Raw genomic sequence first — 60948 nt, forward strand, 5'->3', positions numbered from 1 at the left:
GGTCAGCTCCACGGACTTGATTATTTCCAGCCTTGGTCTTGTTTCGAATATTAAAAAATACGAAACAAAACAACAAACGGACATAGCTGCGGGTAATGATAACGGTTGTTTATGGGACCTTCCATTGACGTTCACGTTGAGATCATATACAGGTAGCTTTAAGGAAGATAGTAGCTAGTCATTAATAGTCGACCAACTGCTAGGTCGTGACAACTACACATTTCATCGCCCTGTGTTGTTCCTGTACTTTCAGGTTGTCAGTAACCTTTGATTGTCACATGGACCTTCACAAGTTTCCACTGGACAAACAAACCTGTCAGGTTGACATGGAAAGCTGTAAGTAAAATTATACAAAAGAATCGAGTGTGATTCGTACACTGGAATAACTTGCACGGCACAATACCGCTATATACACAACCTGATACATAGAATTAATCTGAAATGCGTCCGTGCGTGTTTTGATATTTCGACCCAATGAGTGAATGAGTTTAGTTTTACGCCGCACTCGGCATTATTCCCGATTTTGGCTGCTGCCTGTAAATATACGAGTCTGGACTAGACAATCCAGTGACCTAATGAAAACGTTCTTTGTAGTTGTGATTTAAAAAACAAGTGACACAAATGTATGATTTCCAACCCATGACCCTACAAAGGTATTTCTTATAAATAAGTAAGTAACCTCATTCACTCACTCTTGAACGCCCGTTAAACAATATATTACATGTACTTCATTTCATGTGAAATATTGGACACTGTCTTTATTTACAGATAGTTTCACGTCGGACGATCTATACTTTGCTTTCTCATCTACGAGGGTTCCTGTGCAGAAGAGCAAAGGAGCAGATATTCCTGATTTTACCATCACAGAAATCACACACACTGACTGCTCGGTCACATACGCTACAGGTAAACAATGCTGACTGTTCCAGATAGCAATAATTCCGGAAAGATTTGTGAGTGAGAGTATGCTTTTACGCCGATATTAGCAATATTCCAGTACTATCACGGCGGGGGACACCAGAAACGGGCTTCATACATTTTGCCCATGTAGAGAATCGAACACGGGTCTTCCGCGTGAAGAGCGAACGCTTTAACCACAAGGCTACCCCACCCCCTAGAAAGATTTGTGTGAGTGATTAAAACAACCGGGCTTCGTATCAATTTGAATCGGCATAATACCGAATGTGCTTATTATGTACGACATCGCAAATATAGGCTTTCCTTACACCTGATGCTGACAAGCCGAGGCACGATTGCACCTGAATGCAATAAAAGCAGGGCAAATATAAAATGCCCCAAAATATTATTTAACATTTTCAATCTACAAGAGGCGGTGGGATAGCCTAGTGGTTAAAGCGTTTGATTGTCACGCTGAAGACCTGAGTTCGATTCCCCATATGGGTACAATGGGTGAAGCCCAGTGATATTGCTGGAATATTGCTGAAGCGGGGTAAAACCACACTGACTCACTCACTCCAATCTACAATGGATATATTGATATTCATCTTTTTCTCATGCTTAAGGAACATTTACATGTTTGAGAGCAATCCTCCACCTGAAACGAGAGATCGGCTTCTACGCCACACAGACCTACGTTCCCAGCATCCTCATCGTCGTCCTGTCCTGGGCCTCGTTCTGGATCGACCACGAGGCAGTTCCCGCCAGAATCTCCGTGGGGCTCCTTACAGTGCTGACCATCACTTCCCAGAGTTCTGGTGCGCGCGCACAACTTCCCAGGGTTCCCTACGTAAAGGGTATCGACGTGTGGATGACGTCGTGCCTGGTGTTCGTGTTTGCCGCCTACATGGAGTATGCTGTCGTCACGGTGCTGTCTAGACAACACAAGAAGGGGGAGAAATACAACTCAAAAGTAAGTTCTGAAATAATTGTTAAAGGCACAATGTCACACCAAACTTCTCTAAAAATACATGATGCATTTCTCTCAATTATAAATGTCTTCTACACATAATTAAGTATTTAGATTACAGTATTAAATTAAAAAGTTCGAATGAATTAATGAAATCTTGTATAAAATCGACTGTCGCGCCCTCAACCAGCCGAACATTTTTTCAAGCGAACCCCATAGAGTTATGTCCCTTGGAGCGCTACGAATATCCCACGCAAAAACTTGTGATTGAAACCAATTTGGCAAACACCGACAACACAGCATGTGACAGTTTTCGATGTACGGAGCAATCGTTTACATTTCATATATGGCAAGTGTTATCTGTTTGGAAGCTGTTCGATTTCAGGCAAGTCGTAATGGGTAAAAAGTCCTTCATTGCATCAGAGACTATACGGTCTCTGATTGCATCAATAGGAAGCTAAAGTGAGTGCATATGCCCCCAATATGTCAAATTAGGCCAAACTATTGTCGGAAATGTGTGACATTATGCCTTTAAGGTAGCTAAATTACACCAGAGATATGTATACATAAAGGACAATACTTGCGCCAATTTTATTTTCATAGGGGGAAAGGCATACTAAAAGTCACCTTCCGTGATTGAAATTGAACAAAAAGTTTGTAAATTCGCAATAAACCCGTCATCCTCGATAATCTCCAGGGTATACGTTACGACCAATCTCCACTATACAAGGTGTCTACGCTGGGAAGTTGAGCTAACCAATCACAACTCACTTTCGCTTCTTAAATTATCTAACGTATGTTATATTTGGGATTACACTTTCTTAGTAAAGTACAGATTCTAAGACTTGTTGGGTTGAGTCCCATCCGGGATTCGAACCCACACCCTCAGAGTCAGGCACCTAATCGCCAGCACACAAAGTCAGACGCCTAGACCGCTCAGCCACCGCATCTACCACAAAGATGGAAGTGGGACAACTGGTAGTCCCGGCTGCGGACTTTGTGTACCCCTCTGATAAGTGATATTTGGCACTTCTCCCACGACCGAAAGCTATGAAATACACAATGCCATTTTAGAAAGTGGTCAAATGTAACGAACCCACACCCTCAGAGTCAGGCACCTAATCGCCAGCACACAAAGGTAATTATCTAACCGTTTAAACTTGGCAACATAATTGATGCAGAGGGTACTCTGAAAGATGTGGAAGGAGTTCTTTTATAATATATTTTTTGAAAGTTTCAGATCTGTCAATTTGTCTGTATTATTTCCCCAAAAATCTGAGTGGCACTGCGAACAAAACTTCGCGACTGCGCCCGCTATCTTTGTTGACACTGGTAAGCTCGGGTGTAACGGCGGCTTAGTTGATTGGCTAATGTGAGAATGCGGAGCCAGCAAAGGGAGGTAATATGATTATCGGGGCAAGCCTTGGATGCATCCAGGGTATAGTGGAGAGTGATCGTAACGTATACCCTGGAGATTATCAAGGATGTAAAAACGTAAAAAACGCCTATTACGGAAACCCCAGACAGAAATGGGAGCATTGGTGTGGTCTACGCAAAGCCGACGCTCAATTGTGTGCCCTTAGCTGCGCAGGATCCGCTGATCAAATACCAGGTTCACCAACGCTGTAATTGTTCGTTTGACAGAACCTTACCGGTTCTTGTAGGTTTAACTAAAGAGACTACAAACGAAATACGGTACTGTTGAAAGCGGCATTGTACTGGGTGAATCTTTTACTTGATGGGTAGATTTTGGACCTTTTGGCAGTGTTCAAAGTGGCTTTGTACTGAGTATATCTTTTAATTGATTTGTAGATTTTGGACCTTTGGATAGAAGCGATCCAGAAAATTGTAGGAAATGAAACCTTGTTTAAAGCCACAGTGCTATGCTATATCACAAATGGCGTTTAGACTTTGACATGAACATATCGTGGTTGACATCATCAGCGTAGACCTACGCAATGTGGAGAGTATCAAATTTGAGAGCAATACCAATCCCGTTAGTCGCCTCTTACTATAACCCAGGGTGTCGTTGTATGAAACAACCTTAGCCCTTCGACTGTTGTAAGTCTGTGTTGTGGTATGGGAGTTATGACCACCTCACCGCTAAGATCGCTTTGTACAACGGCACCCAGGTCTATTGTTACGACATCTCATAAGAGGCGTCTAACTCGATCAGGCCCGCTGACTTGCTTGACACATGTCATCGTATCCCAGTTGCGTGAATCGATGGTCATGCTGTTGATCACTGGATTGTCTGGTCCAGACTTGATTATTTACAGACCGCCGACCTTTAGCTGAAATATTGCTGAGTGCGGCGTAAAACTAACTTCACTCTTTTCCTGCAGCTGAATATCATGCCCAGGACGATATTACTGTTATAAGGTTTAACATGTATCTTCTAAAGAAGATAAGCATAACAAACCCACCATTGAGAATTGCGGTTATGTCGTGATAGAACGGATGCTGATTGGTAATTGATCACGGGATGTAGAGCATAATAACTGGGAGTAACAGAATACAAAAGACTCGATGTTCATGATGTCGATCACTGGATTGTCTGGTCCAGACTCGATTATTTACAGACCGCCGTCATATAGCTGGGGTATTGCTGAGCGCGGCGTTAAACAACAAACAAACAAATGTTTCGACATCTGTTCTTGCAAATTATTATAACGGAACAACAATGTGACATGTGGGCTTTTTTCGATCCAGGCTTCCAACAACTCAAGTTTCACCGACACTGATCCGTCGAAACCGTCCACCTTCGACGACAGCAGTAGCGGCAGCAATGGTGCGCTCAAACAAGTCAAAGATGCTGGGAAGAGGGTGGACACGATTTCACGATACGGATTCCCCTTGTCCTTCCTCATATTCAACATCGTGTACTTCGTGTACTATATTTACGTCGACTGATTGCGCCGTACACCTGGGTTTTCAAACTAGACTGCCTGGTAGAAGAAAGTATACCCTATTGCTTGATGCAGGCTTAAACTGGAACGCACATCTCTGGTGATTCTACCACGATGAATTTCAGGGCTGGCTAAAATTATCAATCATTGGAAATATTGTCGTTAGGAAAATATTAATAATTATCGATATGAAAATTGCCCCATCGATAATAGCGTTCAATAACTTTTTGTGATAGAACTTTTCATTTTCTCACACAAAATACAAACTTTGGACTTTATTCATGGTCTGCTTCTAAATTATATTCAGGGTGCTGTTTTGTTGAAAATTTATGCATAAACTTGCCACAACTCACCACTGATGTGAAGTATAGTTATTTATTTCATTTGTCATTTTTGCTCAAAGTTACGTCTCCGATATTTATCTATAATCGATTGATATTTATTTAACGATTATCGATCTCTATTAGCACTATCGATAGCCAACCTTGAATTTTATACGGTTATGATGATGTGTTTTAGAACTTGTGTACACTACGTCTAGGGTACCTTTGTCAACGTTTTTGAAATTTTGTGGTCAACTTCAAATTTCAGGGGGCTACCCCTAGTGGTTAGAGCGTCCGCTCGTCACGTCGAAGGCCGGGTTCGATTCCTCACATGGGCACAATATGTGAAACTACAGCGTAAAACTAAACTCACTCATTTCTCAGAAGTGTACTTTCTTTTGTCCTGTAGTGTACCTACATTGCATCATCATATTGCTGCTTTTCTTTAAAATACTCTTCTAGAGTATGTGCTATTTTATATGTCGTTAAACACTATGAAATCAAATTTCGTATCACATCAATGTTAAGAAAACATTGTAGTAGATATAACAAGTGTTGAGTGCTAATATTCATGTTATTGTAATTTATTAGTTTTAAATTGAGAATAAAACTGTGATATTACCTATATCAATTTTATGTTCAATGTGGTAAAATGCCTGGGGTACCTTTATTAAAGTACCTTTATTAAAGTCTGGTAACTTTTTGAAAATGTTTTTGGTGTTTTGTCAAATCCAGTGTCTATAAAGCACGGCCATATCACGGCGTCTCTTCAACAGTGCTCTTTTTGGGTGAATTATGTCATATTGTACCTGCAATTAAACAAAGTGCCTATAACACAACTTAAATATTTGAGTCACAGCTGCTTCAGATATCAGGATATGACCCCATGTTGTTTCATTTTTTAAGGGGGATGGTGTGGTAGCCTAGCGGTTAAAGCATTCGCTCGTCACGCTGAAGACCCGGGTTCGATTCCCCACATGGGTACAATGTGCGAAGCCCATTTCAGGGGTTCCCCGCCGGGATATTGATGGATTATTGCTAAAAGCGGCGTAAAACTAAACTCACTCACTCATTTTTTACGGCGCCTACATATTGTTTTCTTTAAGTTAGGTCGGTGATAGGTAATCCAGTGGTTGAAGAGTTCCCTGGTCAAAGGGCCGCTAGTTTCTATGGCTACTGTGTCGGTTCCTGGTGTCCAGGGCAGGATATTGTTAGAATATTGTTCTCGTCTTTATACGGCTGAAACATTGCTGTGCGACAGAAGATTTGAACTTATTTTCCAGCTTACCAAACACAAATATCACACAGTTGAATAGTATTTGTAAGTATTTGTATTCATAATACACCGAAAAATATCCAATTTAACAACTCCAGTAAATAATTTTCATATGATCTCGACATACCAGTATTCGCACATAAAGGTGATGCATTACTTACAAAATTATTAGAAGCGGACGTAAAATATCCGAAATGTATGTATATAAGGTTTGTGTTCCGTTTTGAGTGCCATGATGGTTTACAGCCGCACTCAGCAATATTCCAGCTATATGGCGGCGGACCAGACAATCCAGTGATCAACAGCATGAGCATCTATCTACGCAAATGGGATACGATGATATGTGTCAAGCACGTCACCGAGCCTGACCACCCGATCCCGTTAGTCGCCTCTTACGAAAAGCATAGGTGACTGAATACCAATCCTAACCCGGATCTTCACAGGTATCACTGATTCACTTGTTTTCCCTGTCGCGAATATACAGCCATAACATTATTATCAATACCTTCAGATGCCCTTATCCTCGGTTTTCGTTTGATCGCAAATACGAAGTGATTTTCTGTATACTTCGAAGATAATGGCGTGAATCACTCTATCCGATACCCGATGTTAATTAGTGACTAAATTATTCTTTTGGGGATATTTCCAATCTGTCCTTAATCAAAATCAGCTTTTAATTTCCGTTACACCACGCGAACTGCCTCCAACCAGTAATAAGTCTCTTTGCCCCGAGTAAGTTACCCAGTTGCGTTGAGAGGTTCCAATCGATGCCAGATAAATGTTTGTTGTGTTATTGCACGTGTAGAGCTGTTCAGGTACAACTGCTGGACATATCCTCGTGGCAGAAATTCTATGTAACAGGATAATGTCAAATACTTTATTTTATTGAGCGGGGACCATGAATAGTTTTTTTGTCCACATTATCACGTCGCCATATTCAATTTGATAGTGGGTGTTTGTGTGTGCTTGAGTGTGTGTTGTTTCCATGGCGTTGTGTTTTGTGTTTTTTCTGATTAGATTTTTATTGGTTGTATTCTCATTGGTGATCAACTGTGTCAGCGATCAGCAGACTCTCTCTGGATGTTAGCATCGGTTAGAGTGGATTGTGACATCGTAGGACCAATCGGCCAACATCGGCCCTTTACGTTATCTTAAAAACTGAACAAACAGGCTCGCGGATGCACATTTATGATCAGGTACTGTGTTAAATTTCATTATAACTGTTTATGTCGTTGCGTATTTAGAAGTTTTTACACTAAACAAAAATATATTTGTATACAGGAAATCATTGAAAATATAGTTGCGCTGAAAATGGCCGCTTTGTAACGTGCAGTTTATAGTTTAGTGATCTCCCCGTTCATAACCACATACCATTACCGTATCACCACTTATCTGCGGCTTTTCCGTGAGACAAGGCGTTGATGTCGACTGCAAGCTGGGATGTTTGCACCGTCATGCGCTACTCTTCCAAGGCTGAGATCAACCCAGAGTGGTTTGGGCCGAGGCTGAGATCACTCTGGAGTGATTTGGGCCGAGGCTGAGATGACCCCAGAGTGACTTGGGCCAAGGCTGAGATCACCCCCAGAGTGAAGGGCCGAGGCTGAGATCATCGCCCCAGAGTGACTTGGGCCAAGGCTGAGATCGCTCGAGAGTGACTTGAAGGGCCAAGGCTGAGATCGCTCCCCAGAGTGAACTTGGGCCAAGGCTGAGATCGCTCCGAGAGTGACTTGGGCCAAGGCTGAGATCGCTCCAGAGTGAAGGGCCAAGGCTGAGATCGCTCCAGAGTGACTTGGGCCAAGGCTGAGATCGCCCCAGAGTGACTTGGGCCAAGGCTGAGATCGCTCGAGAGTGACTTGGGCTGAGGCTGAGATCGCTCGAGAGTGACTTGGGCCAAGGCTGAGATCATCCCAGAGTGAAAGGCCAAGGCTGAGATCACCCCAGAGTGAAGGGCCAAGGCTGAGAACGCCCCAGAGTGAAGGGCCAACCCCAGAGTGAAGGGCCGAGGCTGAGATCACCCCAGAGTGAAGGGCCAAGGCTAAGATCACCCCCAGAGTGAAGGGCCAAGGTTGAAATCAGCCCAGAGTGAAGGGCCAAGGCTGAGTTCACCCCTCCAAGGCTCAAATGAATCCCCAGACTCACAACACTTCTTGATCTTGGGCGGTGGGGTGGCCTAGTGGTTAAGGCGTTCGTTCGTCACGTTCGATTCCCCACATGGGTACAATGTGTGAAGCCCATTTCTAGTGTCCCCTGGTATAGCTGGAATATTGCTAAAAGCGGTGAGGGACATCAGATTTGGGCTTCACACTTTGTGCCCATGCGGGGAATCGAACCTGACGAGCGAACGCTTTAATCACTAGGCTATCCCACCACCCCGATACACCACAGGTCCATGAACATGGTCGAGACATGCTCTTACGTTTCGTCAACCCCTGTTGCCACCAATGTAATTTATTGAGATTTATTGCGCATCTTTTTCTTCACACCCCGCTTTGTTTCGTGTCCCGTTTCTATGGAATACTGTAAGGGATCTCGCATTCTCGCACTTTTGGCATATTTAGCTTGTTTCCAAAGGTCGAGATCGCGAGAATGTCCCTTACAGTATTCCATACGTTTCTGCGTGTGTTCACATCAATGGCTCTGCCAACTACGGCAACACATTTCGACGCGCATTTCCCGGAAGCGTTTCACAGACCTATCATTTTGGAGTCTGATTCCTGATTGTTTGTGTTATGTTTGTCAGTACCATTCCCCGTGTATGCGCCCTCCTCCAATCGCCTTTATTCAGATGCCTCACATGTTAGATGAACCCGTGAAGATCCGGGTTAGAATTGATCTTCAGTAACCCATGTTTGTCGTAAAAGGCGACTAACGGGATCGGGTGGTCAGACTCGCTGACTTGGCTGACACATGTTATCGTCATATAGCTGGAATATTGCTGAGTGCGGCGTAAAACTAAACTCATTCACTAAATGATAATGAAACAGATATCAACTTGCCACCAACTAAAATATCTTACCCTTCACGTATGTCTACAACACTTGGTATGACAGGCGGGATTGCCTCAGATCTTTCCATATTCTTTCACTTTAGTTGAGAGCAAATTAAGACTGAAACGATCTCGCTGCGGCGTTAAACAACAAACCAACATGTCAGATGCTTTCACAGAAAAGTCACTTTGTAATTTGAGTATTAAGTGCACCCGACCCTTTTTTCATGATTCTGGATCTGCCTCACCACTTCAGTCCTTTAGACCCGTGAAGATCCGGGGTAGAATAGGTCTTCAGCAACCCATTCTTGTCATAAAAGGCGACTATGCTTGTCGTAAGAGGCGACTAACGGGATCGGGTGGTCAGGCTCGCTGACTTGGTTGACACATGTCATTGGTTCCCAATTGCGCAGTTCGATGCTCATGCTGTTGATCACTGGATTGTCTGGTCCAGACTCGATTATTTACAGACCGCCGCCATATAGCTGGAATATTGCTGAGTGCGGCGTAAAACTAAACTCACTCACTCACTTCAGTCCTTTAATACAGTTAACAAAAAAGTGCAATACTGTTAAACCCGACTCACATACTCTATTTAAACTTGCAGATCATTAATTGAGTGAGTGAGTGAGTTAAAATTTAACGTCATATTGGCAATATCTCAGCCATATCGTGACAATCATTAATTGAAGTGCCTGCAATGTTTAACAATTGGGTTACAAGTAACCGACACTACCAACTTTGGATAGATTCAGTGGGTCGTCGAGCAACAACTAATGCTGCCTTATCCATTATACATAAACATTGTAGAATCTGCCCAATTATAAATTAATATAAAAGGTTTAAGTGCTGCATGCACTACTGCATCTTCAAATTAGGGCAGCGTAGAGATCGCTTTGTGGACCTGTTGACCAATTTAATTGTACGACCCCCTAATGCGGTAATCTTGACGCTTAATCAATTGACCTATCGTATTTTAACTGGGGACCATCTCATAAGCAATGTAATCATTTACCTGATGAAGAAGTAAGAATATAGTCCGAAACGTCATGTCCCTCAAAAGAAAGAAGTTGACATCCATAAATTCTCGTCTTATGTAATCATGTTACCTTAATCAAGAGCTGACTTGCTGTTTTAGGGGGGCGGTGGGGTAGCCTAGTGGTTAAAGCGTTGGCTCGTCACGCCGAAGACCCGGGTTCGACCCTTCATGAGTACATTGTGTGAAGCCCATTACTGGTGTCCCCCCAGCCGTGGTATTACTGGAATATTTCTAAAAGCGGCGTAAAACCAAACTCAGTCAGTCAGTCAGTGCTGTTTTAGGCGTAACGTATTCTTAACACTAACAGCGCTTTGTGAAACCCACCCTACAGCAATATATAGTCAACAAGAAAGGATCGGAATGGAGCATATTGTGTGACAAGTCGATGTGTGGGGTAATCGGTTATGCAAAACTAACACAAAGGTGTGGTTACATCTAGAGGTGTTAGATTGTATAATAACGGTCAGGTTGACCTCTTCTTTATGCGGCTCTACAACGTAAGGTAGACATCCATACGTTTAATGACAGACCACTGTGTTTGTTAATGCTCGACTGGAGATCTGTGTTGGGCGACTGCCTTTAATGTAAGGGTTATGTTTCAGTTTAAAGAATGAGAAAATTGGTTCTCTGAATGCTGTCAGCTGAAGGATATGGTCTACTGGACTAAGTGGATTTTCTGTATTCAGTGCCGACTATGGCCTGTTCCATTGTAGATATAAGCGATCGCTACCCGTGAAGATCCGGGTTAGAATTGACCTTCAGTAACCCATGCTTGTCGTAAAAGGCGACTAACGGGATCGGGTGGTGGGGCTCGCTGACTTGGTTGACACATGTAATTGTATCCCAATTGCGTAGATCGATGCTCATGATGTTGATCACTGGATTGTTTGTCCAGACTCGATTATTACAGACCGCCGCCATATAGCTGGAATATTGCTGAGTGCGGCGTTAAACTAAACTCACTCACTATAAGCGACCGCTGTCGGTGAATGAGTGAGTGGTTATGGTTTGAGGCCACTTTTAGCAATATTCCAGCAAGATCAGGCGAGGGACATTCGCTGTAAGTGAACTGTGTTCAGAGACATGTGAACACTATTCGCAAATAGATATGTATATAACAAATGATATTAAAAAAATGTGAACATGTGTCATTACTATGATTGACTAGTGACATCAGAGTAGAAATTGAGAGTTCGCAAATAACAACACCATCTTTAATGACAATGCCATGTTTAACGATTGCAACATTCGCAACAGACGGGGTGGTCAGAGGTATACACAGTTTATAATCATCTACAGGTTATGCTTTGTTTGTTGTATAACGTGACGGTCGCTCTCGGGAATATCCCAGCTATAGAACAGAGGTCTGTTATTAATCGAATCTGAAGAAATAGCAGGAAGTAAACAGGACAATTCAATACAGCATGGTCTTAGTCTCCCGCCATACAGTAGCTACACGAGGGATATATACTTTGACCTACAGGAAGGTTCTCATGTCGCCAGAGACCCGTGAAGACCCGGGTTAGAATTGGTCTTCAGCAACCCATGCTTGGAGTAAGAGGCGACTAACGGGACATCAGTCGGCGCATGTCGTCGTATCCCAGTTGCGTAGATCGATTATCATGATGTTGGTCACTGGATTGTCTGGTCCAGATGCGATTATTTTCAGACCGCCGCCATATAGCTGGAGTATTGCTGAGTGCGGTGTTAAACAACAAAAACAAACAAATCCTAACAAACTGACACATCGTTATATATACTCTTAAAAAAGTAGGAGAACATGAACTTCAAATTTGGATAGGAAGTATAAGCGTTAACAAATTTTTCAAAGACAGACATCTTATGAACGCACCACCATTTCTCTTTATCACTACCCCTTAACACAACGCAGTAGTCCCCATGGGGTGTCGTTCTTGATTTTGACAGTTTTCAAGAAGGTCGTTAAATCCCTGTAGACCATTAATTTTGCCGAACATCTTGCATAACACAGTTGTTAGTGTTTGTTTCTAGCCGTTTTTTGCTTGAAAATGAAAATTGTGCACATGCACATTTCACGTCTTAGACCAATCATCTTTCAAGAGCGATTACTGTACAAACAACTATGGAAGTGATACTGATTGACTCCGATATATCTCCCAGTATTTTCAATCTTAAATTAAAAAATGGAGTTCAACGCTGCGTCTTCAAAGCCAAATTATGGCCGCACGAACTACCATACTTTTGTAAATGCGCTGGGCCAGTCAACAACACGGCATGTCGCAGTTATTGACCTGCTGATCAACATTAGGTGTAGAGGTCGTACCTTCAAACACACCCATGCGTGAACGAATGCAATGAGGTCCTAATCTTCAGAAGTGAATACACTCCTTTATGACATGTATGTATGAATGCGAAATTAATCGAATGGAATCGTTCAACGATAATGGCTTCAGTCACGTGGTGTAATCAAGCATGGAGGTTTTTCAAGCTGGAAGTTTAGTTATCGATTAATTACTTCTAAAGGTTTCGTTCTGGGGAGAGGTTTTCAGAACGGGAACACGGGTGGCCCACTAGTCTAAGGCGCCTCAATTCACTGAACAGAGTTGCGTCCCTTACGCATGCCATGATCCGGTGATAGAGAGTGAGTTTAGTTCTTCCACAGCAAAGTCACTTTGTAATTTGAGTGTTAAGTGCACCCGACCCTTTTTCATAATTCTGGATCTGCCTCACCACTTCAATCCTTTAGACCCGTGAAGATCCGGGGTAGAATAGGTCTTCAGCAACCCATTCTTGTCATAAAAGGCGACTATGCTTGTCGTAAAAGGCGACTAACGGGATCGGGTGGTCAGGCTCGCTGACTTGGTTGGCACATGTCATCGGTTCCCAATTGCACAGATCGATGCTCATGCTGTTGATAACTGGATTGTCTGGTCCAGACTCACTCACTCATTCACTTCAGTCCTTTAATACAGTTAACAAAACAATGCAATACTGTTAAACCCAACTCACATACTCTATTTAAACTTGCAGATCATTGATTGAGTGAGTGAGTGAGTTAAAATTTAACGTCATATTGGCAATATCTCAGCCATATCGTGACAATCATTAATTGAAGTGCCTGCAATGTTTAACAATTGGGTTACAAGTAACCGACACTACCAACTTTGGATAGATTCAGTTGGTCGTAGAGCTACAGCTAATGCTGCCTTATCCATTATACATAGACATTGTAGAATCTGCCCAATTATAAATATAAAAGGTTTAAGTGCTGCATGCACTACTGCATCTTCAAATTAGGGCAGCGTAGAGATCGCTTTGTGGACCTGTTGACCAATTTAATTGTACGACCCCCTAATGCGGTAATCTTGACGCTTAATCAATTGAACTATCGTATTTTAACTGGGGACCATCTCATAAGCAATGTAATCATTTACCTGATGAAGAAGTAAGAATATAGTCCGAAACGTCATGTCCCTCAAAAGAAAGAAGTTGACATCCATAAATTCTCGTCTTATGTAATCATGTTACCTTAATCAAGAGCTGACTTGCTGTTTTAGGGGGGCGGTGGGGTAGCCTAGTGGTTAAAGCGTTGGCTCGTCACGCCGAAGACCCGGGTTCGAATCCCCACATGGGTACAATGGGTGAAGCCCATTTCTGGTGTACCCCGCCGTGATGTTGCTGGAATATTGCTAAAAGCGGCGTAAAACCAAACTCAGTCAGTGAGTCAGTGCTGTTTTAGGCGTAACGTATTCTTAACACTAACAGCGCTTTGTGAAACCCACCCTACAGCAATATATAGTCAACAAGAAAGGATCGGAATGGAGCATATTGTGTGACAAGTCGATGTGTGGGGTAATCGGTTACGCAAAACTAACACAAAGGCGAGGTTAAATCTAGAGGTGTTAGATTGTATAATAACGGTCAGGTTGACCTCTTCTTTATGCGGCTCTACAACGTAAGGTAGACATCCATACGCGTAATGACAGACCACTGTGTTTGTTAATGCTCGACTGGAGATCTGTGTTGGGCGACTGCCTTTAATGTAAGGGTTATGTTTCAGTTTAAAGAATGAGAAAATTGGTTCTCTGAATGCTGTCAGCTGAAGGATATGGTCTACTGGACTAAGTGGATTTTCTGTATTCAGTGCCGACTATGGCCTGTTCCATTGTAGATATAAGCGATCGCTACCCGTGAAGATCCGGGTTAGAATTGTTCTTCAGTAACCCATGCTTGTCGTAAAAGGCGACTAACGGGATCGGGTGGTGGGGCTCGCTGACTTGGTTGACACATGTAATTGTATCCCAATTGCGTAGATCGATGCTCATGATGTTGATCACTGGATTGTTTGTCCAGACTCGATTATTACAGACCGCCGCCATATAGCTGGAATATTGCTGAGTGCGGCGTTAAACTAAACTCACTCACTATAAGCGACCGCTGTCGGTGAATGAGTGAGTGGTTATGGTTTTAGGCCACTTTTAGCAATATTCCAGCAAGATCAGGCGAGGGACATTCGCTGTAAGTGAACTGTGTTCAGAGACATGTGAACACTATTCGCAAATAGATATGTATATAACAAATGATATTAAAAAAATGTGAACATGTGTCATTATATATGATTGACTAGTGACATCAACAGACATCAACATCGCAAATAACAACACCATCATTAATGACAATGCCATGGTTAACGATTGCAACATCCACAACAGACGGGGTGGTCAGGGGTATACACAGTTTATAATCATCTACAGGTTATGCTTTGTTTGTTGTATAACGTGACGGTCGCTCTTGGGAATATCCCAGCTATAGAACAGAGGTCTGTTATTAATCGAGTCTGAAGAAATAGCAGGAAGTAAACAGGACAATTCAATGAAGCATGGTCTTAATCTCCCGCCATACAGTAGCTACACGAGGGATATATACTTTGACCTACAGGAAGGTTCTCATGTCGCCAGAGACCCGTGAAGACCCGGGTTTGAATTGGTCTTCAGCAACAATGCTTGGAGTAAGAGGCGACTAACGGGACATCAGTCGGCGCATGTCGTCGTATCCCAGTTGCGTAGATCGATTATCATGATGTTGGTCACTGGATTGTCTGGTCCAGATGCGATTATTTTCAGACCACCGCCATATAGCTGGAGTATTGCTGAGTGCGGCGTTAAACAACCAACAAACAAATCCTAACAAACTGACACATCGTGATATATACTCTTAAAAAAAGTAGGAGAACATGAACTTTAAATTTGGATACGAAGTATTAGCGTTAACAAACTTTTCAAAGACAAACATCTTATGAACGCACCACCATTTCTCTTTATCACTACCCCTTAACACAACGCAGTAGTCCCCATGGGGTTTCGTTCTTGATTTTGACGGTTTTCAAGAAGGTCGTTAAATCCCTGTAGACCATTAATTTTGCCGAACATCTTGCATAACACAGTTGTTAGTGTTTGTTTCTAGCCGTTTTTTGCTTGAAAATGAAATTTCACGTCTTAGACCAATCATCTTTCAAGAGCGATTACTGTACAAACAACTATGGAAGTGCTACTGATTGACTCCGATATATCTCCCAGTATTTTCAATCTTAAATTAAAAAATGGAGTTCAACGCTGCGTCTTCAAAGCCGAATTATGGCCGCACGAACTACCATACTTTTGTAAATGCGCAGGGCCAGTCAACAACACGGCATGTCGCAGTTATTGACCTGCTGATCAACATTAGGAGGTGTAGAGGTCATACCTTCAAACACACCCATGCGTGAACGAATGCAATGAGGTCCTAATCTTCAGAAGTGAATACACTCCTTTGTGACATGTATGTATGATTGCGAAATTAATCGAATGGAATCGTTCAACGATAATGGCTTCAGTCACGTGGTGTAATCAAGCATGGAGGTTTTTCAAGCTGGAAGTTTAGTTATCGATTAATTACATCTAAAGGTTTCGTTCTGGGGAGAGGTTATCAGAACGGGAACACGGGTGGCCCACTAGTCTAAGGCGCCTCAATTCACTGAACAGAGTTGCGTCCCTTACGCATGCCATGATCCGGTGATAGAGAGTGAGTTTAGTTTTTTTAACCCGCTTTTAGCAATATTACAGCAATATCACCACGGGGAACACCAGAAATGGGCTTCACATGTCATATCTATATGGGGAATCGAATCTGGGTGTTAAATTCCTGCATGCCCGACCACCCGGAACGGGTTATTTTAAACGCAGACTGCCAGGTTCTCAAATTCACCTGCCCGACGGTAAGGGTTAAAATTTAGACATGTATATGAAGATATTTTGTTGGCAGGTAAGTTTTGTTCAGGGCTGACAAGTTCTCACATCTAACCAGCCCTGTGGTCTGGCTGGGATTCGGGAGTTTCATACCCTGGACTGTTCGGGTGAGTTTCATACCGCCTGGACTGTTCGGCGTGACGACAGGGGCTGGTAACGCTAAAAAATTCACCACTATGCTACCCCACCGTCTACTCACTGTGATAGAGAGTGTAATTTCTAGGTTGCTATGAACAAAATTGAAGCAGTACTTTGCTGAGTCGAAAAATCGTGATCTCTCGCGCCAAAATTCCGCGAGAATTTGTAGCGTAACTACCCATGTTCTTGTTTATTTAGTATACACAAACGACTTGCACCAAAACATGTTGAACTGATGGCGCCTGTCAGCACGCTAGTCGCCATTCTTTCGGAGACACATCTCCCTGTCATAGCGACTTTACGTACATTTATTCATCGCAAACAGAATTGTGTCGTGCCGTTCGCCATTGACGACCTACGCCTTAATCTGCCCCGCTCTGAAAAGAATCAGCGATTTGATCCTCTTATATAATACTAAGTCCCGTCAGTGACAGTATAGACCTTGATGTCATTTTTTAGCGTTACAAGCCCCTGTGTAGTAAACGTCTAGGACGCGCATCTCTCCGTGTTTCATCCTCCCGCAGGTGCATTGGGGTAGTCCAGTGGTTAAAGTGTTCGCTCGTCACGCCAAAGACCCGCGTTCGATTCCCCACATGGGCACAATATGTGAAGCCCATTTCGGGTGTCTCTCGCCGTGATGTTGCTGGAATATTGCTAAAAGCGGCGTTAAAACCAAAACTCACTCATCCTCCCGCATGATGCTGACTGTGATAAAACAGGAATAGGTGACCAAGCTTTGTCTTCGGGGTGTAAGCTTCAGTAGTTCATGCTACCGAAGAAGATTTGAAAGATACGACTGACAGGATGCTTCAGTTTTCGGGTTTGCTGGCCGTATTGCACATATATTCGTTTATCTGTGACTGTCCACAGTAACCCATGCTTGTCGTAAGAGGCGACTAACGGGATCGGGTGGTCAGGCTCGCTGACTTGGTTGACACATGTCATCGTATCCCAATTGCGCAGATCGATTCTCATGTTGTTGATCACTGGATTGTCTGGTCCAGACTCGATTATTTACAGACCACCGCCATGTAGCTGGAATATTGCTGAGTGCGGCGTAAAACTAAACTTACTCACTCACTCACTCACTGTGACTGTCCATCTTGTACCCTGTCCCACTATGGGCTCTGTTCGCTGTGCAGTGTTTTTTAAAAGTGCCAGAAGCTGGGACTGTGGGGTCGAATTGTGTTTGTTGATGCCGATGGTGAACACCTGCGTTCTACATACTGTCGGAGTTCACTCTCTCGTCAAGCTTACTTTACACAAATGATGCTCAAACCAGCTTATAACTCACATAAAACTCGCTCAGTCATACACACTAACTCACCTCATTCAGACACTCACTGTAACCCACACACCCATCAAGTCTCTCCCTCACTCAAGCCAAACCTCCCTCAACCCACCAACCCAAACGCACTCATGAATCATCCCCTAGCCCAGCCCACTCACTCTCCCATAACACTCACTCACTGTAACCCACCAACCTTCTCACGCACTCATGAATCCATCCACTAAAGCCCACTCCACTCACTCACACTCACACTCACTCACTCACTCACTCACTCACTCACTGAACAATAGTCAGGATTAAAAAAAAACATTTACAGTACCGAATCTTTGCATTATCCGACAACCCAGCTAGTGGCCTTGGTGTTTTTACAGTCTGTAAGTCATTTCCAATATTTCTGATAAATATTCCCACCTGACATTCCGTTCCTTGACGCCAAGCTCCATGCATTTGCGCAAATTCAAATACCATAATGAGCGTATGCCATACTGAGATAAAACTCTTTAGAGCAATGCCAATATTGACCTGCTGCCTGTTAAATACAACTTGTGTATGTAGACAAACAGGGTTTTGTTGAAAGATATTACAGCATATATGTAGAAGCCCCGCCTGTAATGATCAGTGGTGCCCAAAGAGTCCAGTTAAAGGCTGTACAGTTAGGCCTTATACCCGGGAATAATTGGTTGCTTGTTGTTTAACGCCGCACTCAGCAATATGCCAGATTCTGGACCAGACAATTCAGTGATTAACATCATGAGCATCGATCTACGCAACTGGGACCCGATGACATGTGTCAACCAGGTCAACAATTTTGACCACCCGATCCCGTTAGTCGCCTCTTACGACAAACATGGGTTACTGTTCAAGACCAATTCTAACCCAGATCTCCACGGGTCCAGGAATATGAAATATACTCATGCCAATAATGGTTGTCACCCTCCCAACCCCAAACACACACACACCCACACCTCACATCACATCACATCACCACATCACACACCCCACCCCACCCCTCTCCAATTAAAAGAATTGAAGGGGTGACAACCATTATTGGCATGAGTATACAATAGTACATAGGCATATAACGAAAGACAACTCTTCATAATCTGATCACGATGCAAAAGACGACACTTTCAACAGATTAATTTTGAAACTTTCATACTTCCTTTATTCATTTTCCAATATACAGATGGTACATGTAGCAGGATTGCAATATAAAATCAATACAACAATATTACATATGCATATAACGAAAGACAACTCTTGATATGTTGAACAACTTTAATAAATACAAATCACTCAAAGGCGAAACCACTTGCAATATATTTCCTTGTAATTTTGCAATTTCCAATCGCATCATTCATATATTCTCTAGAAAAATGCTTAGTTTTCTTCACAAAGTGGCACACTCCTATTGAAACGCAGAATCCATTATCGATTATGCTATGTTCAGTTAAAAGAGTTCAATAGTTCTATAACCACCGTTGTATTTGGCTAGCGACGTGTTGTGATGTGCACAATCTGTGAAACGTTGCTTCCATGAAACGTTATGCTTTTTCTGCTAAGGCTCACTTTGGCAGGCCTCTGGTGTAATTGTTTTGCGCGTAAAACTCCAATTAAAACGATTCTCCATTTGGGTTAAATATCACTTGGGTATTTGTGTCGATAGCATCGATGTATATTACAATGGCCGCTGATAACTCATCACAGCAAGATACGTGTTCTTAGTTTGGTTAGTTTGTTTTGGTCGTTCCAGCTGTATGGCGGCAGTCTGTGAATAATTGAGTCTGGACCAGACAATTCAGTGATTAACATCATGGGCATCGATCTACGCAATTTGGGAACCGATGACATGTGTCAACCAAGTCAGCGAGCCAGACCACCCAATCCCGTTAGTCGCCTCTTACGACAAGCATGGGTTGCTGAAGACCAATTCTAACCCGGATCTGCACGGGTCTTTTAAGCATGATGATATGTGTTTCAGAACACACGCAGTTACGTTAGACACACACTAACCACAGGTCTAAAAAAGTAGCAGTATCTCTGCATCAAAAACAACGATCTTCCTTCAGTACATACCGCGATAGCTTGAAAGCCATCGGTTCCAAATAAAATCCAAATTTCGAATCTAAAAAGAGACCTCAAATTTTAGAACACTGTGGGTACATGTCCTTATCAGCTGATTGGCTGAACTATGTTCTCGTGTTTGTTGATGCTATGTAAGCCGCAATCAGTTCTTAGCCGTTATTTAATTCGGAACGTAAATAACATACCATTATGCCGTTAGGGCGCAATGACATACAGTCAGGTCACTGTGACCTTCCGATCCCCATGCTTTGATCATAATAACAAACACTCTTTTGTCGGTGCTATATTGAGACTTTTTATTGACTGTTTGGATACACTAAAATATTGCCGGCTGTTGCGTTAAACAACAAATAAACAAACATAGCGCTCTTCTTCATATCCTTGTATTTGTCAAAACAGGTATTTTACATGATTTAGCGTGCTAAACGGTAGAAAATATAACGCTAGGGTTGTTTTTTATGTTAAAAATCATTGTCAGTTGATAGCAGGTAGTAATTGTTTCCGATATCGTGTGCTCTATTGTACGATCTATCCTCTAAACCATCCTTCCATGACGCCAACAAACACGTCGCCGTTCAATACATAAATATTCACGTTGACACCCATCAGTTCATCTTGATTCCGTGCTATGATATCGAACTGAACAATGTTTTAAGTGTTTATACATCCGCTAGGATGGAAACGCGGCGATAGCGCTGGGGCATTCCTGAAAGCTGTTAAACCATAATCACAAAATCAACTTGTGACTTGTAACATATGTATTGGCGTGCTTTTTAAAAATAAAAATTGGAAATGTCGCGAAAGGTTCCTTGTCTGTCAAATATATTGGATTATTTACGATGTGTTAACTGATAGGATCCAATCAGATCAATATAAACAGAGCATACAAAGTATTCACTTAGTGTCTGGATTTGACAAAAACGTTAATGGAATGAAAACAGGTATTGAAACACTGCAGACTCAAGGTGCTAAACCCTGATGTGATACTCGTATTGAATACATATCCATCGAATAACCTTTCCATGGACACGTGAAGATCTGGGTTAGAATTGGTCTTCAGACAGCCATGCTTGTCGTGAGAGGCGACTAACGGGATCAGGTGGTCAGGCTCGCTGGCTTGGTTGACACATGTCATCGGTTCCCAATTGCGCAGATCGATGCTCATGATGTCAATCACTGGTCCAGACTTGATTATTTACAGACCGCCGCCATTCAGCTGGAATATTGCTGAGTGCGGCGTAAAACAACTCACTCACTCACTCTTTTCCTGCAGCTGAATATCATGCTCATGACGATATTACTGTTATAAGGTTAAACATGCATCTTCTAAACAAGATAAGCATAACAAACCCACTATTGAGAATTGCGGTTATGTCGTGATAGAACGGATGCTGATTGGTAATTAATCAAGGGATGTAGAGCATAATAACTGGGAGTAACAGAATACAAAAGATTCTTAAAGTATTAGTTAACGGGTAATTTACAGCAATTCTCCGATAACGAGGTACGACATGAGACCATGGAATGATGTAACTTTAACGGAATCAGAAATGTTTTATCGGGACATGTGACAAGGGCGGAGCAGGCTCGAACACCTGGAAAAGATACCGTCAGCATTAGCAAAGTGGTGCGGGTTTCAAAGTCTGTATTGGATGGTACTGATTGCATTACTCCCAGTGTTTATGTTCTATATCCCTTGATCAATTGCCAAGCATTATAGCTGCCGTTATATAGCTGGAATATTTCTGAATGTGGCTTTAAACAACAAACAAGCACACACAAAAATAGACAGTCAAACAAACACCTTTAAAACGTCCCTGTATCATTTCATCAGTTTGGTATAACAGAGTTTCAATGTGTTTTCAAATGACCATTCCTTCATATGGTTTTACCTTGCTGGCATTCGGGACAGAAGTGAATTTTATTAACCCAGGTTCGTCTTTGCCCCGGTGGTCAGGAGTATCGCTATGTTCATACTATCAATCACAGGTTTGTCAAGCCCCAACCGTTTTTCACAGCCGCTGTGATATGCTGGGGTAGTGATGCCTGCTACTTTAAATAACAATCACTCACTCATACGATTTATAATAGTCGGGGGCGGTGGGATAGCCTAGTGGTTGAAGCGTTCGTTCATCACGCTAAAGACCCGGGTTCGATTCCAAACAAGTGACATGGAAACAATGCATAAAGCCCTTCCAGTTGTCCCAGCCGTGATATATACCGGAATATTCCTAAAAACGGCGTAAAAACATACTCACTCTTATAATGGTTAGTAATAGATAGGGGCGGTGGGGTAGCCTAGTGGTTAAAGCGTTCGCTCGTCACGCCGAAGGCCGGGTTCGATTCCCCACATGGGTACAACTTGTGAAGCCCATTTCTGGTGTCCCCCGTCGTGATATTGCTGGAATATTGCTAAAAACGGCGTAAAACCATACTCAGCCAGTCAGTAATAAATAATTCATCTGTCAAGTTGAAAATTCAATCGCGTAGCCAACGCAGTTATTGAAGTTTAAAAATCTGGAAACTTGCGTATTGAACTCCAACACTGACATAAACACATAAACACATAAACACATAACGACAGAGACCCCGACAGAGACCCCACCAACTGATTAAGTGTTTCCCAGACACGCAGCTCTGGTTCAATAATGTACGACTCACTCAAGGCTAGCAAAGCCTATGTCAGGAGTATCCCGCACTGTTGAACGAAGGGCGTGCAGGCCTCGTCGGCCGTGGTTCATTAAATCTCCCACATACAGAACGTGGAAGGTTAAAATAAGTCACCTGAGATAATCCAAAGGAGATAATCCACATGGTATAAATCTTCCGTGGCCTCAGGCTCTGTCGGATTCAAGCCAGGCTATGTGATCGCGAGTGTTCACTGTCTGTGGAAACGGAACGTTCAGTGTGGAAGGATGTCTCGCTTGGGAGGAACGCTGGTGCTTTTCTGCTTTCATTTGTTTACCCTGATATTCAGGTAAGAACATTTGTTCTAATTAGTGTTCTGAAATATCTGTCTGTTTCACCTGCTTAACGTTGATTTAAACAACTCTATACACTTGTTTATTTGTTTATTTGTTGTTGGGGACGTAAACCTAGATTTAAACTTACAAAAGAACATGACGTCATTTTTAAATGTACCGTTTATATTTATACAGTGTGACAATAGTACACGCCCATGCTGATAATGTATTCATTGGATTATGTTGTAAATCTCATGTGACCTATATAGGCTATTAAAGGGATATAAAAATAGTAACGCATTGCGGTATGTACATACGTTGTATAATATGAGATGAATAGTTTAGCTTGAATAATATTTTGACAAGAGTAGAGTAAGACGTTTAAAACAAACGTAATATGTGTGAAACCAAAACAGAGGTATTTAAATATAACCTACTGAGCACAAGAAAATATACCAATGATTGTTGGTGACCGAAACTAAATCAGAAGATGGTTATTCGGTGATGTAATGGGGAATATGCTGTGACGGTCGGTGTGAGATGGTTCACAGATACCTGGTATTAAGCCTTGTAACGTTGTGATAGCGTTTGTAATTGTCTGTTCAAATCCGGTTCTCTAACTACCACTCCATTTTGCTCGACTATGTATGTGAGCCAATAACATAGAGAGAGAGAGACAGCAAGAGACACACAGAGAGGGGGATATAGAGAGAGACACAGAGAGAGAGAGAGACAGAGACAGACAGACAGACAGACAGAGATTTTGTCTACCGTGTTTATTTACATTCAAGCAATGTTCAGAAAAGACTTGGGCTTGTTCACCGACATGAACTTTCCTGTCAGTATCAATGATACATGAATACCCATTGAAATTCAACGAATTCACTGATTGAATTATCAATAATTCCGTATGATACTCTTCTTTAAAGTCAGTTCAATTCTTTATTCACAACCAAAAGTAAATAAACAACATTAGACTAACGCTTGGTCTCTGTAAACATGCAAATTTGATAGAAACAAATAATTTCATTTAAATCTACAAGACGCCATATGAGGTTGGAGATTCAAAACCTGAGGAAATCTAGACTTGCTTCAGTTAGAGCTTTAGAATTCCAGATAGGGCTGGGCAGAAGGGAAAATATTGCAGTGCAGGGACTGTGAGACAGATTAGACCAACATCAACTATCATGCTTAGCCAAACAATCACACTGACATTGTTGAATAGAAAACAAGCAAGACAATGCCAATGGATTAAAAAAGAACGTAATTTATGACGGGCCTCTTCAGCCTGATGGGCAGTAGTCATGCAATGACTTTTGTGATGGATGATGGAACGTTCACATTGCCGAGTCGATATCGGTAACTAGCTTTAGAATTAAAATTTACCTGTTAGAATAATTAGACTTTACCTGTAAAGGGGTAAATCTCTCGTGTTTCACCTGGATTCTCACCTGTGTGCACCTGTTACCTGCGATTGTCCCACGTGGATGTGTATCAGTGACCAATGGCTTAAATAATTCGCTTTATGCAGTTAAGGTGGTACAATTGACTGTATTGTGTCGGGTAGGAACACATCGATGTGATCCCTCCACACACATAATGGACATTGTGTATATATATATACTGATATGTTTATGAACGGTATCGATCTTTGCACTGAATAATTATTCTACATTAGTGGCAGTGTGTGGTCTTGTGCATAGAGCTCAGTTGAAGTTAAGCAACGTTGGGTGGGTGACTGTGTGTGACAGCTTGACTCCTGAGAGTTTCTAGGACTTCAGTCCTGCCCCACAATGAAGCACATGTGATACATGTGGTCTCACCTTAGGCAAGTGAGTTTGTTCAAAATGGCCTCTGTACACCCAGCAGAAAATGTGTGAAATAAGTCGCCTGACAGGCAGCTTGGGTAATAATGATCAGATTGTGCCCTTTGAGTAGAATATCTAGCCTAGCGTTATGACTATTATCATTATGGTTATCATTACCAGTATTCAAGTTCCATGTACAAAATGGACGCAGTTGTACAGGTATTTCTAGAGATCATGTACGCGGTGATTTGTGTAAAAAGACGTCAAGATGGATCCGGTAGTCCGATCTCGGTGACTGGGCTTTCAATCGCATGCGAATATTGATCTGAATTTGATTGATGGTAAAATACCTACCACTTCTATTCTGATAGAACGCTGGGGTTTTATAAAAATACAAAAAAATGAATTCATCTAGCTGCTCACTACACATATTGGATTGTCTATGAATAATGTGTTGTAGACTCAGTTTGAAAAAAGAAACATTGAAAATATTATGTCTCAATGGTATGTCTACAACACTCCTAGAATATTAAAAATACATACACTGTATTATAAACGGTCTTTTCCTGCAGATCCGTGAAGATCCGGGTTAGAATTGATCTTCACTAACCCATGCTTGTCGTAAGAGGCGACTAACGGGATCGGGTGCAGTGGTTAGGGTCGCTGACTTGGTTGACACATGAAATCGTATCACAGTTGCGTAGATAGTTGCTCATGCTGCTTATCACTGGATTGTCTGGTCCGGACTTGATTATTTACAGACCGCCGCCATTCAGCTGGAATATTGCTGAGTGCGGCGTAAAACAACTCACTCACTCACTCTTTTCCTGCATCTGAATACATGTATCATGTTCATGACGATATTACTGTTATAAGGTTTAACATGCATCTTCTAAAGAAGATAAGCATAACAAACCCACTATTGAGAATTGCGGTTATGTCGTGATAGAACGGATGCTGATCGGTAATTAATCAAGGGATGTAGAGCATAATAACTGGGAGTAACAGAATACAAAAGATTCTTAAAGTATTAGTTAACGGGTAATTTACAGTAATTCTCCGATAACGAGGTACGACATGAGACCATGGAATGATGTAACTTTAACGGAATCAGAAATGTTTTATCGGGACATGTGACAAGGGCGGAGCAGGCTCGAACACCTGGAAAAGATACCGTCAGCATTAGCAAAGTGGTGCGGGTTTCAAAGTCTGTATTGGATGGTACTGATTGCATTACTCCCACTTTTTATGTTCTATATCCCTTGATCACTTGCCAAGCAGTGATAGCATCAATTCTATCACGATATAACAGCAATTGTCAAGAATTGGTTCGTTATACCTTTCTTGTTTAGAAGATGCATTTTAACCTTATAACACAGCCTTGCCATTGGGACCTCCCTTTGTCTACAGGGAATAACACTGTCGATCGATTTCAAAACCTTGGATAGCCCCGACACACCATTGCTAACAAATTAGTTTCATTTTTTTAATCAATCGCGTAAACAGTATTTTATTTAGCATAATAAACTAGGTATTGATAGTACTTGTATTTGTCAGGGATTTTTTATTATTGATGTCAATATGCTATTCAAAGGGCTGATTTACTGTTGTATAAAGAAGTAATCGGGTGATCTTTAAGTTCTTTGTGTAATACCATCGACATTTTTGCATCTGAAATTAGTGTTCAATACGCCCTCATTTGCAAGTAAAGCACATGAAATATCAGTTTTGTCAAACGATGACACACCTGTAAACCGGAGAAAGCTTTGTGGGGCGTAGGGTACCCTAGTGGTTAAAGCGTTCCCTCGTCAGTTAAAATAACAGGGGTTCAATTCCCAGAGTGTGTGCATTGTGACCCCACTGTAATCACTCGCACACAGCCCTGCGTTATTGTTTGTTTGTTTGTTTGTTTGTTGTTTAACGCCACTCAGCAATATTTTAGCTAAATAATTGATTCGGGACTAGACAATCCAGTGATCAACAGCATGGGCATCGATCTACTTAATTGGGAAACGATGACATGTGTCAAACATGTCAGCGAGCCTGGCCACACGATCTCTTTAGTCGCATCTTGCGACAAGCATGAGTTTCTGAAGATCAATTCTAACCCGGATCTTTATGATTAAGCTCTGCGTTTTACGTTTTCCTTGGGGTTCTCCCCTGAAGAATGTTCGATTAAACCTGATGAAGTCATGATGACCCTTAACAGCCCTGGTTGTTGACCATGTTGATTTGAATATTTGAATGATATTGATGGAATATTGTTAAAAGCGGCGTAAACCATACTCGCTCACTCAATTTAACAAGTAACATAGTTCTACATTGAATTCGCTGTTAATTCATAGCTCATTCTACATATGTCCTTGTGACCTTGTGTCCATCCCTATTGGGCCCTGTTGACCATAGTTGACCCGGATCTGACTAAGCACACACACGTTCACACAATGACGTCTCTTGGAGTCGCCATGCAGGTTGGTGCCTGTGGTCTCCAGGGAGATGACTTCAAACTACTAATGCACTGCAGTGCTTCTTTCAAATTATTTATCACCAGTATTCAGAATGTGCATCGAGTTGCCTTGTCATTTCCGCTAGATTTTGTTTGAAATGTAGTGTACACGTTGCAAAGCAACGAACAACGAAAAACCGAAAAAAACCCAAAAGAACATAGCAAAACAAAGTTTCCCTGATCGCTTGATCAAAGGATAGTAATTCGTGTTCATAAAACCAGTCGCTTATTGTCAAACCTTCAAACATTGATAGATCAGCTTGTTCAAACCAATAACAACGTCAGCATGTTTTACGAGTAGATGCAGTTGTCTGAAGCCGAATTTTTCATCCCACAAACTAACATGCCGTGGTTTAACTGTTGTACTTGTCAAGGTTGTGAACAATCCAAAACAAACGCTTCTGTACACAATACAGAATATGTTCAATTCTCATTTAGTTAGTTTGTTGTTTAGGGGCGGTGGGGTAGCCTAGTGGTTAAGGCGTCCGCTCGTCACGGCGAAGACCCGGTTCGACTCCCCATTTGGGTACAATGTGTAAAGTCTATTTCTGGTGTTCCCCGCCGTGATATTGCTGGAATATTGCAAAAAGAGGCATAAAGGTAATATCACTCACTCTTCGGCGTGTCGAGCGCACGCTTTAACCACTAGGCTACCACACAGACCCAATTTATGAATGTAGTTTGGAACAAATAGTATTTTTGTGAAAACATGAAGTATTTAGTTTTGAATAACTACACTCACTCACTCACTCACTCTGGATCCCCATCAGCATCTACTTACCGACTGTTTCATGTATTAACCAAGCGGTAAACAGCAACAATTTGCATACGGGTCTTTCCTCGTCTCAGACCCTACAGAATATATACATTAATACAAGTCTAGACTGCCTCAGCTCTTGTTGGGTACAATGTATGAAGCCTATTTCTCACTCATTCACTCACTCACTCAGCTCTTGTATTAAGCAGTGTTTCAGGTTCCACTTATATTGTACTCTGTTACCTTTGAGGATATATATATATATAAATGAGAATGATTTTTCTGGGACAAAGCGTTCGCCTGGGGAGTTCCACCATACTGAAGCTGGCGTCTGGTGATATAACTGGATAATGTTTTGTTCGCTATCACTTCAAGGCTAATTCTTTATTCATAGATATGGCTTATTAGGTTCACTGTCTGTAATCTATCATCAGAGAAATTTCACAAACACCGTCACGACCAACCGGCTAGCAAACTATTTGGACCAACCACAGTTGATCCCCGGGGTCTCTCCACAACGGGTCTTACAACTAGCACCCCATGCACTAATAAACTCTCGAAGCTGGGATGGTCCGAGCACTAAGGTTGCTTTGTGGAACACCTACTGATCAGACTGCAGAAGGACAAGTCAAAACATTGATTACACAACAGTCTCGTTACCTGCTGACTGGGTTCCGTCCTATAACGCAACTTAGTACAATAACCAGTCTAGAATTTTTAGATCAGTTCATTCAGCTGGATATATAAGTATTAATCAGTATTATTTGATACATCTAAGCACTTGTTGATTCTTGCAAACCGAAGCATGAGTCTCATTAACCAATTCAGACAAAGACGTACTTTTCAGCCGATCCGAAATTTCTCGTGTGAAAGTGAAAAGAGACACTACAAACAACTGTGGTACAATATGATTGATTGATACAATATCACCTCCGTACCAGACCGCTAAACTTTTCAAGTGGCCGAGCCTCGTTTTGAGATTTCCACGATTTTCAGATTTCCCGTTTGTCAGAGCACGCTGCACGACGTGTTTGCAAGGATTAGAAGGAGCATAGTGTTGCAATCAACAAGTGCTTAGATGTATCAAATAATACTGATAAATACTTATATATCCAGTTGAATGAATTGGTCTCGAAAATCTAGACTGGATATTTTACTAAGTTGCGCAATAGGACGGAACCCAGTCAGCAGGAAACGAGACTGTTGTGTAATCAATGTTTTGAATTGAATGGTCAAAATGTCTCGTTATCTCGCTTTTGTTTATTTTGACTCATTACTTCTTCAGTAATGGGCGACGACGCGATAATTATGTCCCTTACACTGTCCAATAAGATACATATTGTAGTTGCACAACGGCCCGGTCAGACTCTCGCCACGGGTTAATGCAATCGACCGTTCTCTGTGCCCTGGTGACTTGCCATGACCGAATAGAACAAATGTATTCATGATGTCCAATCAGACCCAACGTTGACATTGCACCTCGTTAATGACGTTCCATTGTCCACTTGTGTATCTCGAAACAGGATGTTTGCCGAACACCAATGCTCGTGTGTTTAATGCTGAGTGTGTTATTTCGTGATATTTCTGGCATAATTATATGTGCTAAAACAGTGAAACAAAACACACGACGTGACAACTGAACCCTCGCACCTGCACCATACCAGCACACTCTCCTACCCAGAGTTCCATGCGTCACATCTTGCAATGTCCATTCAATATAATGTACATATTTCTTTCACTCTTTTATTTTTGACGAGTCTACACATCTAACTTAACATCTTTAATAGAATGGTTTAGTTTCACTGAGAAAATATCCAAAAACATGTAACACTATTTCGATTTGCGTAGCGATCCTTTGTTTACATAGGTTGTACGGCTCCACGTGCTGTCATCGAAGCCGACGGAGAGCAAACGATGCAGCCAGTTTGATATCTAAATATGTACTGTCATAGACCTAACTGTCGCAGTTGTGGAAGAATATATATGTAACAATGTAAAACATTATGAAGAGAGCGCCGAAAAGCTTTCTTGAGTCCAGTCTCTTCTTATTATGAATATGCGCGTTTGATTACAAACAAGAGAAAAGTCCGGTCACGTGATATGCAAATTAGCCTGTGGCAGTGATGTTATGTTAGTCATCGCTGTGCCGGAGTGTGCATACCAGCAGTGGACCTGGTATTGAGTGATGGCGCGTGGATGAACATACTCTGAGCACGGACCCCACGTGCAACGTCTCGATCTCGACCTCGACCTGAGTCCAGGAGGCGGTGGGGCAGCCTAGTGGTTAAAGCCTTCGCTCGTCACGCCGAAGACCAGGGTTCGATTCCCCACATGGTTACAATGTGTGAAGCCCATCTCTGGTGTTCGCCGCCGTGATACTGCTGGAATATTGCTAAAAGCGGATAAATATAAGCTCACTCACTCTACCTGAGTCCCCTTTACAGTTAAAATGGAATCTTCCGTGGCGCCAGTTGTTACTAAACAAGTCACGCACGTTTTTCTTGGCAGTTTGTTTAGCAGTATATGACCTGTATGTCGCAATGTCTTCCATTGTATATTGAGCGAGTATAATTTAATATTTCAGCAGTATGACGGTGGGGAAGATCAGTAATGGGCTTAATACATTGTGCCCATGTGGGCAATTGAGCCCGTGTCATCGTCGTGACGAGCGAACGCTTTAACCTCTAGGCAACCCCAAGTCGCCATTAGTTTTGGGAAGTGAGTGAGTTCAGTATTTACAACCGCCCTTTTCGGAGTGAAGGAAAATTCGACCGCTTACGGAAAATTTGGTGAGGACTTGAAATGGACTTTTGATTTGTTTGTCGTTTAACGCCGTAATCAGCAATATTCCAGCTATATAGCGATGGTCTGTATTTAATCGAGACCAATCAATCCAGTGATCAACATCATGAGCATCGATCTACACAATTGGGATACGATGACATGTGTCAACCAAGTCAGCGTGCCTGACCACCCGATCCCGTTAGTCGCCTCTTACGACAAGCATGGGAACTATGTGCCGTTGTACAAAACAACCTCAGCGCTACGTCAGTCTATGTTAAGATAAGGGAGTTAAGATCACCCAAGCGCTAAGATCGCTTTGTAAAACGGCACCCTAACAGATAATGTCCAATCGTTCACAATGACCTGTTCTCGTGACCCAGTGTAAATTGCATATCGTATATCGAAACAGACCACAAGGGCGCCTATCACGCGTGGGTGGTTTTACTGGCTTTGTGAAACAACAAAATATTTTCCAGAATATTGCTGAACTATACCACACTGTCGCATTTTGTAATATAAAATGACGATAGATCGTCTCAGCAGGTGGTCCCAGCAGTGGTCTGATCACGTCATAGATTCCGATCCGTAATGTTAAGGTATACAAGTTTGACGCGTCTTGTAATGTATATACAATGTGTATCTGCATAGTGTGGAAATACTGGGCGTTGGCTGTCTATATGACACATAGACGTCTTTGTTCCTAGTTCAGCATTAGACTCTGACTATGTTCTGGTTTCAGTCTGTCAGCCTCCTACCGGTGATCATGTTTCAGGCTGACGTGATGTCATAATTATTATGTTCTTTATTACTCCAGAGGAGAGTTACATCAAAATCATGAGAATGTGAGAGAACATACAATGTCAAAATGCGAGAATGCGAAAGAATGTACAATTTTGAGAATTCGAGAGTATATACAGGAATGCGAGAAGGCGAAGTGTTCAAGCATGCAAGCATGCGAAGTCTGATGGATTGTGTTCACAATTCAGTGGTTTACTGAATCATCAAGCACAGTCTGAATAGTCCTTTGATCACCATCGGAGCACAAATGTCATCATCACCTCTGTTTACCGGACGTCTGCAGGATGTCTGCAGGATGTCTGCGGGATGTCTGCAGGATGTCTGCAGGATAAGAGGCAGCAATGGTCAAGTCTGAACCAGACAGACTCTCAGCCAAGTCAACGCATAACCTCCCGACATATCTTTTCAGGCGAAGAGTGAGTCAGTATAGTTTTACGCCGCTTTATCAATATTCTAGTAATATCACGGCGGAGACACCAGAAATGGTACACACAGTGTACCATATGTGGAATCAAAACCGGGTCAAACACGAGCAAACGTTTTAACCACTAAGTTAAGCCCCGATGCCATAATGAAACTGACATGTGGTAATGAAACTAATATGAGAAATAATGTTCATACATTATCGGGATTCGAACCCGAGATTATAGGATCCTTGCATGTAAACCACTGCATGGCGAATTCCCTTACGCAGCTGGGCCACAGGCGTTTGTTTGCTGGCAGCAATATTCCAGCTTCAACTGATTTCCCAATATGTGGTATCAAACTTTCAAGATTGATACCTTAAGCATCGATCTGCGCAAATGGAATACAATGACTTGACCACCCGATCTCGTTAGTCGCCTTTTAAGACAAACATGGGCTGCTGAAGACCAAACCTAACTTGGATCTTCACGGGGCCACTTGTGTGTGTGAGTGTCCGCGCCTATGCGTACGTACGTATATGTTATCTACCTAGGCCCGCCATATAGCTGGAAAATTGCTGAGTGCGGCGTAAAACGCAACTCACTCACCTTGGCACCACAATATCTAATATGTTTTTATCGTAGATTAGGCGACACGAAAATATTTTTCGGGTGCCATGGTAACAAGTGATGTTTATCTGACATATATGTGTTTATCTCAACTCGGTTCATATTGACCTTATTACTATTTGATGAGCAAAAATATTTTGTTTATCGCAGAATGAATGGTTCACCTGTACCTTTTATCACCTGTAATCTAATTTATTCAGCGTTGTTTTCCGACGATTTACAGCCCACAATGAGTATGTTTTAAATGGTATGTTATTGTTTATATTAACTCTCCATCGAACGATAAAACCTTTATTAGTTCAAAACACAAAGCCATACACAAGAATATTGATTGTTTCCGGTTTCCACGACAACGTCGGTTAAGGAAAGCCCAGGTAAAACATTTCTCGGTCAGTGGCCCTTAAACGAAGGTCAGTCCAATATCTACAACAATGTAAGGCTAAGCCTAATGAATATGTATGAACCAATAAGTTGTTTCACTTAAAAGCCTCATGGTGGAAATGATACAGAAGGAGGAAGCACCCTGTCAACTGTACTCCACCACATGAGTGATGCTTGTCCATCAAATGCTATAGCTACTAACAATCCATCAGTTACAACCTGCTAAATCAGAAGCGACAATATCATGCCTTAAAAACGATTACAATACATTGTCTTCACGGCGTCTCCGATTTGTCAGCTTGCAAAAGCACTTTCACCACGACATATTGTTTGAAATTTTTTGTAAAGGGTACTCACGTATTTATACATGTTGTTATGAAATGAGCATGATTTTCAATATCAGCTAATTCAATTGAGACTTGGCGTGTCACATAACAGTAAACCTGAACCGGTACTAATGTACGTTAATGTAAAAATTAATCCATATGTGCATTGTTTTTTCACATTGTCATAACGTAAATTTAATTTAGACAATATTACATTGTAAACATTACAGTAAGCCTTGACATGTAATACGTGGAACTGTGTAAATAATGCGAAGTATGTTTCATATTGTCATAAAATCAATTCTCAATTTAGATTTATGTATACGAAGATCACAAACCGGTTATTTTTAGTGAACCTACCCGTGTAAAGTTAGGGACTATTGGATATTCTGGGCGGGAGGCCTACTGTGCTATCAAAAAAGGAACATGTCCGAGAAAATGCATGAAACAAATACTTTTGTTTCAGACTGTTGAGAAAAAGGAAAATGTCTGTCATATGAAATATATTCTTGCGAGATGTTAATTTTTGTATTTGTTTAGGCTCATAGCTTGATTAACGCGTCAGTCCCTAATGAAGGCATGTGTTTAAAAGAACCTTTTATTTGCTGATTAATCACGCTTTGTATGTCCCAATAAACAAAGAATTATGTCTAAATAATAAATAAGAATAACTAGTATGCCTCAATGAAGAAACTAATATGCCCCGATAACGAGGAACTATGTCGTGATTAACACAGTAGTATGTCACCATAAGAAACGTCATGATTAACAATGCAATATGTCACAACAATCTAGCATGGCACAACAGACTTGTATGTCACATCAAAGTAGTATGTAAAAACCAAGAAACTAGTTGTTATAACAAAAAACCTCCGTGGTGTAGTGGTTAGAGCGTCCGCCCGGAGAGCGGAAGGTCGCGGGTTCGATCCCCGACCGCGTCATACCAAAAGACGTTAAAATATGGTACTTGTTGGTCCCTGCCTGGCGCTGGGCATTAATGGGTACAACAAGGACTGGTCGGCTCGGAGTCAGTATAATGTGTCTGAGTGGGGTATTCATGCTTCACTGCGGCATGGTATCTCAGTGGGCTAGCACTATAAAACCAGCTTAAGTCTGGGGTAGTACAAGCAGCCACACATACACACACGCATGCACGTCGTCATATGAGCGCAATATTCTCAAGCACGACGTTAAACCCAATTTCACCTCACCTCACATAACAAACTAGTATGTCACAATGACCAAACTAGTATGTCATAATCTTCTACACGATACAATGCCCGAGCATCTGAAAACTCCGTAAGAGAAATGGATTAGCGAACATGGGTCAAGTGTACTTGAACGGCTAGGTGAGTGCAACTGGCTAATATCGGCAATAACAAAACGAGAGGGTATGGGAAAACCTTTCCAAGACGCAGATGGTGTTGATCGATTTTGGGAGATCTGAACCATTCCATGATTCCACATAGCTCCGCTCCATTCCATCCTTTGTGTCCGTGTTTCCGGAGAAAGCGTATGTGTAAAGTTTATATGTATCAATATACACGCAGGTTAATATGAATAATCGTGCACAAAGCCAGTCAAAGAAACTGTCTGCATACCATTTTACACTACCCAGGTTAACATGGTCTTCTGCTTGTTGTCTGGTCCAGATCCGATTATTTACAGACCGCCGCCATATAGCTGGAATATTGCTGAGTGCGGTGTAAAACTAAACTCACTCACTCTTCTGCTTGTGGTAAGGGATTTTTTTTTAACGGGATTTTTTATTTTTTTTTTTTGGGGGGGAAGGGGTCAGGCTGGGAACCTAGATTGATATATGTATCTCTAATGGTTGATGCTCTTGATGTCAATCACCGGATTACCTGTTCGAGATTCGATTATTTACAGACCGTTGTCGTACAACTTTAAGTTGCTGAACTTACCTTTATACAATAAATCTAGCATAGCAAAAGACCCTTTGAATAAACGTCGACCGTTTTACCGTAATACGAGAATAGGCAACACCTGAAGGTGTAGATCCGGGTTGAACTGGTCTTCGCCAACCCATGTTTGTCGTAAGAGGCGACTAACGGGATCGGGTGGTCAGGCTCGCTGACTTGGTTGACACATGTCATCGTATCATAACTGCGTAGATCAATACTCATGATATGCATCAACCATTGATTGACACGATTATTTCAGACAGAGCTGGAATATTTTGCTGAGCGTTAAACAACAAATAAACAATCTATACACAATGCCACATTTGAATATAATACAATTTTTTGGACATTCCAAAACCACAATGTCTTTCAAAAACTTCACAAAAACGATGGTTCGCATTTCTACATTCCAACCAATCTATGATAGCAGATTCCTTGATTCATTACGTTTCATGTCATTATGATTGTTTGTTGAGAATACCTAAAATGAATAAGGGGCGGTGGGGTAGCCAAGTGGTTAAAGCGTTCGCTCGTCACGCCGACGACCCGGGTTCGATTCCCCACATGGCTACAATGTGTGAAGCCTATTTCTGGTTGCCCCCGCCATAATGTTGCTGGAATATTGCTCAAAGCGGCGTAAAACTGAACTCGCTCACTCTAAAAGGAATAAATCAATGTTTTTTGTTCAAGGTAAAAGGAACACACATGAACGGACATTGTCTTAAGCCAATTATCGACTTACAAGAGTTCGAGACAAACAGAAGTCGATACATTGACATAACGTCATATCAATTCCTATTATATCCTATTATAACGCTTGTAATCGATGTAAATTATACAAGTGTCTTACCATGAAAGGTTTAATATCGACTTCGAGATAACGATTAGATTGAGCTCAGGAAAACTCTGTCACGTGGTAAATAATATAGCAGTTAAGGTAAAGGACAATTTACTGTTATACATCAGATCTTCTGTACACATGTGAATTTCAACATAATGGACATTAAAGTAAAATCAATGTTTGTATATTTGAATGGGACAGCGCGTTAATGGATGTACTTTACGTACAAGGATAACCGATGTTATAATATGGTATTCCCATTTCGTAATAAAAAATAGCAAATAAAATGACTTCATATCGATGTGTTTATGTTTTGGCTAAAATAAAAATGACTTCATATCGATGTGGACCAGAGTTTATGTTTTGGCTTTAATGAGCCATGTAACTATACAATACAGTGCGATAAGATAAATACTAAAAAGTATTTTTATTACTCATCATCCCTGGATAAGATAATGACTTCGAACAAGATAGAACAGGAAGAGTCATTGACTGTATGGATGAACCAGTCGAGTGTATGCAGCCACCATACGCTCCTATCCCATTATCGACGGATCAATCTTGGTTTGGAATGTGAAGTAATTAAATTGTGGCGCTGCTGTTTGTTAAAGTGAGATAAGACTGTAGTGTATTTACCCTACACTTCTTGGTCTGTCATGCTGCATGGTGCAAGGGTGTCCTCTTTATAGAGGGTCGATGGGGTAGCCTAGTGGTTAAAGCGTTCGCTTGTCACGCTAAAGACCCGCGTCGATTCCCCACATGGGTACAAAGTGAAGCCCATTTCTGGTGTCCCCCGCCGTGATATTGCAGGAATATTGCTAAAAGCGGCGTAGAACAACACTCATTCACTCAATCGTTTATAGAGAAATATTGCAGGACTGAAAGAAATGTCTGCTAACTACTAACCTATCTGACCACCTACTTGTCAGCTGAGTGGTTGAGTTGAATGTCTTCAGTTGAATTGCTTTATTTCAGTTGATATTCAGGCCAACGGCCTATTACAACATAGAATGCATATACAACATATTAGCATAGTGCGCATGCGTAAAATATGCATATTCATATGTGTAGTAATATATTGGTACAATGATTCATGTGTGTAGTAATATATTGGTACAGTGATTCATGTGTGTTGTAATATATTGGTACAATGATTCATGTGTGTAGTAATATATTGGTACAGTGATTCATGTGTGTGTGTGTAGTAATATATTGGTACAATGATTCATGTGTGTAGTAATATATTGGTACAATGATTCATGTGTGTAGTAATATATTGGTACAATGATTCATGTGTGTAGTAATATATTGGTACAATGATTCATGTGTGTAGTAATATATTGGTACAATGATTCATGTGTGTAGTAATATATTGGTACAATGATTCATGTGTGTAGTAATATATTGGTACAATGATTCATCATGTGTAGTAATATATTGGTACAATGATTCATATGTGTGGTAATATATTGGTACAATGATTCATCATGTGTAGTAATATATTGGTACAATGATTCATGTGTGTAGTAATATATTGGTACAATGATTCATGTGTGTAGTAATATATTGGTACAATGATTCATGTGTGTAGTAATATATTGGTACAATGATTCATGTGTGTAGTAATATATTGGTACAATGATTCATGTGTGTGGTAATATATTGGTACAATGATTCATGTGTGTAGTAATATATTGGTACAATGATTCATAGTAATATATTGGTACAATGATTCATGTGTGTGGTAATATATTGGTACAATGATTCATGTGTAGTAATATATTGATACAATGATTCATGTAATATATTGATACAATGTTCATAATATTAATGGTAATATATTGATACAATGATTCATGTAATATATTGATACAATGATTCATGTGTGTTGTAATATATTGATACAATGATTCATGTGTGTGGTAATATATTGATACAATGATTCATGTGTGTGGTAATAATGTCGAAGTTCTCAAATTCATTGCTTGATTTGACATTAGGTAAACAAACTGATCTATAGAAATCGTCCTCACATCGATATGTTGTTTTCTAATGTGTGAAAGTGATCGGCAACCCAAACGAAAATGTTATTCATCCTCTATATCTCCCGATTTACATAATTTACACAGTCTGTAAATATATATAGATAGATATACTCTTCAGTTTCAAATCTATACTTAAACAATTTGTAGCTATGTTAGTTTAGATGTACTATTTATTGAATGAAACCAATCTGATATGAATACATCTTCATTCTTTGTTTAAATTCCTGGAGAAATAAGTTTGTGTTTTGCACCCCTTGATTTACCCATACATACATAAATCCATTAGAGCATAAAATGTTTCTTACCTTGGTAACCCAGTTTACTTTTCCATTAGTATCATAAAGAAGTGACATTCTGTAACATTTTTTGACATATCTGCGGCCATGCATCCTGTTTATTTTAAGCCAGTATTTAATGACTCTTACTAAAGTGTTACTCGCTTAAGCATCAAATACGCATCCTGTTACTATTTGAGCTTATGTTTAATAATGATGGTCGATGTAACCATTTGAGTAGTGTTTGTTTTATTCTTTAACTCATGGGGCTCATGGGGCATCAGTTTATTGTCTTCTGGAGCTAGTGGAACATCTCATGGGGCATCAGCTTCATTGTCTTCTGGAGCTAGTGGTCAGTTTAATTTCTAGGTTTATTCTTCTGTAGCTAGTGGAACATCAGCATCAGCTCATTGTCTTCTGTAGCTAGTGGAACATCAGTTTAATTTCTAGGTTTATTCGTTGAGCATCACATTGTCTTCTGTAGCTAGTGGAACATCAGTTTAATTTCTAGAGTTTATTCGTTGAGTTTAATTTCTAAGTTTATTCGTTGAGCATCATCATTGTCTTCTGTAGCTAGTGGAACATCAGTTTAATTTCTAGGTTTATTCGTTCATCAGCTCATTGTCTTCTGTAGCTAGTGGAACATCAGTTTAATTTCTAGGTTTATTCGTTGAGCTCATCAGCTGGAACATCAGTTTAATTTTAGGTTTATTCTTCTGCTCATTAGCTAGTGGAACATCAGTTTAATTTCTAGGTTTATTCGTTGAGCATCAGCTCATTGTCTTCTGAGCTAGTGGAACATCAGTTTAATTTTAGGTTTATTCGTTGAGCATCAGCTGTAGCATAGTGGAACATCAGTTTAATTTCTAGGTTTATTCGTTGAGCATCAGCTCATTGTCTTCTGTAGCTAGTGGAACATCAGTTTAATTTCTAGGTTTATTCGTTGAGCATCAGCTCATTGTCTTCTGTAGCTAGTGGAACATCAGTTTAATTTCTAGGTTTATTCGTTGAGCATCAGCTCATTGTCTTCTGTAGCTAGTGGAACATCAGTTTAATTTCTAGGTTTATTCGTTGAGCATCAGCTCATTGTCTTCTGTAACTAGTCGAACATCAGTTTAATTTCTAGGTTTATTCGTTGAGCATCAGTTTACTTTCTTCTGTTATCCGTTCGGTATCAGATTGACTTCTTCTGTTACCATCGTATCCCAATTGCGTAAGTCGATGCTCATGCTGTTGATCACTGGTTGTCTGGTCCAGATTCGATTATTTACAGACCGCCGCCATATAGCTGGAATATTGGTTAGTGTGACGTAACCCTAAACGTACTCACTCACTCACTGTTCTGTTCTTTTACCCATTCAGTATCAGTTTGATTTCCTCTGTTGCCTGATTTCTTCTACCGATTATTTTGCAGTCTACCTTTTGGCATTCGCATGGACAAGTGTGGCCATTTCGTGCTCTCATACATTCTACAGCAAGACTAAACTCATGTTAATAGTTTAGTCCCCATCTGTGTGATAAGAAGTCGCGGAGTGGCCCAGTCGTATACAATAGCGTCCCTTTACTATACCAGGATCCGATGATGTGCTCGATCTAATTAGGATTCATTTTTCGTAAGCGGCATTTTTTGAACTTAAGCCGCATATGCCTACGTAAATATTGGTTTCTTTCCCAGACTGAGCTATAATAATGGTGAAATAATATTTCGTCATCATTCATCCATGGATTTCAGTTCTTCGCCTGTGGGCGGTGGGGTAGCCTAGTGGTTAAAGCGTTCGCTCGTCACGCCAAGCACCCGGGTTGGGTACAATGTGTGAAGCCCATTTCTGGTGTCCCCTGCCGTGATATTGCTGGAATATTGCTAAAAGCGGCGTGAAACTATACTCAGTCACTCTTCGCCTGCATAGATAGGTCGGGAGGTTATGCGTTGACTTGACTGAGAGTCCGTCTGATTCAGACTTGATAATCTACAGACCGACGCCATGAAGCCGGAATATTATTAAGTGTGTCGTAATCAACTAACTGCAGAGAAAACATAGAGGTTCCGTTCAGGAAAGCTAAAGGAAAGAAATCATTAATAAGAACTGACTATGACCGTCTTTCGCAACACACAACAGACGCCGCGCCTTCGTCAGCGTCAACAGTACACGCACGACGACATCCAACGCCATATTTGTATTGACGTTACTCTCCCCTCGGGGTATAAACATAGAATATACATCCGCGGGTCTATATATACTAGTGGGAGCATCATCTGCAGATGTTGACACAGATATCGACAACATTAAGCGGTTTTTCCATGCGTTCAATGCAGTCATGGACCCACGCACTGTGTTACGTATTCAGATCAAGGCGTGGATTTGGATGGAGGAACTTTTTCCTTTTTCACACGAGCAGTTCCTCGGCCTCTTTTCATAAAACGACCATACACTTAAGACGTATTAAGAAGTGATTAAGACTTTTTTGCGTAAACTCCTTCTATTAATGAGTGAGTGGGTGAGTTTAGTGATACGCCGCTTTGGGCAATATTCCGGGGACACCGGAAATGGGCTTTACACATTTTACCTGTGCGGAGAATCGAACCCGGGTTTTCGGCATCACGAGCGAAAGCTTTAACCACTAGGCTACCTCACCGCCCCCTATAAACACATAAACTAATATAAGCTCCTTTAACAGGAACGTTTTGGCAGACTGGTAGTTAACATGCTCCTCTCACCAAATGTCCAGGTTTGAATCCTCAAATGGTACAATATGTGAAGGTCATTCATGGTGTTCCCCACCTTGAAATTGCTGAATATAGCTACATGCGGCGTAAAACAAATTCACTCGCTAAATCAAACCAAGAAGCTCAAAGCCTCAGTAGAAGAAACAAAAAGAGCTCAATAATGGAATTACGATTTGCAGTTGAAACCTATGTCAAAACGCACAATTTGTATGCAATCAATTTCTATCAAAATCTTTCAATCATCTCTGAACCAACCATGTCGAAACTTCTTGAAGGATTTTGACATTATAATGATTTTATTCTTGGTAAAATATGATTATCATTATTCTTGGTAAAGGCATATGATTATCATTATTCTTGGTAAAGGCATATGATTATCATTATTCTTGGTAAAGGCATATGATTATCATTATTCTTGGTAAAGGCATATGATTATCATTATTCTTGGTAAAGGCATATGATTAAGGCATATGATTATCATTATCATGATTATCATTCTTGGAAAAAGGCATATGATTATCATTATTCTTGAGTGAGTATGGTTGTACGCCGCTTTTAGCAATAATACAGCAATAATCCAGCAACATCACGGTCGGGGACACCAGAAATGGGCTTCACACATTGTACCCATGTGGGAAATCGAACCCGGGTCTTCGGCGAGACGAGCGAACGCCTTAACCACTAGGCTACCCCACCGCCCCTCATTATTCTTGAACGTTGGTAAGCAATAAAATTCAAATCTATTTAAGAATTTAGGTGGCTCTTTTTCATTGGATCTGTTAACACTGCTACAGCTGTACTGCTGGTCTGTTGTCATGGGTCTGTTTGCCCGTTAGTGTAGACAATATGTGTTTTGAGCTCAACATCTGCACTGATTCTTTACTTGATTCAGAGTAGAGTCCTTGAACCAATTTGTGTCATATTCTCAATTTCAGATACAATGTATTTTCGACCTTCGGAATTGCAACAGATATTATTAATATTGCTCTCAGAGTAGTGGATGTTAAAGAATTGGTCATTAGTTTGATGGTAATGACGTATCAACTGTGTGGTTTTAGCTTTTCACTTCCACAGACTTCGCAGGGTTCTCTGGAAATTGCAGACTTTCTATGCAACGGTGAAACTGAATAAATAACTATTGTAAACTAAACTAATTTGCACAACGGGTATCCTCGTGAGATTCTCGGTCTCGAGCAAAGCGTGATCCTCGTGCAAGGCTGACTAGTTCATATGCTGACCTTTGAATGTACAAAGAGAACAGTCTATCTCAGGGGCGTAGGAACGGTTTTCAGAGCGGGGGGGCTGATTTATGAAAATTATTGAAAATCAAAATGAAATTGTAGTTATGGTAAGGCAGATATGGTTTCGTCTTGAAAAAAAGTGGCTAAATATGGAGTTAACACATTGTACCCATGTGGGAAACGAACATACGTATTCGGCTGTGACAAGCGAACGCTTTAACAACTAGGCTACCCCACCACCCCAAGATATGAAACTTCTATAAGCACTTAAACTAATATAAGCACTTTAACTACAGAACAGAATTAGTGATGTTTACATTTCTAAAATATATTGAGCCAAATAGGAACGTGGTGTGAAAATATTGGTGTTGACAGCAATTATCTTTATTTCCCAACCTTCGCTTGATTGTGTACTAACTACTAGCGTGAAGCTAAGAATTTTCGATTCAGTAAATGAAGTCATGGCAACGAGCAGCCTGTATGTAGAGGACGTAACACCTGCCTAACGCCAGAGCTATCTTTTATCCACGTGAACTGACTTGGCACCGTGTTCAAACTCTGGAACAGCTGATGTATTCGTTGATATCAACATGGTGCAATATTGTGCTTAAAATACATAAATATTGATGTAAAATGAATAAATAATATATACCACTACAATATCAGTGTCGCACGGGGACAATATTCAATAAGCATGTTACAGTTCAATGTGTTTGTTAGCTAAAACAACAGTCTGTTGGTTTGTTATAGAAAATACCACCCAATTAAGATGGTGATCAGGTCGGATGTTTTTAAATGTGATATTATTGTTGTTTCACAATATATCGGAATTAGAAAGCTGAAATGGCTTTGAAATCTAAGAAAACGGCAGGCCCGGGTTCTTTCGTTTTGTGTTAACACAACACACCCATCTGCATATAGCATGGAGTTTAAACGTGTTAAATCCAGACATATATTTTGGAAATCACACTGATGTCTTGAAAAATATATTATTTATTTATTTATTTATTTATTTATTTATTTATTTATTTATTTATTTATTTATTTATTTATTTATTTATTTATTTATTTATTTTATTTATTTTATTTTATTTTATTTTATTTATTTAAAAAAAAAATTATTTCATAGAAGTAAATGTTCGTTTCAAAGTGGTTCGTAACACATATATGCATTTCGATCATACGGGTGTATCGTCGTCTTTTTGTGATATTAAGCCTTCGTGACGTTCTATGTTAATCTTTGAATATGATCATCTTCGAGGTACCATATATGAGATCAGATCTCGACATATTAATAGGTTCGTATTCAGAACCTTCGTGACTCTGCTATTCGTATAACAGCATTTGACCTGACAACTGATGAACCCAACATGTAAATATCAGATCTTCCCGCGGGGGACATTTCTTCTATTTTGACATGCAAGTATAGGCATGCATGTAATTGTAACATGATATATAATCTTGCTTAATATCAATGGGTCAACAATACGTCGCTAATTGAACAATACAAACGCATATGCGGCTAAACTGATAACATTGACATCTTAATAAAGAACTCTTTATATTCCTCTTCGTCATGATAATCTGTACGGCTTTAATCTTCACAAGTAGGGGGTAGCCTAGTGGTTAAAGCGCTCGCCTGTCACGACAAAAGCCCGGGTTCGATTCCCCTGAGGGGTACAATGAGTGAAGCCTATTTCTTGTGTCTCCCGCTAAAATATTGCTGGTATATTGCAATATACAATCATATTCGTTCACTGACTCCTAACAATTATTGCATTACAATTAATAATTATCCATATGAAAAGACAAACCATCCACACTTAAATCCCATCGTAAAGCTGTGCTCCAATGTCTAAGTAAATCAGTGAGTGACTGTTGTTTAACGCCGCACTATGCTGGATGTATCACAACGTATGTGGATGAAGAAAAGAAAAGAAATGCCACACCAAGTGAGTGAGTGAGTGCGTGAGTAAGTTATCACAATGTAAATATCTTTACAAATCATGGAATATTTTCTCTGTGTGTTGAATCAACATGGTCAATTCATGACATCACATTTATAATAAGATCATCAAAATGATCAATGTAAGTTCATTTGAATTAGTATGGTTTTACGCCGCTTTTAGCAATATTCCAGCAATTTCACGGCCGGGGACACCAGAAATGGGCATCACATATTGTACCCATGTGTGAAATCGAACCCGGGTCTTCGGCGTGACAAGTCTATGCTGTCTTTACTATACTGACTGACTGACTGAGTTTGGTTTTACGCCGCTTTTAGCAATATTCCAGCAACATCACGGCGGGGCACACCAGAAATGGGCTTCACGCATTGTACCCATGTGGGGATTATACGCCGTCTTCAGTAATACCCAAACAATATCACGGCGGGGGACACCAGAAACGCCAACCTTGCGGAGAAGGGAATCCCAGCCATCAGCGTGACGAACGACCGCAGTACCACTGGGCTACCCAAGCTGAAAGAAAAAGTGTTCAATTTGAGTAATGTAGGATCTGGAGCACGACTACCCGTGAAGATCCGGGTTAGAATTGGTCTTCAGCAGCCAATACTTGAATAACGGGATCGGGTGATCAGGCTCGCTGACTTGGTTGACACATGTTACAAACAGTATGTATGTATGATCGGAGTTATCGATAGGTTCTGTTTATCCAGCTTTGTCACTATCGACCAGGTTTGATCAGCGGACGGACATATTTATACAGGAACGAGCTACGTGCCCTGATGGCCATTTATATGCTCTGTCTACACTGTAATGCGTGCTATGAAAATCTGACGTTGTCTCTGTGTGTGTAAAGAGGTAGTAATTAACTGGTACACTGATATAATCATTAAATACCCGTGAAGATCCGGGTTAGAATTGATCTTCAGTAACCCATGCTTGTCGTAAAAGGCGACTAACGGAATCGGGTAGTCAGCTTGGTTGACACATATCATCGTATCCCAACTGCGTAGATTGGTGATCATGATGTTGATCACTGGATTGTGTGGTCCAGACTTGATTATTTACAGACCGCCGCCATATTGCTGGAATATTGCTAAGTGCGGCGTTAAGCAACAACAAACAATCTTTTGCATGACAAGCAAACGTTTAGACGCTGGACCAAGCCGTATTTGGAAATGAAAATCGATGATCGATCAAGAATACGCGCCAAGTAAAAAGAATATCTAAGCTACCACGACCATCAATTTCTTCCTTCGGCAGCTGGTGGTGGAAATACCCCCTGGAAAATATCCGTAGGTATAACATATATACCAGGTACTACCGATCTATACTAGATCACTAAGCACATGGTGCTGTGTCAATCTCGTCAAAGGAATCCGCCGTTCATCAATAGCTGGAAGACACAGATGATATAATTATACCTCATTACTGAGGAGATACTGCCTTTTATTCATCATCAATTATAGACAAAACGTGATCTGGTTTCAGAGGTACTTTTAGCGCGGTCAACCAATCAGGCCGTATAGTGATCGATAGAGCGTGAAGGGTATTAACCAAACGCCATTTAAATCGTTTGTGATTTCCATCATACATAACTTAATGATGAAGCGCCGTCTTTCATCTTGGATGAAACCGGATAGTAGAAGGGTTTGGTTTATGTATTGGGGATGTGGTGGTATTGATTCATTTGTTCAAGAACACGCATCTGTACTTTCAAGATGGCGAGGTAGCCCAGTGGTTAAAGCATTCGCTCGTCACGCCGAAGACACGGGTTCGATTCACAAAATAAGTGAAGCCTTTTTCTGATGGAATATTGCTAAAAACGGCGTAAAACCATCCTTACTTACTCACTCACACACAGTCCTTTAAACAAGTTAAGGTCCTATGTAAATGTATGTTCTGGTAATACGAACAGACTATCGGTGACGGTGATCATTGAGGTAAGCTGATATTACGACAACAGATCAGAGGGATGACTTCGCGAGATCGGCTTTTCAATGGTCAACCTTCCGTTTATGTGGAGCAATATTGCTGCAACCTTTCTTTGGTGCCGCCATTGCTCAACTCTTGAAGTAATGGAGCACGCTCTTTCTACTGAGGTTTCAAAGAGCTGCATACAACTCTTGCCCAGAGCTGTTTTATCAGGGTAACAGAATATAATTAAGACCTCCACAAAGCTGAAAAGTTTATACGGTAGACATGTGGTGGACATTTCCATATTGGACGCATCAGTGATCTCAGCGAAAGTGCATATTTATACTTGTACAATTTCAAGACGAGTTTGTTCATGTGAACACTTGACTTGCCTGAGCATGTGTTTGTGACGTGTGCCCTGATGGGGAGGTGCGCAAACACCTGGTACCATCACTATTTGATAGTGATTCATAATCAAAATCTTATGATACAGACGGAATCGTTTGATATTTGTAATGATCATGAATGTATTTTGTTTTCTTCTTTTATCGCATTTTTTTTTCAGGTATACATACGGGTTGACATGTGTAAAAGTATACAGTTCATTACATACGTGTAAGGTTGATAATACTTCAGTATAATTGTACAGAGTCAATAACACTGTTACATGTACAACGAGATAATTTATTACTTAACGGTTCTGAATAGCATGTGTAAACTGGACCATAGTTTTAGGAAGTAGAGTTCCTGGTCAAGATTAATGTATACATATTTTGTGGCATTATAATATTGTATGATTTGTCTCTTGATGTATGAAACATTTGGAATGAAACCTTTCTTACTACAATTATATATAATATTCTTGACTAAAATAATTATCGTATTTAATGCATAGTTATGCTTTATCGCATATTGGATGTCCTGCAGTTGATTGGAATTGTAGCATTGATAAGAGAACATGTCTCCACATTAATGCTTCGAGTTGTCATCAATTGTATCTACGTTTAACGGGTATTTCACACGCTGTTTGTTGACAAATGCCGCATTCAACAACAGTCCTGCTAAATTGGGTTGGTATGTGAATAATAGCGTCTGTACCAGACAATCCAGTGACTAACACCGAGAGCACCGACCCATGCATGTACGACATGTAGCCACATCAGCTTTCAGTTACATCAGCAGGGTATTTTTCAGTTATATATAAAATAATGTGTTGAAATATATTAAAAATTAAAAGATGAATTTCATTTCTTTCTGTTATGTCTTAATTATAAGACATGTAGAGAATTATTTTTACAATATTATAACAATCCATCCCATGATAAATGTGTCTCATTAATGTCAACAACATATCCTGTTCGTATGAAGAAGATATCATTGTTTCTCAAAAAGGAATGCTTCATGTTATTTAGTCTTGCATTGTAGATCAATATATCTTGCTCACTGTGTGATGATTTTGGTATTCTAGCACTATGGGCCATGAGGCCTCAAATGAAAATAAACTTGTCACTTGTCACTAAGCAGTCATGACAATAGTGAAATGTAATTTCAGTCCGAGTAATAATTACATTTGGCATGCGGTACTTCTCTGAGCTTAGTTTCAACGGGGCACTAATTTAGTGGTGGAAAGGTATCAAATTAATCAAATTATTTCACAATGCTCTTTAGAAACTGGTCAAATTTATGACGTGTTATAGTTGGGATTACACTTTCTCGGTAGAGGACAGATTCCAGTAGTTTTGTCGGTTGAGTCCATCTGGATCGAGGTCTCTGAATCTGTACTTTACCGACAATGTGTAATCACAAATATAACACGTGTTACAGTGTGAGGTCTGTTATCATTACATGCACGATTTGACACAGGTATGCACCTGTAACGTTTTCTAATTTTCATTTCAGTGCCACTGAATTCAGCAACAGCTCGTGGAGGAAGGAGCGGGACCTCATCAACACACTGCTAGACACTGGCCGATACGATGCCAGCATCCAGCCGTCCTCGCTTACCGGTAAGGGAGATAACTCCCGTGTAACATAGGACTGCATTGTCCAACCTACTGAATATTATCACTATTTTCAAAAGCGTTTTTTACTACTTCTACTACTGCTACTACTTCTGTTGCTACTACTACTACTATTACTACTACTACTACTACTACTACTACTACTACTACTACTACTACTTCTACTACTACTATACACTACTACAACCACTACTACCACTACCACCACTACTACTACTACTGCGACAGCTCTTACTTCTACTACTACTACCACTACTACTACTGCCACTACTACTACCACTACCTCTACCTCTACCACTACTACTACCTCTACCACTACCACTACCACCCACTACTACTACTACTGCGACAGCTCTTACTACTACTACTACTACTACTACTACTACTACCACTACTACTACCACTACCACTACTACCACTACCACTACCACTACCGGGGCGGTGGGGTAGCTTAGTGGTTAAAGCGTTAGCTCGTCACGCCGAAAACCCGGGTTTGATTCCCCACATGGGCACAATGTGTGAAGCCCATTTGTGGTGTTCCCCGCCGTGATGTTGCTGGAATATTGTTAAAAACGGCGTAAAAGCAAACTCACTCACACTCACACACACTCACCACTACCACTACCACTACCACCACTACTACTCTTATCCCATGACGAATCCTAGTTAGAATTTGTCTTCAGCAATCCAATATTTGTCATAAAAGGCGACTAACGCGCTCGGGGTCAGACTCGCTGACTTGGTTGACACTTGTCATCGTATTCTAACAATCACTGGATTGTCTGGTCCAGACCTATTGTTGTCATATTGCTGAGTTCAACGTACCATGAACTGCTATCTCTATTAGCTTCCCCTGCCGCTACCAAGAATTCTTCACACATATTAAGGAATTTTACTCTTTTCAGTCTTCATTAAAAGGACTGTATTTCTTTGATTAATACTCTCAAAAGAAAATGTGGCGTTAACCTGAACACAAACCAATATATTCCACCATTGTAATATCTGATTTCTATTTCAGGGGTACCTACAAAAGTTGAAATAGACCTCGTGCTGAATTCGGTCGGACCTGTTGACGATATTGATATGGTAAGATGTCGTCGCGTCCATCTAAAAAGATCTAGCAAAATCATCCTGACGGATCTACCAAGAACTACTTGGCAGATCTAGATGACTTCAATACGTTGGGGAAAGTTAAAAACTAACGGTGTTCCACTTTTTGATGAAATAGGTTACCAGTCAGACACAGAATGGGTTTTGTCAGACAAGTGACCAGACAGGCGGCATTGAAAAGGACGAAAACGTAAAATATTAATTAAACACATTAAAAGGCACAATGCCACACATTTTCGACAATATTTTGTTGTCGGTGTTTGCCGAACTGTTTTCAATTACAAGTCGTGCGGAGGATATTCGTAAAGAGCGATCCAAGGGACATAACTCTATGGGGTTCGCTTGAATAATGTTCAGCCGTTAGAGGGCGCGAGAGTTGATTTAATGCAACCTTGCGTTAATTCATTCGAACTTTTTAATTTAATATTTTAATCTAAATGCGTATATATTTCATGTACACATGCAGAGCCAAGGCAACTGTTTGGAAATGTCCTCTACATATCTGCCACAAAACCTTCCAAAAGAAGTAAGTTAAGGCTCCCAATACTGCAAGGTTTGAAAATCAGCGTAGAAAGCAACTGTACGTAATTTGTTTGAGTGGCATAGAAGTTGGTGGTATAGAGATACCAAAACTGTGTGGATGATCAACTTCTGTATTTCCACAATAGCGACGTTTTCAAGCTTGAAAACGGTAAAAGAAGTTATACCGAAACGTAGCTTGAAAACGGTATAAGAAGTTATACCGAAACGTCGCTTGAAAACGGTATAAGAAGCTACACCGGAACGTAGCTTGAAAACGGATTAAGAAGCTCCACCGAAACGTCGCTTGAAAACGGATTAAGAAGCTACACCGGAACGTCGCTTGAAAACGGTATAAGAAGTTATACCGAAACGTCGCTTGAAAACGGTATAAGAAGTTATACCGAAACGTCACTTGTAAACGGTATAAGAAGTTATACCGAAACGTCGCTTGAAAACGGTATAAGAAGTTATGCCGAAACGTCACTTGTAAACGGTATAAGAAGTTATACCAAAACGGCGCTTGAAAACGGTATAAGAAGCTATACCGAAACGTCGGCTTGAAAACGGTATAAGAAGCTATACCGAAACGTAGCTTGAAAACGGTATAAGAAGCTACACCGGAACGTAGCTTGAAAACGGTATAAGAAGCTACACCGGAACGTCGCTTGAAAACGGTATTAGAAGCTACACCGGAACGTCGCTTGAAAGCGGTACAAGAAGCTATACCGGAACGTCGCTTGAAAACGGTATAAGAAGCTATACCGAAACGTCGCTGTTGTGAAAATATAGAAGTTGATCTCCATGAAGTTTTGTCATCTCAACTGTACGTAAGGGGGTACAAAAAGGCAACACTTACTGATATAGACAGTTTCCTATACTAAGTGAGTGAGTGAATTTGGTTTTACGCCGCTGTTAACAATGTTCCAGCAATAGCACGGCGGGGGACACCAGAAATGGACTTAACACGTTGTACCCAAGTGGGGAATCGAACCCGGGTCTTCGGCGCGAGGAGCGAACGCTTTAACCACTAGGTTACCCCACCGCCTCATTTGGTATTGTAAAAAGTATAAGTGTTACAAATACACATACAACCATCCAAGAAATAAAATGTTCGATTATAAGTCAAAAGTGGATTACAACTCACGCCAATGTCAAAACCGAGTCAGATAAACCAAGCACAATTAACAAAACTAACAAAATTTACAATGGTAATACCCTCCCCCACCCTCGTCTCCCTTTGTCATTCTAGATAACGGTAAATCAACGGTCAACATAGCAATTATAATTGCTAAAGCCTTATCAAACTCAAATTAGCCGCTCCCATTATCAAAGTTTCAGTGGATGTTAAAAATATTCAGGAACATTTTGTTATACATATTATTTTAACTAATGGCGTAAGTTTGAGTTGGGGGTGGGGGGTGGGGGTTATTTGCGTCAGTAAGTATACATACTTATCCAGTACCGTTACAAACAGTATGGGTGCATGATCGGAGTTATCGGTAGGTTCTGTTTATCCAGCTTTTGTCACTATCGACCAGGTTTGATCAGCGGACGGGACATATTTATACTGGAACGGGCTACGTGCCCTGATAGCCATTTATAGGCTCTGTCTACACTGTAATGCGTGCTATGAACATCTGACGTTGTCTCTGTGTGTGTAAAGAGGTAGTAATTACCTGGTACATTGATATAATCATTAAATACCCGTGAAGATCCGGGTTTGAATTGGTCTTCAGTAACCCATGCTAGTGGTAAAAGGCGACTAACAGAATCGGGTGGTCAGCTTTGATGACACATGACATCGTATTCCAATTGCGTGGAATGATGCTCATGATGTTGATCACTGGAATGTCTGGTCCAGACACGATTATTTACAGACCGCCGCCATATACAACGCCGTCCAGTAATTCCGCGCATCTAAGCACATCGATAGCAACAAGGCAACTAACGTCTCTTATTTTTTGTGGTTTACGTGACTAAACATGCTGGTAAGATTCTAACGTTGCATTATGCCATACGGTTGACCTTACCGGCGTTTTGACGACATCGCTTGCTGTCCGGTAATTCTGCACAGCAACTGATGCGCATAACATCCAGCTGGAGATCCGAAGTATGGAAGCGTATTAGGGCCAGATTATTTTCAAAAGTCACTTCATCAATGTAAGGAAGAGTGTTTCATATTAAATCCAATTATGAATAATGAAGAAAAAGGTTTAAAAGTCTGAAGTAAACGAATTTTCATAAAACTGTCAATTTATCTTTCAATTACTGTTATTTACTTACCTTTATTGATTAAAAGCCAGGCTTGTAGAAATGTCCCGATTTCAAGCATAAATGTGGAAGTAGACGATGTTTATCTTCGATACGGAATTACGCTATTGCAGCTGCGCAGAATTACCGTACGCGCTGTAGCTGGAATATTGCTGAGTGCGGCGTAAAACTAAACTCACTCAATCACTCGTTGTTTTCACAAGAATAGTAAACATCAGAGACCTGCATTACTTTGGGTTTCCCTCCCACATTAAGCAGACACGCCCTGACTTACTGTTCAACTTATCGAGGTGATATACAAGGCAAACCAAACGCTTTTGTGCACAGTAGAGAATATGCTCAATTCTGATTTAGTTAGTTTGTTGTTTAATGACGTAATCCAGCTGCATGACGGCGATATGTAAATTATCAGGTATGGACCAGACTATTCCGTGATTGACATAATGAGCATCGATCTGTGCAACTGGGATACAATGGCGCGCTTTAACCAAGTCAGCGAGCCAGACTACCCGATCCCGTTTGTGATCCCTTATGACAACCATTGGTTGTTGAAGGCCAATTCTAACACAATTCTAAATTATAAAAAAAAGCTTTTAATTCCTGTCACAGTCTTTTTTTCAATCCATTTTATTCTCACGATGAAACCATGAGCTACATATATGCATAAACCTTGTTTTCATGCATTTTCGGTATTACAAATTGTGATATTATATATTATATAAGACTGTAATAATATATTCTGTCTTCAGGTTTTCCGCGCCAGTTTTTTTCTCCGACAACAATGGATAGACCCACGTCTAAAATTCAACGAGTTCAATCACAGCATCGTTCTGAGTGAGAAGCGACTCTCGCTGATGTGGGTACCGGATGTTTTCTTCCCAGAGTCTACCGAGGAGACTCGCCACATCATCACGACGCCAAACGTTCTCATTCGTCTACATCCAGATGGTTCCATCCTTTACAGCCAGAGGTAAGAATGAATGAATGAATGAATGAATGAATGAGATATGTATAATTGGAACTCAAACAAACTCCGTACGATCCCTGTTGAGAAAAGACATTTATACTACATTTAGCACCACTCATTCACTATTTTCTGTTTATCCCAAACTTCAGAGCAGCTTTTGAAAATATTCTACCATGTCTGATGGTGACTAAAATTGAAACAAGTTAAAGTGTTTTTTCGATGGGGATCCATTTGACACGACTATCATAGTTCTTTTGTTTTGTTGGTTCCTTTTTATTGTTTTAAAAAAAATATTTTATCATTTTATTTTATTTCATTTATATATTTATTTTTTATAAAAAATATATATATTTTTGGGGGGACGGGGGGGTGCGTGTGTGTTGTTTTGAACTGTTTAGAGGTATTTTATCTTTATTTTATCCTTTTTATTTATTCAATTTTTTTTTTGGTGGGTGGGGGTGGGGGTTTATTTTGGGAGTGTTTAGGGGGGATTTTCGGTTTTAGTTCATGTCTGGGTTGTTTATATGTTTCATTGACATTATGTTTTGCAGTGGTTTAGCAGCCAAGTAAGGTCTAGTCCATTTTTCAAGAGAATACCTTGTATTGCCAAAGTATCGACCTGTGGCATTGACACTATGTTTTCAATACCACTGATGCTTGATGTAAAGTACAATATCCCTCTATCCTTGTCTCTTTATCGCCAGTACAGGCCACGTGATAGCATACAAGAAACAGAGGAATCAACTGGAGGAGAATACAATAACAATGTCGGCTACAGAACAAATAAGTACATAATCGATTACGGATGTGAGTGTTTCACTGTGTAACAAAGGAGAATATGAGTGGTCAGAAAATAAATACAAGATACTTCTTTTGCAAATGACTATTTAGAAAAAGAAGATGTTATATTGTTGCTAAGTGTATTCCAGGTGTATAATTCACAGGTGTAGGTTTTCCCCACGTCCATTTGTTATGAGAAAAAACAGTACATTTCATAAACAGAAACGTTGTACAGACACGTAAAATTGTTCCTTTCAGAGAAAAACGAAATCCCTGACTTAATATTAATAAATTCCCTTAATATTACATAGTTTACGCGGATGTAGGAAGGCATAAAATAAAAACCTGCACATTTTTAAGGATTGATCATTTGAAAATTTTAGGAGAAACAATTTGAAACGCCAGTAAAAGTTTGCTCGCTGGACATGATTGATATACTGAAGAAATTGCGTTGCGGACAATGTTTATATAGCTGCGACTTTCGGAGGAAACGTTTGTGTGTCGTTACGAAAATTCTCAGAAAATAAACAGTTAGTACCTTAACTCAAACGGAGTAGCCTGGAATGGTGCCACATCTACCCAAGTGTTTTGCTGTTGTCATGCAGGAGGCCCTATTTCCGCTCACAGAGTTATCTGTATGATGAGGTTGACCAGACGAGTTGACTAGGGCGTTAAGTCAATTATGACTTAAGACTCCGTGGTGTAGTGGTTAGAGCGTCCGCCCGGAGAGCCGAAAGTCGCGGGTTCGATCCCGGCCGCGTCATACCAAAAGACGTTAAAATATGGTACTTGTTGGTCCCTGCCTGGCGCCCGGCATTAATGGGTACAACAAGGACTGGTCGGCTCGGAGTCAGTATACTGTGTCTGAGTGGGGTATTCATGTTTCACTGCGGCATGGTATCTCAGTGGGCTAGCACTATAAAACCAGCTTAAGTCTGGGCTAGTACAAGCAGCCGCACATACACATACATACACACGCATGCACGTCGTCATATGAGCGAAATATTCTCAGGCACGACGTTAAACCCAATTTCACCTCACCTCACCTATGACTAAGATATACCCGGTGTTGGCAGGTTATCAGTGACGATGCAGTGTCGGATGGACCTGGGCAAGTTTCCCCTGGACCAGCAAGTGTGTGGCATCAAGATGGAGAGTTGTAAGTAGCCAGAGATGTTTGTTTGTTTGTTTGTTTGTTTTACACCGCACTCAGCAATATTCCAGCAACATGTTGACGGTGGAGAAAGCCTAGTGGTTAAAGGGTTCGCACGTCACGCCGAAGACCCGGGTTCGCTTCCCCACATGGGTACAATGTGAAGACCATTTTCTGGTGTCCCCACCGTGATATGGGGATAAATTTGCTAAAAGCGGCGTAAAACTATACTAACTCACTCTTCGCCTGTGTGAAGACCATTTCTGGTGTCCCTTGCTGTGATATTGTTGGAATATTGCTAAAAGCGGCATAAAACTAAAGTCACTCACTCACTCACTCAAAGAATCACTTTATACATGGCAATCAAACGCACTATTTCGGCCTAGCTTACCTTATCCATCAGGTTGTTTCATTTCCCTCTTTGAACCACTAATGCATTCCCTTTGTAACATTTCGTCTGAAAATATTTTGCTGTGAATATGTTCGATTGGAATGATTTCTTTAAATACCCGATACACATAAAGGGCTTGATTTTGAAAAGAACTCCATTTAAGTATAGTTGGTTTCACATATTTGTACTAATTTCTTGATGCTTTACATAACCACATTTTCCCTCTACAATGACAGCTAAAATTCGATTTTCGCAAACGTGATGTGTAGACTGACACCAGAAATAATCCGACCTGCTGCCTTAAACCAACTAACTCATGGTGTGTGTCCTTTATGTCAATATTTAATTAATTTTAACTTGGTTCATTAAAATCGTGTATCATAACATGCTCAACAGAAATCACCCAAAAATAGAAAAACGCTATAATTGAAGCCATGAAACTGACTAGATAATCTCGGGTTGTTGGGGGTAGGGGTGGTGGTGGAGGTGGTGTTTGAGTTTGTTTTGGGGGTTGTTTTTGTGGTTGTTTTTTTGGTTGTATTTTTGGGGAGGGGTTGTTTTGTTTGTTGGTTTTGGGGGTGGGGTGGGTGTTCTGTCTCATGTAGGGGAGAGGGAGGAGGCGTTTGGTTGTTTTTTTTATTGTTATGCATTGTTTTTTGTTGCTGGGTTTGTTTTTTTATATCTGATTAAACTTATTTATCTTGACAAGCTCAGCAGTAATTATCTTTGATTCCAGTTCGGCTATTGATTGTAGTGCCAGTGAATTCTTTATACACTGGCTGTGATATCGATGCCTCTGGCTGTGTGCTACACTATGTTGGAATGGTAAATTACATTACAGAAATGAGATAAGGCAATTGGATGTGTCTAATACCGAGGTTGTTATGCAAGAAAGGGACAAACTATTTTATTATGTATTCTTTTTCACTGTATTATTTACACGTTTGAGTTTTGCACCGGATTACTTGCTACAAATGTAACTCTGATGACATAAGTCACATAGACTTCTAATCAACTGAGGGGCGGTGGGGGTAGCCTAGTGGTTAAAGCGTTCGCTCGTCACGCCAAAGACCCGGGTTCGATTCCCCACATGGTTAAAGTGTGAGAAGCTCATTTCTGGTGTCCCCCGCCGTGATATTGCTGGTATATTGCTAAAAGCGGCGTAAATCTAAATTCACTCACTCTAATGAACTGAAACATTGCAGTGAGACAGGAGACGTACAGATTTATTATGATATGTGACACAATACAAATTATAAATGATATGTGACACAATGTTTTGCAGATGGCTACACTACCGACGATGTATATTTCACATGGTCATCTGAACGGAAATCCACCAGTGTCATGCCAAACGCCTACATCCCCGACTTCACCCTCACCAACGTCTCGGCACACGACTGCACGGCTAAATATGAAACAGGTACATTGTCTGGAATTAAAGAGACCCCGTTAATAATAATAAAAATTCAGAATATTTATAACTGAATATTTATAATTGATCATATTCTGATCAAAGCGCACAAGTTTTAAGGTTGCTCAAAGCGCACAATCTGATTATTATTAGCCCGGATAACCCAAGCTGCCTGTTAGGCGCTACAAGGTAATAGTCACATGACTTATCCCACCGGGTACCCACTTTCTGCTGGGTGAACAGAGGCAATTTTGAACCAACTCACTTGCCTAAGGTGAGACCACATGTTTCGCATGTGCTTCGTTGTAGTTGTAGGGCAGAAGTAATCGTCTTTCCGGATAAATTAATCGTATGTTCTTAGTTCACTGAAGTGATTGCCATGAATCCTTGCAAGGATATTGAGTTCTCAGAATGAGGTGGGTTGGACTCGAGCATTTTTTATCTAATCTCTGAATAACCGTTTGTGTTAAAGTCTGTTAATTCCCTACTGGCAACGCTTAACGAATGTATCTGAATGAAGCCATTCGCAAAGTGCTCTTCTCGGCACGATCCTTGTCTCACTTACCCGTGAAGATCCGGGTTAGAATATTGATCTTCAGTAACCCATGCTTTTCGTAAGAGGCGACTAACGGGATCGGGTGGTCAGGCTCGCTAACTTGGTTGACACATGTCATCGTATCTCAAATGCGTAGATCGATACTCATGCTGTTGATCACTGGATTGACAGATCCAGACTTGATTATTTACAGACGGCCGCCATATAGCTGGAATATTGCTGTGTGCGGAGTAAAACTTAATTCACTCACTCCTTGTTTTACTCCATTCGTCATTTGACCTTTTTGTGACAGTTTAGTCTACCATTCCAGGTAGTTTCACGTGTATTGAGGCGAAACTGGATTTGAAACGAGAGATCGGTTTCTACGCCACACAGACCTACATCCCAAGCATCCTCATCGTCGTCCTGTCCTGGGCCTCGTTCTGGATAGACCACGAGGCAGTTCCCGCCAGGATCTCAGTTGGGCTCCTCACAGTGCTCACCATCACTGCTCAGAGTTCTGGTGCGCGGTCACAACTTCCCAGGGTTCCATACGTGAAGGGCATCGACGTGTGGATGACGTCGTGCCTGGTGTTTGTGTTTGCAGCCTACATGGAGTATGCTGTCGTCACGGTGCTGTCTAGAAGATACCGGAAACGGAAGGCGAAACAAGTCCTAAAAAATGTATTTTGATTTCACAAATGTTTTGGGTTGCGAAAGATCAAATTTGTTTCTGAACGCGCTGGCATTTTAGGGTAGGGGTGGGTAGTTGTGATGATCTTTTCTCATTTTCTTATCCTTATGCTGTTGATCACTGGAATGTCTGGTCCAGACTCGATTTTTTACAGACCGCCGCCATATAGTTGGAAAATTGCTGATTGTGGCGTAAAAGTAAACTCATTCACTCTTGGGATCATGTTTCCAAAGAGAACTATAAAAGGGTCATTCGGCGGGGCATTTGTTTTGTATGTTAAGTGGTTGTTTCCTCCTCCAACCAGAATGTTAAATATCTATTTCCTTAGAATTTTACCCGTGAGTATCCGGTTTCGAACTGGTCTTCAACACATGCATGCTTGAGGCAAGTGGCGACTAACCTGATCGGGTGGTCAAGCACGCTTACTTGGCTGACACTTGTCATTGTCTCCCAACTGCGTAGATCGATGTTCATGCTGTTGATCACTGGATTGTCTGGTCCAGACTCGATTATTTACAGACAGCCGCCATGCAGCTGAAAGACTGTGTGGAGTTAAACAACAGACAAAAAGTCAAACCTTAGTAATTCCCCGTGGACTACGAGCGATTCGTTATCTTCATCAGTAATTGAAAAACAATTAACACTTTTGAGTGCCTCACCCGTGAAGGCTCGGGTTAGCATTGAATGCAGCAGGGGGTGCTTGTCGTTAGATGCGACTGACAGATTAGTGTTCAGACTGCTGTTCGCTGCTTTAGTTCATGCATATCTCATTAACTACATCGCTGCTCACGATATCAATCACTGGAATGTCGATAATTTGCAGATAGACCTCATACAGTTTGAAGGCGGCGTGCAACAACAGCAACAGAAAAATTCATTTAGCATAAAGGCGATCACCTATTATATTTATTGATTTATTATTATTGATTAATTTTATTTATTAATTCATCTAATTTTTCAGAATTCCAAAGCGACCATGGCTACAGTTTCTGACGTGGACGTGACCATCAGTGACCAGGTCAAGGAAACTAAGGACACTGGCAGCTTCGTAGACAAATTGTCCCGATACCTCTTCCCATTGTCGTTCCTTATCTTTAACATTGGCTACTGGGTTTATTATATATACATCGCTTAGTTTCCAAATCAGGGGGCGGTGGGGTAGCCTAGTGGTTAAAGCGTTTGCTCGTCACGCCGAAGATCCGGGTTCGATTCCCAACGTGGGTACAATGTGTGAAATCCAGTTCTGGTGTCCCCCGCCGTGATGTTGCTGGAATATTGCTACAATAACTCCAATTCAAGCGTTCAAAGTCATAAATTTGAGAAGGGTGGAACCGTCGTCTAAAGATCGCTGTGCAGAGTTGCCTCCCTTGGGCTAAACAGTTGCCCTCCAATATTAGTGGCCGTGAATTCCTGCTTCGATCTGTATATGTTGTTACGTTTGACAGCACCGTGCTCGTGGGATTTACCAAACTGGTAAACGACCGAGACTTGCATCCTTTCTCGCTTTTCTCCCACGACAAGCTGACATCCTCTGCTGTAACTGAAAAATGTACAGAGCACAGTTAACCAAAACTCAAACTCACTCACTCATCATATACACTAAACGCCAAAAGAAACGTTACCCTCCTACCTTTATGAATTACTGAAAAACTATCAAAGATATGTTAGAAGGTATTAGCTTACAAGAAAGCTGAACAACACAGCTTTATGCAAATCACGAAAAACAATTCTCAAATGCATTTAGGTGAAATGCATCTTTTTCAGAAGAGTTAAATAGTCCTATATTCGTCCATGCCGAAATAAACCAATAACAGTGATCTTGTCCAAAAGAAAGGTTGAAATAATATTCTGCTTTGGGACAATGATAAACCATTTAAAGTCACCATTTTTCAACCATTAAAACAAGAAACAACTGTTGGAGAGTGTGTAAAACTTTAAAATAATCATTGCTATGATTTCAGTCCTTTAAAACATTTTCTGCTGGTTTGCATTAGTGAAAACAAGTAAAACGTGTCTTTGATATTGTGAAAAAATGTTTAGGAACATCTAAAATTATCTTTGTTAACATTTTTGCTTGCAAAGTAACATTTTTCTATTTTCTGTTTACACATAGCAATATCAATCGCTAAAATGCAGCAATATTCAAGCAGTATTTGCATCTATTTCACATGTAGATTGATTCAATAGCACAGGGGCGTGTCACGCTTAGAAACAGCGTTAAAAAGACATATAGGTATATAGACCCTACCCTACTACTATAGTAGTACTAGGGTAGGGTTTATATACCTATATGTCTTTCTAACGCTGTTTCTAAGCGTGGCACGCCCCTGTGTTCAATAGACTATGGAGAGAGCCTAGAATACATGACATGATACACAAGTAAGAGAAATATGCAACGATTAACAGCTGAAGAGAGAGAAAGAGCCATTGGGATGGGGTCGACAAACAATGCTGTTGCCAACGCCCTCGGATGCCACCGTATCATGGTTATAAGACTTATTCAGGGCTTCAGACAGACTTGGGTCACAGACCAAGAAGTGGACGTCCACGCATCACAACGCCAGCTGAAGATAGGTACCTCCGTCATTAAGGAAGGAGGGTAACGTTTCTTTTGGCGTGAGTG

At 40.9% G+C, this 60948-nt stretch overlaps 2 protein-coding genes across 2 annotated transcripts in view; both read left to right on the plus strand.

Moving 5' to 3' along the window:
• Positions 1-5254, plus strand: part of LOC124276835 (glycine receptor subunit alpha-2-like) — a 15457-nt gene extending 10203 nt beyond the window's left edge. The window contains exons 4-7 of the mRNA XM_046712485.1: positions 254-336; positions 769-906; positions 1524-1870; positions 4580-5254. Coding sequence (XP_046568441.1) covers positions 254-336; positions 769-906; positions 1524-1870; positions 4580-4780 — 769 coding nt within the window. The 3' untranslated portion in view covers positions 4781-5254. The remainder of the gene's footprint in view (positions 1-253; positions 337-768; positions 907-1523; positions 1871-4579) is intronic.
• A 17604-nt stretch (positions 5255-22858) lies between these two features.
• Positions 22859-59964, plus strand: LOC124276837 (glycine receptor subunit alpha-2-like). The gene is made up of 8 exons (XM_046712488.1): positions 22859-23154; positions 48367-48473; positions 49507-49574; positions 53141-53361; positions 55215-55297; positions 56968-57105; positions 57963-58315; positions 59287-59964. The coding sequence occupies exons 1-8, from the start codon at positions 23093-23095 to the stop codon at positions 59458-59460; spliced, it is 1206 nt and encodes a 401-aa protein (XP_046568444.1). The 5' UTR covers positions 22859-23092; the 3' UTR covers positions 59461-59964.
• The last annotated feature ends 984 nt before the right edge of the window (positions 59965-60948 follow it).

Source organism: Haliotis rubra, unplaced genomic scaffold, assembly GCF_003918875.1.
Source record: "Haliotis rubra isolate DU_JTF1 unplaced genomic scaffold, ASM391887v1 Scf214, whole genome shotgun sequence".
In the NCBI taxonomy this organism is placed as follows: domain Eukaryota; kingdom Metazoa; phylum Mollusca; class Gastropoda; order Lepetellida; family Haliotidae; genus Haliotis; species Haliotis rubra.

Bases quoted from the DNA above. Each gene is read 5' to 3' on its own strand.
- LOC124276837 (XM_046712488.1), top strand. From the start codon at position 23,093: ATGTCTCGCTTGGGAGGAACGCTGGTGCTTTTCTGCTTTCATTTGTTT. The intron at 49,575-53,140 runs GTAAGATGTCGT...TTCTGTCTTCAG, and splicing joins CTGTTGACGATATTGATATG to GTTTTCCGCGCCAGTTTTTT. The intron at 57,106-57,962 runs GTACATTGTCTG...CTACCATTCCAG, and splicing joins CACGGCTAAATATGAAACAG to GTAGTTTCACGTGTATTGAG.